The 72,089-nt window shown below is 40.4% G+C and overlaps 4 protein-coding genes across 5 annotated transcripts in view; 1 reads left to right on the top strand and 3 right to left on the bottom strand.

Moving 5' to 3' along the window:
* The window catches only part of LOC103723814 (Tetratricopeptide repeat (TPR)-like superfamily protein), a 10,891-nt gene extending 325 nt beyond the window's left edge, over positions 1–10,566 (bottom strand). Inside the window, exons 1-3 of the mRNA XM_008814862.5 lie at positions 9,922–10,566; positions 6,854–8,192; positions 1–246 (exon numbers count right to left, since the gene is read on the bottom strand). The exon at positions 1–246 is cut by the window's left edge and continues 325 nt beyond it. Of these exons, the coding sequence (XP_008813084.1) occupies positions 7,160–8,192; positions 9,922–10,538 (1,650 nt within the window). The 5' untranslated portion in view covers positions 10,539–10,566 and the 3' untranslated portion in view covers positions 1–246; positions 6,854–7,159. The remainder of the gene's footprint in view (positions 247–6,853; positions 8,193–9,921) is intronic.
* Positions 10,567–16,132: 5,566 nt separating this feature from the next.
* LOC120112311 (GAG1At protein) lies at positions 16,133–23,686 on the top strand. Its single transcript, XM_039131215.3, has 2 exons — positions 16,133–16,345; positions 23,304–23,686. Exons 1-2 carry the CDS (start codon positions 16,195–16,197, stop codon positions 23,393–23,395), a joined length of 243 nt encoding a protein of 80 aa, XP_038987143.1. The 5' UTR covers positions 16,133–16,194; the 3' UTR covers positions 23,396–23,686.
* Positions 23,687–31,375: 7,689 nt separating this feature from the next.
* On the bottom strand, positions 31,376–39,897 carry MGT1 (magnesium transporter 1). 2 transcript variants are annotated; one of them, XM_008812635.6, is made up of 5 exons: positions 39,263–39,897; positions 33,385–33,513; positions 32,962–33,297; positions 32,825–32,872; positions 31,376–31,814 (listed from the first exon to the last, which is right to left on the bottom strand). In XM_008812635.6, exons 1-5 carry the CDS (start codon positions 39,848–39,850, stop codon positions 31,584–31,586), a joined length of 1,332 nt encoding a protein of 443 aa, XP_008810857.1. In that variant the 5' UTR covers positions 39,851–39,897; the 3' UTR covers positions 31,376–31,583. The 2 variants fall into 2 exon arrangements, with proteins under 2 accessions (XP_008810857.1, XP_017702252.1); XM_017846763.4 differs by lacking the exon at positions 39,263–39,897 and adding an exon at positions 33,606–35,495.
* A 2,246-nt stretch (positions 39,898–42,143) lies between these two features.
* LOC103722168 (nucleoid-associated protein At2g24020, chloroplastic-like) lies at positions 42,144–65,629 on the bottom strand. Its single transcript, XM_008812623.3, has 7 exons — positions 65,459–65,629; positions 63,939–64,081; positions 45,646–45,746; positions 45,510–45,549; positions 43,785–43,856; positions 42,548–42,604; positions 42,144–42,459 (listed from the first exon to the last, which is right to left on the bottom strand). Exons 1-7 carry the CDS (start codon positions 65,538–65,540, stop codon positions 42,385–42,387), a joined length of 570 nt encoding a protein of 189 aa, XP_008810845.1. The 5' UTR covers positions 65,541–65,629; the 3' UTR covers positions 42,144–42,384.
* Between the last annotated feature and the right edge of the window lie 6,460 nt (positions 65,630–72,089).

Genomic DNA, 72,089 nt, shown 5'->3' with positions numbered 1-72,089 from the left:
GAACCACTCATAGAAATTAATTGGAGATTAAGTTTCTTCCATATGATGTATGAAAATTTGGCCAAACAATGTGCCCAAAGGACCAGACATTCAGTACTGAAATGGCGGCATCAGCATGCCAATTGCAAGTACCACAGCTGTCGGGAGTGTTGCCTGCAGCTTTGGCAAATGAAGTGATGTTAATAACAACTGCAGCTTGGTACCCTGGCATTCAGTGCCATCAACATAGCCCACCACCTGTTAATCCTGAAGAAAGAAGAAAAACATACTTGATTCTTCCATAGAAGGTGGATAATCACTATACTTACATTTCATCAAATAAAACTCTAAGAAACAAGATCACAGTTCCAAAGAACTAAATTAGACAATCAGTTTACCACCACTAATATGGTCACTGTCAGCACATCCAAATAGACAACGATGGAATACAAGGAGACATTATTGCACCAGTTCTTTTTCGTATAAGAAGGTTGCAATATCAAACAGCTATTCCTATTATCTTAAGTAGACTGCTAATTAAATCCCAAGGAAATTTGAAATTTAGAAAGAAGAAAACTTAATCTTACCATTCATTTGGCAGCTCTTCTGACCACGAACCTGGCACACAACCAAATATGAATGTATATAGGCAAAGGCCAGAAGGTATTTCCCAACATTCAGACACCTTTACCTTGATGTCTAAGAAAAGATGCTATTCGCAAGCATAGAGCACTTTCATTCTTCATGACAAAGTTCTAGATTATATCCACTTTCATCCTCTTATTCTAAAAGGTTAATAGGAATATCTTTCCCAAGACCACATGCCATCAAATTCATGAATGTTCCCAGGATGATGACCATCCAAGCAACCTCTAAATGCCAAAGTAATCACCTCGATCCTTGATAAAATCAGGAAGGATAGGAATTTACAGGGACGGTAACTCACTAACGCCACCAAAAACAGGTGTCAGTCTCCCTGGATATCCAGCCACCCAAATTCTTCAACTTTGTTATCTTACCCAAATAATGGAACAAAAATGCTGTCACCAGATCTCCCAAAAGCATTACTTGAAGGCATGAAGAAAAAGGTCTTGAGCAAAAGTAACCCTCAAGTGAAGGCTAAAGAGGAGATCTTTCCAGAGACTCAAAATGTCATTCATCTTAACTTAATCACCACTTTAAAGGCCTCTGACTTTTATAATCTGCCATAAGATGAGACATATTATCCTAAATTATAAAAAACAGCACCCTCCCCTCACCAATAATCAAATCATACATACATGCTCTCCAATGAAACCTATCATCCCAAATGACCCAATTGCTAAAGCCACTCATCCATCAAGGTTCCTCGGCCCTCAGCAAATCTTAGCTAACCTTATAGCTCAATGCACTCTCCCATCCCATGAAATGAAACTATCCTTTGATTTAAAATTTATAAAGTAGATGACAAGGACAAGAATGCTTTATAGAATCCCATTCCTGACATGGAACCAGAGCAATATAATTTTTTGAGAAGAAAAAGCTAGTCTTTCTGATCAATATTACCTAGAAATGGATAGAACAATAGAGAACATGGAAGAAGATGTGGACTTGTTGCAAAGCAACTATTGGAGTTTACATAATTGTATTATTTGATGTAGAAAGTAAGGGTTAAAGTGCCAATCTATATCTCATTGTATCCGCATATGCATGGGCTGGCAAGTTTTGGCAAAAGGGTGCATTATCTCTATATTGTGCACCAATCAAGATGAACATCGCTTTGATATGCACTATTACAACTGATGCATACTGATAGGGGTTAAGTACCAAATTATATCAGGGGGTAGAAGGCTTATGAATTTACGACACTGACCAATTACTGTATTGGTATAAATATATAAGGGCTTGATACACCCCCTAATAGACACATGGTATAGGTTTTGTGTTGACTCCAATAGCGTGCAATGTGGTCACTGTAGGGGCATATCAATAAGGTATGGATATAGGGCTTAGTATAAAGATTTAAAATATTTACTATCACTTTGAGTTTACTACAACACTTGTAGCATCTAAACAACACTTAAAATTTGTTAAAACTTAACACCATTATACATACCATGTAAATTTATCACAAATTGAAAACTTGAGTGTATTGTTAGGCATTGTTTGGTGCAATGGTAAAAGTCTAACGCTAACAAGCACAATAGCACAGATTCAAGTGCTAAGGCAGCCAAAAGGTTAGGACTCTCCCCAATTAGTCCATGATGCCCTTGGCATCGTACGCCCATGACCTAGGCTCAAACCAGCCTAGACCCTGAACCTGAGGGACCCCATCTCCGCTTCCCCCTCTCCTTCAACATACATACCCCACCCTCACCACCTTAGTCCCAAGCCCCCCTATACGCTCTTCTTCTCCTTCCCCTTCTCCTCTTCCCAGTCGAGCCTATCGTCGTTCATCGCTGCCCCGCTGCCATCCGGCGATTGACTCGCCAGCCTCCCTCCTTTTCTCTCTCTCTCTCTCTCTCTCTCTTCTCTTCTTATTCTTCATCCTTCTCTTCTCGCCAAAATGCACCACCACCGCTCAGCACCACCACAGCTAATGACTACCATCCTACCGGTAACATCTCCCTCTCACTCTCTTTTTTCCACTCTCTTGCTCACCCACCCTAAAACCTCATCCCTTCTCTCATCTCTTTCTCAATCTGCTCACTTTCTCCTTTCTTCCATTTCCCATCATTTTGTGCATATAATTGGTGAGAAATTCCTCATCCATCTCTCTCCCCTGGATTTCCCTCTCTAATCTAATTCTAATGTGGGTTTTTATGCATAGAGAGTAGAGACCACAATATTGAGCAAGAGGAAGTCGAATTCAAGTCCTTGGCTTCTAGTTAGAGGCATGATTAAGGTAATTTCCAGCCTATTGCCATATTATCTGATGGATTAATGTAGTTTTGGGGTGGATTTGGGAAAAACCTAGCTCTAGGTCTATGCCATTGGTTATCTCTGCAAGTTTCAGAAAACATGGCTTATATTTTTGAAGTCCTCATGTCCAAGGAATTCCAAAAGGATCAATATCATAAATTCAGGAGATGTATTTTGATAGTTGAGGGCTTATTGTTGCAGAAAAAACCTAGACCTAAAATTGAGGGGACCATCGGGATTATTCAACTTGGCCAAAAGTAAACATAAGATTGGCTCTCATGCTTTTTGTAAAATATTTTTTACCAAGTGTTATAATTGTTGGAGTTTTATTTTTAAATTATGGAATTTTGTATCCCACATGGAATTTTCCAGGTTAATTGGGTTAAGGGTTAATGTAGTTTTGATAAGGTACTTAAAACTGTTAAAAGGCTCAATACGGCTCAAGAGGTTATACTTTGATGTATTAACTATTTGTAATTGTCAAGTATTGAAGAGGATTGATTTGGGTCGAAACTTATATGTTGTACTTAAAACATTCAATACGTTCAACCTAACGAAAGTATTTTTAACTACACACCTCTAAAATATATATTTATGAAAATCATTGTAAAATACCTTGACAATTGTATAATCCACTTTGCAAAACCCTTCCTTAAAATGAAAAACATATTTTCCAATTAAATGTTTAGAGTTTCAGATGTCCTGATCCATATTGCGCCAAACGGATATGGTCTCGACATGGGGCATTGATTAGCATGGGATGTGTGGCAACCCATAACACATATCCACATTGGACCTCTATTGTCGACACGTGGCATGCTCGATACAATATGGTACAGAATTGTTAGCCATCGGCATCGCACCGAAACCAAAACTTTAACCTTCATTCTTGCCAAATATTCTTTATATACATGTAATTGAATCAATAAATCATCCTATCACTGAACTCGTAGATATCTTTGAAACTCATATGTGTGTGCAATTACGGACTATTATTATGTTTGCAGGAAAATAATAAAATCATATGAAACTTTTGCATAACTTTGAATCTTGTATTTTTGAAAGTATTTGAATACTTTTTTGAAAATCATGCATGTATAACACATATTTGAAACTCTTTGGACACCCATGTATAATTAAGGATATTATAACTTGTTTGAGCCATCTTTGTAAAGCGAAAAATAGGATGAAATTATATTGGTAAAATAAATGGAATTTGGCTGTTTGGTTTGGATTGTGAGTCTAGCTAGTGGCTACATGTTCGACCTCGCTAATGGGGTTAAATATTGGCATCTTGATCGTTCTAGAACTTGATTACTTTAGACCTACTCCACAGGGGTTAAATAAGGTACTTTAAGCCTACTTTGAGAGGTTGAATGTAGTACGTTGGGCCTACACCAAGAGGTTAAATGCGGTACTTTGGACCTACTCTGCAGAGGTTAAATGCCATACTTAGAGCCCCGCCACAAGGTTAGTGTGGTTGTAATTGTATAGACTGATAAGTTCATAAACTATTTTGGAAAATGATCATAAATTGCTTATTGAAAACATTTGCATACAAAACTTTGGTTTTGGTATTGGCATGTAAAACACTTCGGAATCATATTTGGAATATTGATTTGAAAATGATTTGCATATATGTCCTTGGAATTATATGTATAGTTTTGATTATGGAAACTCTACCTTTGTTAAATAGATTATTTTGGATCGTGCATCCATAAATTGTTAAAGTTTCTTTTGTTATATTTTGCTCAATCCCTTTGGTTATGGTTGTTATTTACATACTGGGCTTTTAGCTCACTCTTCTTCTTCCTCTTTCTTTTCCTAATCCCAAAGCATGGGAAGAGACTAGAAGAGGTTGAAAAGTGACCTTAAAGTTAGATCCTAGACTTAGCCGAGTCAACTTAGCCTTCATAATTTTGTTTGGAACCCACATTGATATCATTGGTTTTGTAGGACTAATTGGACCTCTTAAAAATTTTGTGAAGTGGTTGTGTTGACCAAATTGTAGTTTTGCCTTGATGTTTAACTTTCAGTTGTTTCAGGATTGGCATCTAGTCAGTTCAAGGTTTAGAAAAATCTAGTTAGTGTTGGAAATTATTATCTCGCTTGTTTTGATGGATTATTGTTAGTTGATTCATTTGCTTTATTTGGTAGGTTCTCGCATGGCATGCACATAGGGCCCAGCCCTGAGGGGGCGTTTGGTAACCCCAACAAGATCACCACGGTGATCTAAGATCCCCGGTGATCTGAATGCTGGGGTGATTTGATCCCTAGTGATTTAAGATCAATGTGTTTGGTAGGCCAAGCTCCAGTGATTAAAAATCTCCGAGTATCCATGAGTAACTTGTTTGATATAGTACGGGGATTCAAGATCAGCGACCACATAATACCACAAATACCCCTGATAATCTTAGATGGATTTTTTGTGTTTTTAATTTTCATGAATCAAAAATGTAAGTCAATATGCTAATTCCTATAATAGCTCCATAATTTTGTCACATATTCTACTTTTAGTAGCCCTTATCATATATTTATTAATCATATAAAATATATTATAATAAAATATTAATATATTTATCAATATATTAATTATTAATATATTATATAAAAATATATTTATTACTCCTATAAATTATTAATCTTATAAAAATATGTTATTTTTTATTATAGAATTAATATTTTTATTTATACTTATAATAGATTTTTTAATACTAATAATTATTTTGATTAGAAAAATAAGGTAAATAGGATTAATATATTAAATATTTTTATTATATAAATATAAATACAATAATATATTTCTCCTATAATTTAAAATTACCCTTCAATAATAATATATATATCATTAATATGATATATAATATCAACATAATATTTTATATATATAATATCATTAATATAATATATAATATCAACATAATATTATATATATATATATATATATATATAACATTGACATAATATATTAATGGTATATTGAGATATCAATTTTTCTGTTAAATTGAGGAATATTTTTGTCTTTAATTTTCAACCCAAGATCACTACCATGGGGTGATCTTGGATTTCCGACCTCAAGGACAGGTATCCCATCACCGAGTTGGGCGGTGATTTGAGGGGTGGAGGTGATACAGGATCACCGCCACGTAGGATCACTGTGGTGCAACCAAACGCGGTGATCTCATCACCTCTACCCACATCACCCTTGATCCTGGGATGATCACCCCATACCAAACGCCCCCTAAGTGTGTTTGGTGGGTTGCTGCATCCCTCGACATGTATTTTATGTTGGGGAGTGGCATTACCTCTCCCAAGACCCCGGATTGCCGAGACCATAACTAGGTATTTTTATATTGGGTATTTTTATGTTGGGTGCGATAACTAGGTATTCAAGATTCATGATCTTAGACTATTGAAAACCAATTTTTGTTCAAATTATATTTAAAGGGCATTAAAAACTGATTAACAAATCCTAATAGAATTCTAAACTAGGACAGAGAATAAAGGAGGGATGGGGAAAAACATATATTCGATAGGATATTACTATTGACAGCGAAAGATCTTTACCTTCCAACACACACACAATCTCATATGGCACCTCACCCGGATCTGAACTTAATGATGCTACAACATGCTCCAATCCTGAAAATAGCATACGTGCCATTTTGATCTTCACTTACTCATCATGTTCAGTATTTAATCTTCCAAACCTCAGTAGAGTGAATTCTTTATTATTAGCATGTCAAATCATTCTGTTAGGTGGGTTCTTGAGTGTTAATGTATTACAACGGGATGTTTAGAGCAAATGAAACAGCAGTATGCAACTGAAACCCACCATGTCTTTTGTTTTTGAAAGCAGTTAATATAAATACATAATCCTTGAACAATGGAATTCAAAAACAGGGTTCACATCCATAACAACATATATTAATGACAATAGAAAATTCACATACATGAAAAATAAGGTGCTTACCTCATAGATGGAAATATCGGGGCAGTCCATTAGTCGGACTTTTTCATGGCTTTCAACTGGAGGATTCCATTTCATGACGACCAACAATGAAAAGGTCTGACCACCAGACTAGATGTGAAAACTTAAGGATGACCTCAAACAAATATGTCTGACATGCTAGAGAATAGGGCTAATTTCTGCCTTCTCTCCATCATAACTACTTCCTCATGCCAATCTAGACCAGAGAACAATTCTATTCTTCACTTCTTCAATAACACAATAATAGGCAGATTCACCTCAAGTGGCAAAAAAGTGCCATGCGATCAGTTAACGAATTTTTGTACCTGTCATACTGTTAAATCTTCCATGCTGTGAGACAATATATTCTTTGCCTCCTCTGCTCCAGTGGTTTTTGTTCTTTGACATAAAGGTCTTGAAGAGCTTCTCAAGTTTAGCATCAGCAGGAAAACCCCTAGATATCATTTCATTGTAAAATTCTAAGGCTTTTGGAATCCAGCCACGTGATACCAGCCCTTGTACCAATGCCATATAGTGGGTAGAGCCGGGAACAACATTGTACTTCTTCATTTCACTCCACATTCTCAATGCACTGTCAGATTTATCGAGGCTGAAAAACTTATCAAAAAGTAGGAGGAAAGTATATCCATTAGGGCCGCAACCAACAATTTTCATTTTATTCATCATCTTTAAAGTTCCTTCTACATCCTCTGCCTTTATGAACGCATGGTAAGTATCAATGTTCGGGTGAAAACCTTTCGCCATCATTTCATCCAGAAACCGTCGAGCTTCCTCTAGCTTGTATGCTTCACATAATGGATATATCATAGAGTTGTATGTTTCAGCATTTGGTTGCAGACCAGCCTCTGTAATTCTTTCAAAGATATTGTTCGCATCCTTTAAGCAATTTTCTTTTGTCAGCACATAGATAAGGGAATTGTAGACCAGAAGATCAGGAACCCAACCTCTCTTCTTCATTTCATCATAAAGCCTTAAAGAATCAAAGAGGTTCCCAACTTTTGAAAAGCAACGAATCATATGGGAGTAACTAGTACCGTCCGGTGTAATACAACAATTTGACATTTCTCTCCATACTCTTTTTGCTTCTACCACGTCACCAATGATATTGCACCAGCCATCCAGAACTACATTAAAGTTGTCAGCTTTAAGTGGATAAAATTTCCGATTAAGAAGAAGAAATTCCTCAGCCTCCTCAACATTCATGTTCTTGCAAAGAGCATGAAGAAGGGCATAATATGCTGCTGAATCTGCATCTATTTTGAATGTCTCCATGGCATGGAATGTTTTTATTGCTTTTCTAGCTTCATTTGCAGCCGCATACCTGCAAATTCATAGGAAAATTTGGTAAAAATCAATTCATATGTGGTTAAAGGTATCCATAAAAATGTGCTGATAAACTATAGTATATAAGGCTCCATAATTACATATTTATTGCACCTCGGTGAAGGGAAAAGAGTAGAAATATAACACTCCAGTCAAAGCATTTAACAATTTGTTTCAATAAGGGAAGAAAGGGCTCCCATGTTTTGCAATGGTACAGACATGTAGAAATGAGGGGATTTTGGCCTTTTCAGTTGTGAACTTTCAGTGCAATGATAGCATTGTTTTCTTGCAATAAGAATCCATGTCAAATCAAATGGTACCAACGAACATCTAACTACATTGACTAGAAACATGAAAGCATTCTTGTCCACTTCATATAGGATCAAAATACTTAATGACACATCTCTAAATATGTGTCTACACATGTATAGAAAGATATATGTCCCTTGAGATGTATGCAAAAAAGCATCGAAAAAGCACAATGCACAAAAACTACAAACTTCATTGTTTATGTTATAATTCAAATTCATAGACCTCATTACATTCTCCATATAGTAATATCAGTATCACATATTTTAGAATTAAGAATCCATCATTTCAGTCATTAGAAGGGAAGCCTTTCTTCTCATCCCTAAACAAATTCAAGAAGTATCCTGGATATGTCCAATAATTATCTTTTTTTTTTCAAAAGAAAAAAGGATTCTTAAAATTAGTATCCAACACATATCCTAGGCACAACCTTGGTGCACATCACCATCTTATATTCATCAGCTATTGCATACAATCTAAAGTATCCATTTAATCTACTCAAGGAACAAGTATGGGAATAGATGCACTGCCTATTTGGGGTATCAAACCAAATATTGAAGTATATGCACTTTAGGTTGGGGCATTAAGGCACACATCTTACCATTAAGTACCTTTTTTTTGGAAGTAGGACCACTTAGGGATGACGGCATAAAAAGCACATGAATGATTAAGTGAACCTTGGGAATGGTAACCTTGGATGTGCAAAACAGCATATGATGCAGCCAGTGGCAAGGTAAACCAGCTGACAGAGCTAGTAGTAGTGAAGTTAGCAGGCTGGCAAAGTCGAATAGCAAGAATGTAGGCTAACAAATAAGGAATTGGTTGGAAGAATGATGTCGAGGATGAAAATATTGAGGAAGGCAATGATGATAAAGAATGCGTAACGATAGATATTGAACAGGGTAGTAATGATAAGCTAATCGCTTGGCGAAAGTCTGAAGATGAGGAAAGCGCACTTCAAAACAGGTTTTGGCACTAAGAGTTAATTGACATCAGTGGATGAAGCTGATCTTGAAGTTGTATAGATTTATGGAACGAGATGAAACCAACCTTCAAGCAGCAAGGGTTATAGGTAGCGAGACAAAGGATGTTGTTAGAGGTGCTTCAGTACATTGTGCAATATGATGAAAGAAGAAATGGAAATTTCCTAAGTTCAAGGCACCTAATAGACAAATACACCAATGTCAGTCGGATCGAGACTTGGAAAACTGAAATTAGAGCTTAAGAACTCAATCCTCTACGATCTTCGAAGCCTCTTCTGCTTTAATTCAGAACCCTTACAAATACTCTAACTCTCTATCTCATGAAATAAAAGAAAAACAACAAAGCTGCCTTAATGCAAAACCAAAACCCAGTAGAAGGGAGCTAAATTTAGCTAATGAGCAATCTACATTAGCGAAAAGAGATAAAGTTATCACCTTTCCATCATGATGACCATCGCACGCTGCGTAAGAATCGATTTCCGGTACAACCGGCGCACCAGCCACCACGCAAGGTCGAATCGCCCCTGCTTGCCCAGCACCCAGAGCATCAGATGCCAAGCCCACGGGCAACCCAGGACATGCTCTTCGGCCCACCGCAAGGCAAGGAGCGCGGACTCCCAGTCCCACCTCAGATCCCATAGCGCCCTGCAGACCAAATCCCTGGTGAACTTGACGCCGGAGGAGGCCCGGAGGAACGCCAAGGCCTCCTTGGGCGAGGATGACAGTGATTTCGCCTGGGAGAGCAGTTGGAAGAAGCCCTGGAGGTCGGATTCGTCGACGGGGGTCTTAGGCTGGTCGGAATCGGACTCGAAATCGCTGGAATCGGGGTCGGCCGAGGGACGGAGGGAGGAAAGGAGGGGGCTTTGGGGCTGGGCGCCAAAGGGTGGGAGGCGAGGCGAGGGTGACGCGAAAGCGGAGAAGGAGAGGGCAGAGGGCGCGGGAGAACGAGGTCGGAGCGTTGGAGAGGGGCGAGGAGGAGGGCTTACGAGAAGAGAGCAGAGGAGAAGAGGGAGTCGGGTCTTTCTCCGGGTTACGGTCGCAGCCAGCGCCATCGCGAGGGATTGTGGTACTTTTGGAGCTAAAACAAAAATAAAGTAGGCACGCGATTTTTATTTTTATTTTTTTTTATTTTTTTTTTTTTTTTTTTTTTTTTTGGTTCGGCCCACATGAGCACACCCAACTACATTACTAAAAAGAACACTAGTAAAGTCAGTCGAAATGAGAATTTGCTGGGTTCATAAAAATTCTCCTGAATGCTGCACAGCGAAAGAGGCGACCTAATCAGCAGCTCGGTTCGCTTCCTGAAGGACATGTCTGACTTGAATAGCCCAGCAATTCCGTAGCATCCATCTCATGTCACACAAAAGTGGGTGCTCCACCACCTCTCGCCTCTCCACCAGAAGGCGATCAATCAAGACAGTAGAGTCCCCCTCCAGAATGATCCTGCCGCCTCCAGCACATATCTCACACGGGATAATCCCATCTATGCAGCCCTGAGCTCCGCCTCGAATGCCAAGGCCTCAGAGGAGCGACATCCCCCGGCAGCAATCAGCTTGGCGCCGTGGTCTCTGATCACAAAAGCCACTCCTGCCCAATCTCCACTGGCAGGCATATTCCCATCGAAATTCACCTTAAGATGGCCAGGGGATGGAGGCTCCCAAGAGACAAAAATAAACCTGCGCGCTATGGCACGCGTTTGCTGATCTAAAATGGATTTACGGATCACACCTCAGTACAATCTATGTACCTTAAAACAAAAATAAAAGGCTTTGAACTAAAAATTCTACAAAAAAAATCAGATCTGGTCTAGCCAAAATATATTTTCTAAACAATATGCGTATATTATGTCTAATATCATCAAATATAAAATCTATCTCAACCTATATCAATTGGTTCTCTTTTAGTCCGTTCATGTAAGGTGAAAAAAAAAATGTAGGATTTGAGCCGGCCTGAAAAATTTTCTATGAATACTATGAAATGGGCTAGCCTGGCCTATATTTTTGTGAAACTTGTTAGATTGTGCGGAATTATCCAAACAGGTTCTAAATGATTAATGTCTCTCTCTTCACCTTCTTTTCTCACCCGACAAAACTTGCTTCCAATTTAAATAAGAGGCTAAAAAATAGCAAAATATGTGATAAATTATACTAGACATTCCACCCATCCTATATTCATGCAACTCTCTTCATAAGTCATAAGTAAGTTGGTTCTTTTACTCGAGTCCTCAATTGGAGCTATGATTCTCTAATTAGACTTAGGATAATAAATGTATAAATTGATATTACTAGAATGAACTTAAAAGTAGTATGTTTCTATATTTTACCTGATATAAGAAAATAACACGAGAGCTTCAAGAGTTTGCGAGCAGAAATGAAGGTGGTGGCCATTCTTAAAGGTCTATTTAGACATGTTTTTGAGTAAGGCCCTGTTTGGGGGAGCTGTTGGCAGTAGAGCTGTTGGAAGTAGAGCTGTTGGAAGTAGAGCTGTTATAAAAAGCTGTTTGTTGTTTGGTAACTACATTCGTAAAGTGCTGTGGTACTTTATTTTGTGTTTGATAAACAAACTGAGAAAGTATTTTTATATGACAAAATTACCATAAAGGACATGCATAGTATTATACAACAGAATATAATAAAACATAACATAAATTAATACATAAATATATGATATAGTATAATATTATTGTAATATAAAATAATATTATGTTAATATAGCATAATAGTAATATAATTATTAGAGTAAATTAATATTTGGTAATATAACATAATATTAAATCATTTAACATAACATATTAATGTATTATGATATAATGTAATGTATATTATATTTATAGTATAATATAATAATAAAAGTATAAAATATTATAATTATTAGTATAAATTAATTTCTCATAATATAACATAATATTAAATTATTTAAAATAACATATTAATGTATTATAATGTAATGTAATATAATACAATATTTATAGTATAATACAATAATAAAGGTATAAAATATTATAATTATTATTATAAATTAATTTTTCATAATATAACATAATATTAAATTATTTAAAATAACATATTAATGTATTATAATGTAATGTAATATAATATAATATTTATAGTATAATACAATAATAAAGGTATAAAATATTATAATTATTAGTATAAATTAATTTTTCATAATATAACATAATATAAATTATTTAACATAACATATTAATGTATTATGATATAATATAATATGATATTATAATTATAGTATAATACAAAAATAAAGGTATAAAATATTATAATTATTAGTATAAATTAATTTTCCACAATATAACATAATATTAAATTATTTAACATAACATATTAATGTATTATGATATAATATAATATGATATTATATTTATAGAATAATACAAAAATAAAGATATAAAATATTATAATTATTAGTATAAAATAATTTTTCATAAAATAATTTTCCGCGGTCCAGGGGTTCTTCTTCGTGGTCCACGCTCGAGGAGGACCTCAGCGTGAGCCGCGAGGTTGATGATAAAAAAAAAACAATAGATTGATTTTGGAAGGTATGGAAAAGGATTAAAATTTTTTTCTTCTAAAATGTGGTTCAAAAGATGCATACAAAAATTGAAAAGAAAAATACTTTTCCTTACGGAAGAAAGTCTAACGGCTAGGGTTCTTTGCTCCAGCAGATTTTTAGGTTTATAAAGGGACAAACTATGTAATTATGTTATTTTAATATGGGCATTTTTGTCAAAAATACAGCTTTTCGAAAAAGCTGAAACAGCTTCCTCCCAAAAGCTCCAAATTGGAGCTTCCTCTCAAAAGCTGTTTTCAGCTTCCCGCAAAAGCTGAAACAGCTTTTTGAAAAATTTACCAAACACAGTTTTTCATCTAAAAGTACTTTTGGAGGGCCAGAAAGTGCTTTCTGGCCCTCCAAAAGCTCCCCCAAACAGGGCCTAAAGCTGATCATGGGCAAAGTTTGGATATAAAATATGTCAAATTTTACATAAGCCTAGTCCGACGTTCGATTAAAAATGAATAGAGTTTAGACCCAAAGCCTGGCCTATGATCTCAGCCTGTTCGATTCCTCCAATTATACCCTTAGAACCATGATATTAAACGGTAGCATTAAGCCTAATCATCATTCATAAAACAATTTTCATGCATTTGAATATTTGCTTGATTTCCAAAAGAAATCAAAACTTTCATTTTTCTAATTTAAAGAGATTCAATTATCTTAAAATCAAGATTTTGATTAAGGCCAAGCAGCCTTCGGCTTTACATAGGAGATTATTCAGCAAGAATGTAGCTCAGGTGAATAAAATTATGTTAAGGACGATCCAAGCACACTATTTATCTAGCTGTGAGAACTAAAGACCCACTTAGCCTAAAAATCATGCAGGTCGATTCAAGTTGTAAGACCATAACTTTGGTTACAAGTTTTTATTGTAATTTGGATTAGGTTTAGCTTGTATTGGATTGTAAATCCTACCGTTAAATATCAAGTGGTTTATGTGACTGAATTTTGGAGCCATAAGACAAGAGTTAGCAAGGATTCATGTTATCACTAGGCTACCTTAACCCAACCTCATCCGAAAACTTTGAGTATTTGCAATCCAAAACTGACTCCAATGGGGTATATGTTCCCCAACTTGACCTAATCTGTAGTTTGGGTTAGGTTAGTCCCATGTCAACTTAGCCTTGACCCCTTAAAAATAATTATATATAAATAATTATCTTATTGAATTGGTTACAAGATGTTTTGGCTTAGCAAATCTCCTACGCAGAGCACCTTGGCACCTATTAACCTATTGGAACCTAGGATGGATGTCCTAGAGCTCCACCACCATCTTAATTTTGACCGGTTCTCTCTCCTCTTCTGAATCTAATTTCTAAGCTTCTTCAAATAAAGAATGCTCCCAAAATGTCAGAAGAATGCAAATGAGCTACAATGCCATCAGCTCAACAGATCAAAAAACAAATAAAGCGAGCAATTTTTATCGAGAGCTTCATAAGTAAAAAATGCCAAGTTATGCAAATAATGCAGGTAATTATCTTAATCATAAGTAATATATTGATAGCATAATTCTAATATGGGCTAACAAAGCTAATTAGGAATTCTAACCGATATTTTTTTAATGGACAATTAGTCATGGAAGAAGATCAATTGCAATTAATTATATGTTTAGAATTTCTCGAGTATTGGAAATTTTTTCAGTTTTCCATCTCGAATTCAAGAATGACAGCTGCTTAACCAAAGAAGAAAAAGAAGAAGAAAAAGCCAAACGAAATCATGCTCTTTTGTTTAACCTAACAATTACTTTTATGAAAAAATGTCACCCGATCCTAGAATAAGGCAAGATGCGGGAAGCTCGTAAATCGGAAGAGCTAAAACTCATGACCCACCATCACAAATTTATAAAATATCTTTCAAATAAAAAATATTTTTTTCTCTATTACTTTCTTTTAACCATACTTTCTCTTCAACTTTCTCCACTTCGGCCAGGGTGCATGGCAATTGGCACCATATCCACCACATGTGGCAAATGCAAACTATTACAAATTTCTTCTTTGGAGGACAATCAACATTTGTGAGGATGCAACATGGCTGTTGTAACAAATATGATCATGTAATTCATTATATATAGTTGTTAATAGCATTCATTAACTTTTAATAAAAATATACAATCATATTAATGTATTATTAATTTGATTTTATAATTTATTTAAAAGTATTTTTAATTTGTAGTTATAATATTTAATTATGATCATATTTATATTAATGGTTCTATTTAAAATGCCACTTATCAACATTTTTTATTTTTTTTTTTTATATTTATGGTTTGTGAAGATTTTTAAGAGACCTTAGCTTGAGTATGCTACTTGAGTATGGATGGAATTTAGATCTTCCGTGGTTTAATTCCCACCTATGCATGCCTTGTAAAATAAGGATCAGGTTGTATCTTTTGCGCAAAAGAAGGATTCACCTTTATTTGCATGAATCCACCATGGATCATCTATTATACTAATGTCAAAACACTCCAAACTCCATTTATCTATTTACACAACTCTTAAGCGACCAGAAGATGATCCAATGATGTATTCGCCCAAAGAAAGCCGATAGAACCCCATCCTATAAGATAACATGAAAAATATTTTTTTATGATTTTTCGGCGTGACTATTCTTCTAAAAATTTAAATTTGCGTGAATAGCCTCTTAAAAATTATATTTATCTCTGCACACTCATAAAAAATTATTTTTGCACAAATACTCCTAATATAACGATTCTTCTAACACTGTTAATAAAAACTATATTTATTTTAATTAAAAATAAAATAAAAATTTGAAATTACGTTTCGTCCCTCCATCGCGATCGCTTTATAAATGTTGCCTTTTGCATATCTACCTATTAAAAATATTTTCATCATTTTAATTTAAAATCGTTAGTTTGTTAACGGCGTTAGATGACGTGAGCACATATGCAAAAACAAAAATAAAAAAAAAGGTAAAATAAGTGTTTTATGAGAATATATATGTAAATATCAATTTAGAGAGGATATTCATGCAAAATTCAATATTTAGAAAGGTATTAAAAAAAAAAAAACTTGTCGAGGGGTTCTTTGCAAAAATCCCTGCATACACATTACGCAGCTCGGAAGGCCTCGAGTCTTGACTCCTCTCGACGTCTGAGAAATAGCGGGGAAGCAAAAGGAAATGAGCGGCGGCGGCGGCGGCGGCGGCGGCGGCCCGGGGTTCAGGTCCCGAGTGGAGCACTACCTCTATAGCGGCGATAAGAAGCACGTTCTCGCCGGCATCGCCGTCATCTCCGTCGTCTTCGGTATCCCATGGTTCTTCATGAATCGAGGTCTCCTTCTCTCCCCTCCTCTTCCCCCAATCCAAAAACCCTAGAAAAACCCTAGCCGGAGACCGTTGGTCGAAAATTTTGACTCAGTTTTCTAATATTTACACCAATTTGCGTCACAGGAAGGTTTCGAATATTTGATGCGAACTCTTCGAGATGACTGTATTATGCTCGATTCGGATGAGAAATTTCAAATTTTAGTCAATGATTTACAGATGATTCGTTAAGAACTGTTTCATGAACACATGTTTTAACATGATATTTCTTCCTCTGCTCTTAGCACCCCCGATCGATCCTGCAAATTGTAAATAGAAGGCTCAGATTGAATTGCTGTTGAGGTAGATTTTTCTTGGAAAGAGGGAGAACAGACATTTTTGGAAATTATAATATTTGTTAATTTGCTTAATTTTTTAAATGGTTATAGATTTTGAATCTTGCCATTTCATTGAATTTGTTTATGCTAAGATACAGAGGGTAAATAAGAGCCGTGCAGTGACCTGTAAAACTAATATATCTGGCACTCAAAACATAGCGCTCGCTCTTTCTTTATGGGGCACATCTCCTATTCCTTCAGAAAAAAAAGTCAGTACCTATACTTACTTCTTACCTTACCTAATAATGATTGGATTTATCTTGTCTCTGATGTCGGGGAATCGCAAAAAGAGCTTATTTGGTTTCTATTACAAATCATGTGCATAAAATCATATCTCTGATAAAAAAAATTATCTCCTTGAACGTAGCTCGATTTAAACCTAATAATGAATCAAATTTTGCAAAAAAAAAAAAGATCTTCAGGTGATCAAGAGAGCCCCCTTTTTCAGTAGATGATGAGATGCAGATGTATTATTTCAACGCTTCTCTATGCCTACTTCTCCGCTTGGCACCTGAACTTGCACCGTAGGTAGTTTGCAGCCCGCCCAGCCTGATAGACATGCCTAAAATTGCCCAACGGTGAGTAGAACTTTAGCCGCCAATGGCGAGCCGAGCATCAGTAGATGTAATCGCCAATGAAAACCAGTCTCCCATGCCTTCTGCTTTAGTGCATATTTTAGCATTTCAAGCTTCAAATATACATACAAACATACATACATACATACATATTAGTACAATGATTGTTTGAACCACTCAACAATTGGACGCTACATAGCATCAATTGCTCGATTTGTGCTCTTGCTGTAATAGAACAAAGGAGAGAGAAGGAGAGTTTTGGAGATAGTGGCAGAAAACCTCTTTCTGACCTCCATTCCCACATCATGGATTTCTCATTGGTGCAACTACATCCTTCTTCATCCAGACCATTTCTCTTTGATAATTTCTTTTTCCTTCCTAAGTATCCTCTCTCTCTCTCTCTCTCTCTCTCTCTCTCTCTCTCTCTCGCGCGCGCAGACACAAAATTTTCTGATTCATTTTTTCGTTGATCTAATTATATGCCATAAGGAAATCAACCTCAGAATCAAAGTTGATGTATTTTTATAATTCAAGATGCATCTGAAGGGTCCTAAATTTATCCATATTGGGAGAACATTTACATAGACTCCTTTTTTCTTTTTTCTTTTCTCTTGTTTTCTTTTTTTTTTTGAATTTGTTGCAAGATAAGGGAGAGGGATTGCTAACAATAGTGGTGATAATAGTGTAGACAATGTTAGTTCCTATTTAGATCATCATCACTAACAAAATTAGTAGGAAGCCTAGGTAAGGCCTTTTCTTGTCGTATTGTTTAAAAAAAGATTGAGTTTTTTCTTATTTCTCAACAATCATAGTAAATTCTCCATCCTTGGTTAGTTAATCTTCAATCCTTATCCTAATTTTCTACTATCTTCTCTTTTAGAGTAATGATTTTTTGCATACATCTACTTTTACATATTTTTTAGAATACTCTATTCCTGTAGCAATATTCTTGCGTCTTCTTTTTAACCTTCCACTTTTTTTGAATTTTTTGTTTGCTAGCACCAACCCACCACTTAAAAATGTTCCAGCATTTAATTTCTAGGCCATTTGGGAGTACATCCTTTTTTTTTCCTTTCTTGCTCCAATCTCTTGTATTTACTTATATGTTGTGAAGCTTTTGGTGGCAGATGTATTTATAGATGGCATGGATTGTCGTATCTGCCAAAAGGCGTGTTCTTGGAAATTGAACTCTAGGCCTAGGTTGTCAAGACAATTGGAAGGAACTAAACAAGAATAACTCATTCAATAATTTTATTTTAGTAGGCTATTGAGGAGCATTAAAATGATATCTTTAGCATGAAATGATTTGATTTGCACTTCAAACTCTTTCTTTGGGCATTTAGTATTATTCTCATACAGACGTATCAAGATGCACACTGTGAAGTTATTTAGGGCATAGAGGATTCTTATTACATACCTAATACTTCTTTCTTTTCATTTGATTTAAATAATCTCTTTTGCTTCACAGAAAAGAAAACTTTTACCTTTTAAAACTAGAATACTTTTTTTGGATCCTAAGAACATTGCTGGTTAATTTGTATATCATTGGTTTATGGATAGTGCCTTGATATTCTGTCTAGGTAAATGTTATATCCTTTAAATTTTTAATCTTTTCTTGCCATCACAAAGGTAATAAATATGTCTTATTGCCTCATATGTTTAAGTGGATGACTTGCAGTCGTAGAACATATAGCTAGTGGGGCATCAAACTACTGCTTTTCTTTTAAAGATAGAGTTTTACTTCTGATGAATATAATAATTAATTCAATCTTGGCAATCATGATAAAAGCTCTCGAACAAGATAATGCTCTTGGTTTCCTTTTTTTGTCACCATCTTCTTTCTAATTAAGATTCCTCTTTTTAGTGCTCTCATGATTTTCTTGGTGTTCAATCATGTAATTCTATTTGAAGTTCTTTGTGTGCATTGTTCAAAAAAAATCCGCTTGGGTTTATTTCTTTTTACTGATTCCTTTATGACCATCATCCTCTTGGTTGCAACCTATTTGTGATCCTACCTAACTACAATAAATTTTATTAGTGGGAGGCCCTCCTGCTTTTTTGGGTATATAAATAGATATCTTATATGTCAAGAACTCTACAAAAAATACATCTAAATGAAATAAATTTCTTTACTCACACATTCTTGAGTTGAAGATGAACGGATCCCTTGCAAAATAAAGAAATTTTGGAGAAACTCCAATAATCCCGGTAGCGTAACTAATAGTTTGTGAGCTTGTATCAACTCAAGCTCACTCGGAATGGCAAATGGCTAGCTCAAGCTCGGCTCAAGCTGATTCAAGAAGAGAGGATCCAGTTCAAGCTTACGTTGTTTATTGTCAAGTCAACTCGAGTTTGGCTAGAATAGCTTGGTTAGGCTATTCGGTGTTTGTACCAGAGGTGTGGAGAGGAGATAATGAATGAGAATGAGAAAATCCAGGGCGAGAATTGAAGGCCTAGCACTGATAAGCATCATCTATTGCCAAGAAAATGGAGAAAGGATATGGTAATGAGTTGTGGAGAAAGAGAGAGGGAAAGGACAGATTAAAAGGGACAAGTAGCTGCCTTATTGTCATTGAAGCCAGGAGAGAAGCAGAGAGGAGGAACTCTATATCACTGGATGGTTTGTTAGTTGAGATTGGATAGAATTGAAGAGGATGGAATCTACATCACAGGGTCCTGGGAGAACCCAAGAGGATGGGAAAGAGCAATGACTGTGGCATCACATCCATTTAAAAACATTCCCTAATTGTCCTACTAGGTGGGAGCTGTCGTAAAATAAGCGATTGAATCTTATAACAATGGCTACAAATACAAGGTTGGATCTATGATATAAACATCTAATGGTTGTACATTATTAACTAAATAAATCTTATTGATACTGATTATAGGTATGTTATTTTTATGATCGACTAATAATTGATACAACATACATTTTATTTATTCATCATTTGGAGCTATATTGAGACAAATATGAGAAAGCTAGGCCTAGCTTGTGTTTGGCTTATATATTAATTGGATGAGCATACATTGTGCTGAGTTCTAAGTCAGACACAAGCCCATCATGAATAGTTTGCATGTTAGATAGCCCTTAGGTGTGTATTTAACTAACTATTTACCTGTATGAAATCAATTCCCCATGATTATGTCACTGGAAAGGGCGTAAGTGCATCAGGCTCCCACCCTTGCGGTGTATGGGGGGAGATAGATGTATGCAGCCATACCATCACACGTGGAGACGTTGTTTTCGTGTTTCGGAGCTGTATTGCCCTAGTCACAATGGAGCAACTATACCTAGAGCAATTTTACCATGACACCAAGGCCCCCCACTCCATGATTATGTTACTGAAAAAGAAAAATAAAAGTACCTACCTATTAATAGAGGCTCGATGATTTCAGCTTATCACTTTTTTCCAGCATATATTCCTTTGTGGGTATTAGCGTCATGCCTTTTTCCCCTACTGTGGTGTTTCTAGAACTTTTAGTTGTAATAATGTAATTCAAGAAGTTTGGAGTTAATGCTTGTATATGTTGGCCAAGTGTTCATCCAAGAACTAGGATTATGGATAAGATTTCATAAGCATAGACAACTTAAGGTCATGGCAATCTGATGTTGCTGATACAGCAATGAAGCGAGCTATGAACAAATTGAGATATTGATGGGAGGACTAAATGAGCATGGCCAGAAGATTTATTTGTGATATGCTGTGCTAAAGAACTTGGAAACTGACATTTGTAATCAAATAAATCCTCCTTCCCAGCCCATTAAGATGTTATTTTGCGCAAGAATACTATTTTATGCCTGCTTTTTACACTCAAGAACTGTGTCACCTGCGCACTCAGCATCTAGCTTGAAGAATCCGTGTTATGTATCGGTGTATCCAATATGTCCCACATTCATATCAAATTCTTCGGCTGAAGCTCTTAGGGACTCTCCAACAATGAATTCACCCCACCATATGACATCAGAAGTGGGCTTTGATTCTTTTCAGATACTAAACGATGATGTAAAGATTATAATGACTTTGCGATATATTATGTTTCTTGTACTCTTGAGCTGATAAAAAGGTTGATTTGGATGAGAAACATGCATGTTAAACACCATTTCAAGATAAAAATCTTTTATTATTTTCTTTTATATATTTTTTTATGAAATAAATATTAATCTTTATTGCTTTCTTTGTATAATATTTTAAGAAATATATATACATAGTTAAAATCATTTTTATGTAAGTTTTCATATACTTCTTTTTTTCTCTTTTAAACTCCTATTGGGACAAATGCTTGGACAGATGTATGAATCCAATTCTCACATTTGTGTCCATGCAACACTGCTTAAGAAACCTCAAGATATTTGCCAAATCCGTCGGAGTTATAGGTCTTTCCTCTCTTCTTCTGTATCTTCTATATTGTCCTCTCACGTAAGCCATCTTTTGTTTTTCTTTAGAATTCTAAAATTAGCTGTATTTATAGAAACCTATGAAACGTTGACCAGGTGTCCCAACTAATGCAAGATTTGTTATCTATGAGTGAAAATACAGAAAATGACAAAACATCATCTAATTTGTCACCATCCAGCAAAACTTATATTTAGTTTATTAATCTTCTATGAACTTTAGACCATGCTTGTTATTTTTTTATCCAAATAATTTATCCACCATTTTAGTTATTGCCATTATCACTGTCACTGGTAATGATTTCTTTGTCCATTTGGAGAACAATCTTCCTTGTTTGTTGTTAATGTCCATCATCGCTCATTCACTGACACTGCTGCTATTGACACATCAACTTTATAGCTTGCAGTAAACTATCTCAATCTACCACATGATTTTTTTGCATTTTGATACTTCTTTTTCTCAATTTGCTATGTGTTCACTTCTACAATTTAGGCTTTGCTTTGCTTCGTGGGATATAGTTTCCTGCTCAACTGTCATTACAGAACATACATCATTTAAATGTAAATTAAAAGCTCATCTGTTTTCAGATAATCACAGGAACATCGGAACATGAGTTCATTTCATCCATTTTGCTATACGTGTAATGAAACAATATTCATCTATATTTAGGGAAAAGGCATTACAATAGTTTCAAAATTTAGGTGTTCTGCTACTTTGCTATTTTGAGGCTTCTTAATTTTTATTCTCTCCGTTGAAGTCATATCCTATATACTTCATTTTGGCTAAGATTTTGTGTACACCCTCGTCAGTGAGATCGAGCTTCTGTTAACTCTTATTTAGCATTTGGTTTGCTTTTCTTATTAACTGATACCACACCGTTCACTGATCTTCACAGAACATCTGAAGCGCCAGGTTCTAGTTCATCTATAACAATAGTCAACAGCTCTAAGCTGATCCTAATCTTAGGCTTTCCACAGCTGAAAAATTTAAGTTGGTAATAACTTTGTTTTATTTATTTCCAGAAATTTTTGAATTAGAAATGGTATTTATGTTGTATAATCTAGTCAATTTTTGCTTATCCTCAGGGCTCAATATAGATTCTAAGTTCATATAATGGAACAAATTAAATCAATTGCATCAGACTTTCTCATCTTGTTAAATGATAATTCTTATAACGGGCACATACAAAGACAAACACCAGATACCTAAACCCTTAGATTTCATACAATTATATACTCAATTTTATGATGGATTTTTTTAATTTTGTTTACCACCTCTGCCATGAGAAATGATTGAAAGCAATCATGCTTGTGTGAATAAGAGACCAAAAGGTCCTGGTTCACGAATTGCTGTTGCAGTTCGAAATATATTATAGTTAGACAACGCATTTATTAACTCGGAATTTAGTCTTGGCATTCTTATGAAATATAATGTGTACTGCGAAAGGAAACCATTTTGATTTTCTGCCACTCATTTGTTTCACATAATGATTCCTTTTCTGTGTCCCTATGAAAAATTGCAGCTAACGTTTTGTTGCTCTTGGTGCTTGACCTCTGAATTTGGCTATTTCATATAAGTACATCCAAATATTGACTCTGTTTTTTGCTTGCTTTTATTAGGAACAAAGCATCAGTCCCACCAAGATTACGTGGAAAAAGCTAGCCAAGCTCGGAGTGAACGGCTTTCTTCTGGTCAATCATCTCTTAAATAATGCAATGAGTGGCATAGATAATTGTCATCTTTGATGTGCATCTTTTTATACACTGTGACCATGTCTCTTGGAAAAACGGGACCTTGGTGTTTCTCTATCTCAAGAGACAATCCGTGTTCTGATTTGGCTGAAGCAAATATTTATTTTTATTTGATGTCAAGTTACGGCTTTTTATGACTACTAAATGAATAAGAGAGATGGAGTTGGTGTTTATAGGTTTAGAATGTAACCTCAAAAATGCTACTTTCATGACAATCTGATATCTGAACGTATATGATTGCATTTGGTTCAGACATTATTTTTCTGAGGTATTTCTACTAATATTAATCATTTCCTTCTGTACTATTTTTAACACAAGGGTTCTACTTTGAGTGGTTCTTCCATTGAGTTGTGACTTAAAACAAAAAAAAAATCAATTATATGCAATCTAGATCCAACCACAACTCATCTGTAAACAAGCTTATAGCAGCTTTTGCCTTTTGGCTCTTAATCATATTGTTTTATGTTAGCTAGGAATATGTCATCTAAAGGCAAGTTATACATGTTGGCATCCTTTGTTTGATCTATAATTATCTTCCTTGTTTGATTCATCTGAGAATAGTTTGAAAAGATAGATCAGGTGGAAATTGTTGTCCTTTGCCTTTTACCATTGGTTGATCTGTTGGTGAATCTAACATTTAGGAGCTTATTTGATCAATCTTTCATCCATGTACTCTAGTCAGCTAAACTTATTTCTATCTTCATCAAATGGGTTCTATCTAACATGATTACTTGGCTCAATTTTCCTTAGTAAACTTAGGGAAGATCACTGAATGATGTGTAAACAAATGAGCTAGAGCAAGATAGACAATGTTTGGCTCATGTTTTAATCAAGCTGAGCTCATGGTTGAGCTCAACCTGAGGGGCTAAGCGGCCACAAGGAATAAGGACATCCGAGTTCATGGCTCGGAGATCTGCCCCATCTCCCCGGGATGGTAATCTTTCATGTATCCTCAACAACAGTTAACTTGGGAGATGATCATAAACAACTATGGAGCAGCGGTTGGTTCAAGGGATCGATGACAGTAGACCTCTTAAAATGCTTTCACCCATTTTTCTTAGATTGTTTTTTCACACACTACCTATAAATTCTTATAATTGATTGAAGTCTTTTAAATTTGCATGTCAAAGGTGGTTGATTGTTAAGAATCCACATGTGAAAAAGATTATTCTATATCAAATAGTTAAAAAGAAAAGATGAAATCCAAAACTCAATAGTCTAAACTTTTGGATTAGGTTAGGTTCCAGCATATATGTTAAGTCCTTTGATTCTGACTCCCAGTCTCTTTAACAACTGGTGTCAAAGCTAATCTTAGGGTGCATTTGGTTCGTGACCAAAATTGGAATTGGAATGGATCGGAATGGGCATGTCCCCTGACATGTTCAGTTTGTGACCGAAATCGGATTTGAATACTAGGAGAGTGTAGGGATTGAATTTTGGGGGATTGGGGCATCCCATTCCTCCCTAGAATCGGAATAGGAATGATACTTCTTCCAACCAAACAGATGGAATGGGAGTCACTCATTCTCATTCCCATGCTAGAGTCCAACTTCCCCTAACCAGCATGCCCTTAGAATGGTAATTTGTGAATCTTGGATTCCAACATGTATGTCATAGCCCCAAGTCCTCATCTCCCCAACACCACTTTGTCTAGAGGACCGTTGAGAGAAATTCTCTCAAATGTTCATACATATTTCTAACTTCGCCTTTTCATGTACTACATTAAACTCTTCATACTGGGTTATATGTTTTTAAAACACTTATGCTAGATATTGAATGACTTGGAAGATGATCATGAAGCACTATTGAGCACCAGTTTGTTTGAGGGACTGATGAGAGCAACCATTTAAGTTAAATACTTCATATATATATATTCCAACTAGATTTTTTCACCAACTGCCTTTAAACTCTGGGAATTGGGTTGAGTCTTTCAAATACCTACAAAGCTTTTTTTGGTAAAAAAGATATATGAAACTTGATGTTAGCTTATGTATTTTCTAAACGCAGCACAGAAGTTGTAACGGGTGTGACAGTCATACAATATGAAGCGAGTGGAGTTGAAGTCATTATCAAGTGCGGTGCAACGATGGCTGAGAAAGGAAGTGCTAGGCTTTTCGCTGGAGTAGTGGCTACGAGCTCGATTGGAGGCCGGATCGAGCTCCAATCGAGCTGGGACGGAGGTAGTAGAGCTGATCACAGGCTAGGTGGCTCGCCCAGCCCAGCTCGAAATTTAGCGGGCTTGGGCACTAAAAATAGGCTTGTGGGATGGGTCCGGGCCAAAAAAAAAGGCCCGATCAAAAAATCAGGCCGGGCCTAAGAAATTTAAAAAATAGCCCAACCTGGCCTGAGATATTATATATATTACCAATGTCATAGGGATACAAATGAGCAGGCTAGCTTTATGGGCCTAAATTTACCACATTGTTTGAGCTGGTTTATTAATCCTATCTTTTGCTGGAATTTTGAATAGCTTCGGCTTTTTCTGATTCTACTTTCAAAAAAAATCAAAAATTGGGCCTAGGATTGGCTCTACAAAATTGGATCGGGCCTTGAAAAAAATTTAAGCCCGATGGTTGGGCCAGGCGTGGGCATAGCCATCGGGTTTAACTTCTGTTATAGAACCCGACCCGAGCCCAGACCGTCCCGGGGTTTGATCCACTCTAGAAGGCGGCTACCTCGTTTCCAAAAGGGAAGATGGCAAGAGTTCAAGCGAGGTCCCAAGTAATTCAAGATGGATGGAGATTCAAGTGAGAGATGTTCCAAGTATCAACGGAGGAGATTGAAGCACTAGAAGAGCACTTCACTTAGGTTTTGGCATTCTCTGATGAGGAGATGGAGGTGGCTTGGAAGGTAGCTTTGGTAGGCATGTTTTTGGGAAAGGGTTTCTTGGTTGACTTCATTCAACGCGACATGAAGGCTAGGTGGGCAGTGGAAGGCGAGTTCTAGGTACTTCCTTTTCCTGTTGGGGTTTTGCTGTTTAATTTTTCATCGGAGAAGGTCAAATCAAGGACTTTTTCTAGAGGCCTTTGGTCTCTTACGGGGCAACTTCTTGCCTTGGAGGAGTGGAGGCCGACTTTTCGAACTGGAAGAGATCACATTCGATCGGTATATGTATGGATACGGCTGCCTGATCTACCAATCGAGTTATGGGATAGAGAAAAGATCCTTAGAATTGTTGCAGTGGCTAATAAACCTAAGTTTTTGGATGACTGGACGAAGCATATCGATCGTACTAGTTTTGCTAGGGTTTGTACACAGCTTGATCTCTCCAAAAGCATCTGCCCTAAGGTCTAATTGCAAGTGAGGGGAAACTATGTGCTAGTGAACTATCGGCCACTCTTAGCAGGATTGTTCACGGTCTAAGCAGTAGGGCAGGTGTAACAACCTAGGACCTTACCCAAAAAGGCTAGCCGGAAAGTATTTTTTGGATTTTTTAGTCCTGTATAGGTATCCAAGATCTCCTCTGATGTGGGACTAAACACACGCCTGTATGGGTCCTCACAATAGGAGAGGGGGAAAGTTGATCTATGGGTTCTAGTTACCGGCACAGTATCTTGGAATGGGGCTAAGCCAATGGAGGAGGTTTCCTACATAGGACCTAAGCAGTCAGGAGGAGGATGGCTTCCGGCATGCAAGCTGTCAAGAAGATTAGAGGCTCAGAGTCTCCCCAATAAGCAAAGGTGTTGATTGTATAACGGCAGGTCTCATCAGAAAGAGAAGGTCAAGCTGAGGTTGCCGAAGCTTCTTTTGCTTGCAAGTTGGTGAAGCCTGTCATGCAACCACATAAGAAGGTTGCCAAAGACAAACAAGGCTATGGCTCCCCTACCACCTCCCTGATTCCTTATTTTGTTTGTTTTGATAGGCTTCAGGGCATTCATTATAGGAGTCGCTTCAGTCCCCGAAGAAAATGAGTCAGATAATAGATGCCAGCATCTATCATATCAAGTGCAGCACTCTGCAGGTATGGCACCGGATATTAGGGTTGGCAAGACTCGGTCAGCTATGTGTTCAGCTGTTGGGGATGATCATCTTGGTAAAACTGATGTTTGCATATGAGCTTGTTATCATGGAACTGTCTGGTGCTGTCAAGTGCTCCTTTTTTTAATGATGTTAGGAGTATGATGCATTCATATAATCCTGAGATGGAAACAAGACTATCCATGGATTCTATGGTTCGTGTCCAATGAGTCATGGGACCTAGATGGGCTATGCTTTTCATTCCTGTAGAATGCCTCTCAGGTGGTATTACTATTATTGCGTGCAGGAAGGATTTGGGTGATATCAGTTTCACTTATATTGATGGACAGAAGATTGTCTTTGGTGTAATTAGTCAGCCAAATTATCCTTCCTGGATTTTGGGGTTGGCATATGGTAGCACTAATGCTAATCAGAGAAGGATATTTGGCAGACTATAAATCAAGTACTTCGGTTGGGCATTGCAATGATGATTGTGGGAAATTTAATCGTATCCTCTGGGCTGAGGATAAGAGAGGAGGTAAACCTTCGAGGATGAAGAGAGAGATTAGGGAATTCAGACAGTTCCTTCAGCAAGTTGGTCTTATTGATTTGGGATATCAGGGAATGCAATTTACATGGTGTAATAATAGATTGGGTAGGGCCAGTGTCTGGGAAAAAATCGATAGGGTTTTTTCTTCTGATCAGTGGCTTCATCTCTTCCCTAAAACCATGGTTCGGGATTTAGTGTGTTCTGCTTCTAATAATTGCCTATTGTCACGTTGCTTTAATGATCATAATCCTCCAGGTCTGCGGCCTTTTCAATTTGAAATGTTTTGGTTGCTGTGTGAAGAGGTGGATCAGGTGGTGAGCCGAGGCTGGACCTGTGAGGGGAATCATTCTCCTGGTGTAGCATAACACTTGAGCAATACTAGAAAGGCCCTTATGAGATGGAACAGGTATAACTTGGGTAACATCTTTAAGCAAGGAGCACAGTTGTATGAGAAAATATCTAAGTTTAAAATTCCAGAAGCTCAGCTAGGGGGATTGTCTATGGAAGAATATATGCAGCTATTGAGGTGCATTCAGCTGTATAATCAGAATTTGGCAATGCAAGAGGTGTATTGGCATCCGAGTCTAGAGTACAATGGCTGAAAGAGGGTGACACTAATACAAGGTTTTTTCATAAGTTTTTTTCATGGGCTACTGTATTGAGCCGTAGAAGGAACAGGATTACCATGATCAAAAACCCAGATGGCACATGGTGGAGGATGAGCAGCAGATCAGGGGGTTGTTGGTTCGAGGGTTTCGGGATAGATGGACTGCATACACTTCGGCTCCCATACAATGGCTTACTCCTGTTAGAAAAACAGTCACAGCTGAGCTGAATGAACAGCTTATTGCTGTTGTTGCTGAAGAAGAGATTGAAGAGGTTATTAAGAGTTTGCCTCCAGATAAAGCATTGGTGTATGGAATTATTGGGCACCCTTCTTTCTTACCAGACTGAAGCCCTTGGACTTTAATTTTCTTTTTAGACAAGATAGCAATCAAGAGTGATAGCTGGAAGTGGAAGGCTCTTTCTTTTGCAGAAAGACCAACCCTACTGCAGTTGGGTTTGGCTTTTATTCCAGTCTATTGCTTGTCTGTGTTGCTGCGTGCCAAAGTCTGTGATCACCAGAATAGAGAGGGAGCCCAAGGCTTTGTTATGGGGACGCTCGGTTGATACAGGAGGCTTGCATCTTTTGTCTTGGCACAAGGCTTGTTCTCCTAGGGTTGTGGGAGGCCTGGGTCTTCGTATGTTAGGAACTCAATAAGAGGCCTTTGCTGGGGAAATTGGTTTGTAATTTGATGATGCAGCCTTCTTCTTTGTGGACTCATGTGGGTTCAGCTAAATATAATTTTCATGGTACCTGGCTGAATTATATTAAGCCACAAGGGTGTTCGGTTATGTGTGGGAAGTTGGTTACTTGTGCTGTGTTCTCAAATTTCAGTTTTTATGGATTGTGAGTTCTGGTTCTACTATTAATGTGGCTACTGATCCATGGATTACCACTCTCCCACTTGATGTTTGGCTGGCTTATGTGAATGTTGATGTGGATATTCATTCCTTGCAGGTGGCTGATTTGCTTGCTAAGGATAAACAGTGGGATATACCAGAGTTGGCCCTCATGTTCTCTGTTGAAATGATGAATAGTATATTAAAAGTCCAGATACCAATGGGAGTTTGGTCTGATTAGTTGTATTGGGGGTGCAACAGGTCTCACACTGTGACATCCAAGGATCTCTATCAGGTGATATTGGCTGAATCGTACCCAGGTAATCCTTTCCCTTGGGCTTGGGTTTGCTATCCATTCCAATGACTGAGATTATTTTGGTGGAAACTGTTATGGTTGAAACTTCCTTGCAAAGACACCCTTGTGAGGCCTGGTATTTTGCAAGCTGGTATATTCTTCTGCGACTTGTGCCCCAAACAGTTGGAAGGTTGCGAACATGCTATCATTACTTATTCTTACACTTGTTGTTGGGAAAGGTTGCATGGCTCATTTGGTTACAGAGGAACAACAGACTTTTCGAAGGATCTGTTTGTTCTCCTAAGGCCTTAATTCGACCGGTGGTGGGCTCGTGTGCAGATGTCTTTGATGTTCATTTGTTATCCAACTTCAGTAATGCTGCAAGGCATTGGGTAACTTCAATAAGGCTTCATCCAATCTTTAATCGCAAAGTCATTGTCGGATGGTTACCCTCTTCCTTTGCGTGCTGAAAGTTAATTTTGATGGTTCGGTCATGGGTGAGTTATTAGAGACTACCCAGGTGCTATGCTTCTGGCAGGTGGCCGATAACTTCCGAGGCGTCCGGTGCCATATGCCGAGCTCACGGCGGCTTGGGAGGCGCGGCGCTGGGCTGGTTTCAAATTCAAAGCATCACAGGTGTGGTTGGAGGGAGATTCTGCTACTATTATTATCTGGATCCATCCAAAAGAGCCGGCTCCTGGATACTTCCAATCCTTTGTTGGCTGATGTGTTACAATTGAGTCAGGTTATTTGGTGCTTCAAGGGCTCTCATCTTCCGAGAAGGTATTCATGTAGTAGATCGGTTGGCTTCTACTGCAGTAGAAAGGGAGGTTAAGTGGGGAAAAAGAGATGTTCTCCCATCTCAGTTGGCCATCTTGTTAGCTGCAGATGCTTAAGGCCTGTCTTATATCCGTCCATAATGGATTGCTGGGTTCCTGCGAGTAGCGCGTTCGGTATATTGTCACGCTGTAATACTTTGTAAACCTTTTCGTTTGCCTCTATGTTTTGCCCTGTTGTTGAACCAATAAAAATAAAAATAAAAGAAGCAAGTGGAGTTCCGAAAAAAGTTTGTGTTATCCCAACAAAAGCCAGTAACTGAGTGCTCTTGTAACCAGTAATTGAAGATTTGATTCTTCAGCACAAGAAACCTGCAATAATAACCAAGCTCTTGTTTTAATCAATTAATTATTAAGCGGAATTAGTTAATTAATTAATTATATAAAAAGAAGGTTTATTTTGCAACTTTTTTTGGTTTCCTTGGTAGCCCTAATTAAATTTCTTCTCTTGGGGTTTAAGTCATGTTGAATGTCTATTTTCTTAAAAAAATCCTAATACCGCTGGATTCTTACAAGGAGTTGAGTGCGGAATTTCTCCACATATCGAGATTTCTTTAATTATATATATAATAAGATAATAAGAGTTTTGCAGTTCCAAAATAGAAATTCACAATGATTTGTCAGTCAAAGCAAAATTTTAGGGTTAATTAGAGTAGGAACATACTAATATCAAATAAATCTTAAACAAAGTCATGAGGAAAACATATTGCACTTAATTTGTGCTTTTTTTAAAAAAAAAAAATCTATGTCTGAAAACTTTAGTGGTAGCCGGGTGCATTTGCACGTGCACAATAACTAGAAAAAAAAATGCTGAAAGTTTTCAACAAACAAAACTATCTCCGTAAAATGAAATAATGTATGATAAGAAATACTACTACGTTTATTTACTCTCACCTTATTTGCAATAGCAACATTCAATTTCCAAAACGTTCACATATTAGGCTGCAAACCAAAAAGAATCGACATATATATACAAATAAATAGGGACCTCCTAATCCTTTCAGGGTGTCCTTGAGCCCAGCAATTTAAATGAGAGAGAATGCTCTCCTCTCACCATCCACAAGAATCTACAGCGGCATTAGTCTTCTATACCTGAAAAACCACAGAAATGAGCAGAAAATAATTACACCACTCACTCCAGCGATTATGAGCACCCACTGGAATGCGTCTGGTTTGTCGAATAATGGTATAGCAAAATTCATCCCAAAAATTCCAGCAACCACGCCAAAAATTGCAACCACAAACGTTGCAGTTGTCAATAGTAGCTCAAATTGGATTAGCTGATTCCGAACGTTGTCCTGGAAACAGAGGAACTTAATTAATGAACTCAGTAATATCTAAGGCTTTAGTGCCAGATAAGTGTCTCATAATATAGAATACTGAAAGCAAACAATGACAAATTATCACAATCAGGTCTCAAAACCAATAATCACTTGAGAATGCAGCTACCAAGCAAGAGAAAATGGTCAGTGATTTTATATAAAAAAGTAGTCAATAGCTACACAGATTTCAGACCACCTATAAACCATCTAAAAGCTAATACTCCAGTGCTAAATTTGTGAAGTAGTGTCTGACATGAAAGTGGGTCTCATAGATGACCAGAACTTGAAAATTTGACTCTGAAGAGATACTATCGAATTTCTCTGGACCAACAAACAATCTCTGAATGGGGTACTCCAGCCATTTGTAGTGATTTTCTCTGGACCAACAAACCATCTCTCGATATTGATCTGAACTCTCCGAATGTGCTTCCATTTGAGGATACTCAATATCGAGAAAGTATTTCTGGTTGCTGCTGAGTTCAATCACTTGTTACAATTTTCCTCTAACATGGTATTTGAATTGGTCTAATATATAATAGAACACACTGATCTTTTTTTTTATTAGCATCTAATCTTTCATGCATGCAAGTCTCCTTACAAGCATTAGACTCCATTCTGCTATTTATGGACCATGGAAAGTGATACAATTAAATCCATAAATAGTATTTTTGTTTCTAAAATCATTAATACAGTGGAGGGAAAGGGATAACCAACAAAACGTAAGTTGGGGGGGGGGGGGGGGGGGGGGGGTTAAAAATTTGAGAAACCAGTGATAAAAATGTTGCCAAATAGCATTTAGAAGTGACATTGATTAAAGTTTTCAAAGAAAGTACGGAAAAAAATATTATCTCGATAATATGAAGATGTGATTCTTTTTCATTAGTCATTTGATGGGCAAACCGATGACAGAAATACTCTTAAATGCCATGAGAAAAGCCACCTTGACTCTTCAGTCTCAGGAAAAGAAAAGGAAGAGGAAAACAAACCAGCTGGATGTTGATGAAATCCTCTGTGTCATCAATGTACTCCTTCAACTGAAAAGAGAAAAAAATGATAACCTCTATTTAGTTGCTTTAACTCCATGCCTAAGGTAAGATTAGGCTAGACAAACAGCATTTATTACCGAAGTCAGCTTGTTGAGTGTACTATCAATGACCACAAAATAAGCTTCCAATAACATCTCCAATTCCTCAATATGTTCAGTCATGCTGTCTGAACTTTTCATACTCTCATGCCTGCTCCTGGAAAAGCTCAAGGTCTTCTCGAGCTTCCGGGATCCAGGTGGTGAAGAAACAGGAGAAACTGGAGCAGAAACTGATACTCCAGCCCCAGCAGAACTGTATCCAAGGACAGACTGATCTCCATAGAATGATGCTTCCATTCGCTTCTTCTTCTCGGTGAGATACATTTCAGCCATATCACCATCATCATCCATTAACTGCTCTATCTCATCCCTAACCTATAAAAATAAAGTTAGATAGCAAGTAGAAGTCAGGCAAGAAATGAAAATACAAGAATAAGCAGCATAAGAGACATGTAGACATACCTTCTGAACTCTCCTAGTCAATGCAACAAGTCTGCTTTTTAAGCGACGGACACGTTCCAAATTCAAAGTACTGATTTTTGATGTTAGTTCATCTAACAAGGGGTATGCCTCCATTTCTAGTTCTGCTGCCTGATTAAGTTGAGAGAATTGAAAATATCATAAGATCACAATTCAAAGTTGAATTATACTTATTTTAGTCAGAAGACACAGGTTTATATTACTGCTGAACAACATTTTGAAGCTCCACAAGCTGACCTAGTTCTCGCCAAGATGCAGCCTGCCCACCCGCTCACCTGCCTGCAGGTGCATGCTTGCACACATACACACATACAGACCAAAAAAGACAGAAAAGAAAAAGCAAAAAACAAAAGCCTTGACCCTTCTGCTACACGAAACTCCATAATAAATGCCAAACCTGACAGCTGTGACTCCACGCAGCCAGCATAAATTATATAATGTATACCAGTATGTATGGATATGTGATTAGAGTCAACAACTGTACTGGAATAAGCACACTTTCTTACCAATGTCGTAACGTTTTCTGCAATAATTCTGGTTTCATTGGCACAATGATGATGGGCAACCATTATGAAGGACAGACTATGTATCTGGCCACCTTTCATTTAACACTGGTCAACCAACAAGGAACAAACAAAACAGGGTATTCTGTTCCATAACTCTCAAGCAGTCGAGAGACTCCAATGGAGAACATGGTATAACATTGTGTTGTGACCATAGTGATGCAATCCTGAGGTCTAGGGTCTCATCTGTGATGAATATGAATGCTTTGGGTTGTGAAATGACAGGATTTACGACTTAGACTGGTTGCTGCCCACAAAATGTGTATGCTGAAAGTCAGGGAAGTAGGGCACAAATAGGAAGAAAAACAAGAACATCCCCTAGCCAGCTAGAGATCATTACAGGATTAATTGAATATGGTTACAAGTACAGAAAAGGATGTTCAATAGAGTGTACTCATGCATTTTTGTTTGAAAATGTGACATCTGGCACAAAAAAAGAAGTCATAATCTAAATATACATATAAAGGAGAAAATATATTCAGGGGCATGCAAGACTGACTTGGAGAGCAGTTTAGGTATAAGACATACGAATAATTAGATTAATTCCGGCCTGGATTTTCTGGTGTCAAGAACTGGTATGGTTACAGCTTAGTGACAAATATGTTTAAAAAAAAAAGAAGAAAGAAAAAGAGGAAAAGCAGAGAATAAGAAGAAGGAACAGGTAGGAGAGAGAAGACAGAAAGGAAAGAGAAAAATTGTTAAAATTTTAACAAAGAAAAAAATCGCAATCTACCTTCTTTGAGACTAGATGCTCCAGACGTTGGTTTCTTGACATGTCCAACACTTGGACACTTGGGACATTTACCCTTTGATGCATTCAAATCATCAAAGCATGATGTCACCATATTTACATGTCCACTTTTTGGTACTGCCATAAAAGAAGTTGCCACCTCTAACATATAGTACATGTTCTAACAATTTTATAGACTAAGAAGCAAATGGTGCAGCTAATTATTGATTGATTACGCATACATATTGTGCGCATATCTATTAGACACAAAGGCATTCCCATGTCAAGTTTTAAGAGGTTCTCTTTGCAAATTTATGAATCATAGATGATGATGTCTAACCTACTTGAAACCTTCTAGTGCATCTTTATCCCCCTTAGGTGGCGTTTGGTGACCCAAACGTGATTATTAAGGTCATCTTAGATCACTAGTAATCCTTATCCTGGGATAATCTAATCTCCGACGATCTAAGATCATCGTGTTTGGTATACTATGTTCCAATGGTTAAAGATGCCCCAGTATCTATGTGTAACCTATTTGGTATTCTATGAAAATCCAAGATCAAAAACCATATAATGCCAAAACTACCCTTGATAGATTTCATAAAAATATATTTAATCATATAAAATATATTATAATAAATTATTAATATATTCTATAAAATATTTTTATTAATCCTATAAATTATTCATCTTACAAAATATATTAATTTTTATTATAGAATTAATGTTTTTTATTTATACTTATAATACACTATTTTTTAATACTAATATTTATTTTGATTAGGAAAATAAGGTAAATAGAAGTAATATACTAAATAATTTCATAATATAAATATAAAGTACTATAATATATTTTTATTATAATTTAAAAATATAATTGATTAATAATATGATTGATAATATATATAATATATATCTTAAATACTATATATGTAATATCAATATAATATAAGATATATAATATTGTTATAATATATTAATGGTATATTAATAAACTGATTTTTTTCTGCCGGATTGAAAGGTATTTTTGTCTCCAAATTTCAGCCCAAGATCACTATTTTGAGGTGATCTTGGATATCCATCCTCAAGGATTGATTTTCCATCATTAGGTTGGGCAGCGATTTGAAGAGTGGAAGTGATTTGAGATCACTGTCATACAGGATCATCATAGTGCAACCAAATGCAGTGATCTGGTTATCTCCACCTACATCACTCGTGATCTTTGGGCCATCACCCCATACCAAATGCCCCCTTCATGTTATCTTTTAGAGACATCACATAATAAAAGATCAGTACAACCACAAGCCACAACATAAGAAAAATCGTTGTAGAATTCAGTTACATATCACTGAAAATTCTGCATAACAACTTAAGTTAGAACATATAATTATGGAAGCCCTAATCATACCAAGACCAAATACCACTTTTATAATCTTTTTCTTTATTGTCATGATAGTATCAATATTAAGGAATGAAAATTTTGCATATCAACACCGTTGAGTAGTACTTCATCTTCTCACAAAAAAGAAAATGATTACTAAACATCAAGAGGATGGTGAATTTGCATTTATCATACAGTAACCCAGCATACTGATATTGCCCTTCAATATTTAACATTCCAGATAGCTTTGAATTTAAAAGCACAAGAAGTGAAATTGTTAAAAGGGGATTTGAAGAAGGAAAGAGGGCTCCTGTTGCCATGAAGAAGAAGAAGAAGAAAGGCTTTAATTTATGCTCAATATTCAGGATTACTCTTACAATAACATAAGCTCCCCTTGCAATAATAAACTCTAAAGAACTAAAACTTAAAAATCCCAAAACTAGTGAATAAGTGGCTGACTTTATATGATACATGCAGGAAAAGAAGTGGAGAAAGTAAGAAGGTGCTTATGGTTGCCCAAGCAAGAAAAGCATCCATCTTTGATCCTTCCCTTCTTTCTATCCTCCTTTGCACCTATTGGTTGGGCCTCTCAAAGTGTTAACAACTCAACCAAAAAGAAAAAGCCCCAATATAACTTACATAATGTGGCAATACAACTTAGGCTGCCATGTTAAAAATTACATAATTAAAATAAAATCTGATCTAAGCATGGATAAAAGTGCCAATCACCATTAACAATATGGGTTGATATGTATTGCGCCAATGCTTTATTAGCAAGTTAGCATGGCACAGCTGAATGCTAGTGCTTAGCATCAAAACTGTTCTAGTGCGTGCCAAGCATTGGCATGCAATGTTACATACTATTCTAGTGCCAAGCTGACATGCAACTAGCATGCAACAGTTCAATCGTGGAACAAGTCCCCAAAGATCCACATGAACTGGTAATTTCTGCTGTGTATGTCTTGTCCTCACCCAAAATCTAGACCTAAATTTTTCTGCAAATCTGACCAACTTAACTTTGTTGGGAGATTCTAATATCATTAGATGCATGATCAATTGTTTGTCCAAAAAGGTGGATGTTCATTGCAGGCATCATATATGATCTTCTTATTAGAGACATAAAGGCATGTTAAAAGGATGATGTGACATCCAAACCAGATTACATAGGACTTGTTGGTATGGTCATGTTTCATTGAAAAGCATACCAAATGATACTTCGTCACAACCAAATTGTAGTAGTTAAGTCATGCCAGCTGGTAACAGTGCTCTTTCTATTCCATCTTAAAGTCAGCTTTCTGCAAGCTTTGAAGAGAGAACTCTCCATGCCACCTCCACTAATAATCAAGCTGCATAATTCTCTTTGGCAAGTCACAAGGATTTGAATACGCTCATCCTCCAACAAAAAAATATTGTTTGGTTTATCTGCATGTGTGCCACTCAATGAATATAAAAAGTCGCTTAACTGCCATGACCCCTAAAACAATACATATAGTAACGCCACCTGTGCTACCTTCAAGAGCAAATTCCTCAGCTACTCCATTGTCTGGCTAGGTCTCATCTGAAATTCTTTCAATTAACGCACCCAAATCTAGGATACATGCTCAAATATTTTCAATTTATCCATGCGCCAATGCCTTACAATCGCCTTCTTAGGAATTCTGAGCAGACAAGGAACCACTAGAAGTAACTCTATTTGGATATCTTGCATTATTTATTGTGGTAAATACCCTTCCAATATTTAGGGGAAAGAAGCAGAAGACAGAATAAAGAAGAAGAACGATCTCAAGGCCTTAAAGGGGAAGAAGAGGGCATATGTTCCTATTGCTCTGTAGAAGTAAATGCTTACCTTTCTTCTTAATATTTAAGTGTACTATTAATCTAGCATATCCTTTTTTCAAGAACAAGCGGGAAAAAAAAAATCCAATTATGGAGCATCCACCTGTTTATTTCTCTTCTCTTTTCTCCTTTTTCCTGTTAGTTGGCCCTCATAAGAGGATTACAGAAGGGGTAAAGCGGCAAAATGACCAAAATTTCCACATGAATAAAAATAAATTCCAAATTTGACTATCTAATCTCCTGCATACATGTAATAGAAAAAACTACTAGCAGGGTAGCAGACTAAAAGACTGGCATAAAAGGCTAAATTCTGCAATCTAACTTTTCAAGGATTCACTTACATCAAAGTCGAACCCAATCTCCTCTTCCATGCACAACTAGTCATATTATCATGCACTCTTAATGATAGAACTAGTAATCTATTGATATTGTAAGTCTCTTTCTTTTCATCTCCTAGTTATAGAGTTCTATATATAAATGCCTTTAGCATTATCGCTGCACAATTTCTAAACGAATAAGTATGGTCAATTATAATGACATTGTAAAATATTTAGGAAGGAAGTACTACATAATCTTTTTATTGGCATCTTTGACTTCTTGATATGGTATAATGTGTTTATCTTTTAAATTATAAATTAGTACATATATTTGGGTGGATAAGAATCTAAATATAAGCCATCTTTCCATTGTAACTCCACTTAAAATGCAATGTTCCCCCAATACAGTAACATCGGCCCCCCATTTGCCCTAACAGTTTTATTCCTCTTAATATTCCATTCATTAATCATGATTACTAGCAACATACCAAAATATACTTATGTATCAACAATATTTTGTAACCATAATGATCAACAAAGTTCTCCATGATAGCTCATCTTCCTAGAACAAGACTGAGTTTCTAAAGCTTCTCTACTTTCTCCTCCATACCCATCCCCATCTTTCTCTCACTAGCCACTGATCTATTGACTTCTACCATCATTCATTCAAAAGGAAATCTGCAAACAATTGATACATCCTCAAGCCAATCTCGCATCAATTAGAAATGCTTACTGATGTTTCACCAGTCCTAATCTCTGCTTCTAATACTAGATGGACAATCTTGCTAAATCTTAAACCTGAAGTTGATATAAATATTATGTCTATGTCAGTTTCACCTGTAGAATTGTTAGATTCTTCAACACTGCAAAACGCAAAAAACTAATGAAAGCGCTTTGGACAAAAATCTCAAAACTAAAAGAAAACATCAAGACCTCCGAGAACCTCCATAAAAGAGGCATCTGTTTTGTCCCCGGACCAGTAGGAAGAAACCCTAGAATCAGAAAATGAACAATTAAAGAAACACAAGCACACCTGGGCATCAAGGAAGGTGCAAGCTGCCTCGAGGGCGACCTCGAGCGCCCGGAACTCGAAGGGCAGGTAGTCCGGAGAGGTGCTCCCGCCGGCGAAGACGTCTCCGGAGTGGGCGGCAAGGCGGCGCTGGAGCTCGACGACGTACTGGAGGACGTAGCTATCCAGCGAGTTAAGGAGGAGGACCTCGTCGGCGGTGATGATGCATCTGATCTGCTCGAGGTTGACGACGATGGCCTTCTCGCGGCCGAGGATGGTGGAGGGGTAGACGAAGAGCGGGTCGAGGAGCCGGAGGTCGCGGGCCGGGAGGTCGCAGCGCCGCATCATGGTGAACTTGTCCACCTCGATCATCTGGGAGTTGCCCGTGGCAGCGTCGACGCGGATCCAGGAGCGGAGGCCCTGGCCGCGCTTCTTGAGCCCCAGGAAGTCCATGCCCTGGAAGAGGGGGCGGCGGCCGGCGCCGCCGGGGCCGCCGCCTGCGGCGGAGGCCGAGGAGTCGCGGTGTTTGGAGGCCGGGGAGAGGAGGGCGGAGGTCGACGCCGACGAGGCGGAGGGCCTTGGCGGGAGGAGCCGCTCTTTGAGCTCCGCCATGGGAGAAGGCGAAAGACAATGGGGTTATATAAATTAAAGTACGACACCTTCGTTTTTAGTGGGTAATCGGAGATGAGAAGACAAGGGAGTGGTGGGGGATTTTTTTTTAAAAAAAAAATTTGCTTGATTTCCTCCTCGTATTGACTGGAGTTGTACGTGTCAAAGGATGTGTGGTTGATTACGGATTTTGGTACACGAGCTGATCAGGATATTAGAACGAATATTTGTTATGAATAATAGTTACGGTTTTTATTAAAAAAAGATAATAGACACGGTAGCCAATGAGCTGACGGCTTAGAGTTATTAGGGTTGGGTTATATATTGTTTGTTCTCCTCATATTGTTGCTCATAAAGTCCCAATATAATCATTGGAGAGTTTGATGTTGGGCTACATGGATGGAGGGTTGTTTTTATGTGGTTTATATGTCCTAATGTTGCTTTTCAAAGCCTTCCAATATGATAACTAGTGGATCCAACTCCATATGGTGTTTTGAAATTTTATGGCCAGATTATATGAAAATGAAAAAACAAAACGAGCGATGGTAAAAGAGTGAATGAATTTTACATTGATCGTTGAATAGCATTAGACATTAGAAGAATAATATTTGTTGGATGGATGCAATATTTTGCGCTCGCTAAATAGTTACAAATCTTTATTACTACTACTCTAAAACACAAAAAGAGCATGGCCATAAGGATTTTTCAAGTTCAATAGAATTGAGATTATACTGGCAAATAATGAGGCCTACAAGACTGAAAATACCAATATCCCTATATAATCATAGTAGAACATCAAAAGTAAATGAATAAACAATAATAAGTGAGATAACTATTCACAGTTTTGTACAGTGAATTATTTAAGATGATTACTGGATGAAAGTTTACTTTTTGAAGAAACTTAACCTAATTATCAACATTATTCAGATAAAAAAGTCTTTGACTTTTGGATTAATCAATTTTATAAACACCGAGGTCAGTATTAATCAATTTTATGGGAACACCCTTTTGGAAAAAAGAAAAAAAAGTGTTTCTAGTGCAATAATAAGATGACTCTAGGTATCATATGTTTATAGATGTTAATGGCATATATGTTTATAGCTGCATTATGATTTATAATAGCACAATGCAACATCCACATTGTTACCTGTTCATAATATATTTATTTTGAGTCCTTTCTGTGGACATCTAATAACATTATTTGGTAAATATATGCTGTCATAATGGCTGATAGAGTGTACTGTTGGGGCATTATTATAAAATCATTGTAATCCATCATTACGATCATAATGGTTTGGGGTCTCAGGCACCGGCTAATTATTTGCTCACAACTGGTATTATTGGAATCACCGAGGGCAGATAGCCAACATAACTTATTTTCTTATTGCAATTCTGATGCCATGGGGGGGGTGCAACTGCTTCCTGATATTCATTGACTCTTAAGTGAATGCGACACCTTTCAGGCTACCCATGTATTCAGAAAGACCAATAATATAGCGAATTGAGTGGCATCTTATGCGACTCATCACTCCGAAGATTATTTGAAAAATTACACTTCTGTTTTATCTCCTTTGCATTGTTTTTTACTACCTGACTTTTTGGGCTGTACTTATATTTGTTGTGTGTGAGCAACTGATGTACCAAAAAAAAAATATATCTTAAATTTTTTGATACTTTTTCTCTCTCCATAGGATGGATTTTTTTTTAAGATAAAAAGAGGTAAAAAAGCACCACCCTCCATGACCCAATCCATGGTAACGACTATGACCATGGAACACGTGATACGACACTTCCAAAGAGAGGTATGTAATCACCCGTGCAATCGAGCGGCCACAGGAAACAAAGACTCGAGATACAACAGCCAGATGAAAAGGACTTGAAATGAGTAGAGGAACTGAATTTAGGCAGCAGGATACCGGAATGGACTCAAATGAGAAAAAAGACCTCAATCTCTGGAAAGAGATTGTAGATGGTGTCATAGAAATCGAGGATCCAAAAGAGCTTCTCCATCGACTTCGTCTTGGCCACAAGTTCGAGGCCGAGAAAGGAGGCGAGGGTAGGATCCGCAAAGCAGGACTTGCTAATGGTATCGGAGCCGGCGAAGACGTAGCCTCAAGAGGCATCCCACCGGCTTTCTTCCACTCCTCCGACATTATACTTTTGTCATCAGATACGAAGAAAACAACCGAGGTAGCCCAATAATATATTGCAAACAATTATAATGTTATATGGATCAATTTGCAAATAGCCATAAGGAAGAAGTTATAAGCAATATTGGGAAAAATACGAAGCTATATGCAAAAAGAAAGAAAAAACACAAGTAATTATGATAAATCATTTGAAAAAAATACAGGGTTCTGTGAGTTATTCTCTTTGATACAATAATCATGATGATGAGCACAAATATTGATGTCGCCAGCGTGAGATTAAAAGACGTATTTAGATGCATGGCCGTGATTCATCAGAACACTTAATCTTAGCTAGCATACAAAATTGACGAGCATTAGAGTTCTTGGTGAAAATAGCATTGCCTCTCATCAGTTGAGCCCTTCACCGACGCCTGGTGGCATTCCTAGGCTTTGGGCGAGATTGCTCATTCTCTCTTTCATGGCCTGGAAGGAATTTGTATGCAATTGTTTAGCCTAATACACTTAACAAACTCAAACATTGGATCTTGGAATACAAGGATACAAGTCTTACCTGGACACTTTTTTGGTGTGCATCCTTGTATGCTTCAGTTACCAACAAAGAGAGCTTCTGCCAAGATAACATCAAGGATGAAAATTTTGGGTTCTTATTAAATTACGCAGATAGAAGAAATATCTAAGAAGATTTTTCAACTGAATATTCATAACAACAAATAAAATTTTGAAGAATCATGTCTTTCAAATTGGTGTCGATTTCATTCCCGGATGAAACAATCCCATCTTGAAATTAGATTAAATACGTACTGAAATAAATGGTATGTCCATTTCATCAATAATATAATTTTAAACTAATTTGAAAAATAAAAGGCCTGAAAAATAAAGATATGGATTTCAAGGCATACATGTTGCAAAAAGATAGATGACCATATACATGGATGGTCCTATTTTACAAATGGTGGCACCTTTAAAAATGCACAATCCACCATCCTCTTTTTCGTCAAGCCACTGCTGCTGTCACCAGCTCACCGACGAGCAGGCGGTGGCAAAGAAATATAAGGAAAAAGTGGCTGGGTGAAATGGCTCTAAACCACTTTCACCTATCGCAGAAAAGGTGTTTTGTACCAGAGAAACGACACATTATCGTGTTCTAAATCTTCTCCCATCACAATGGAGTTATGGAACATGAAGTATAAAATCAGCAAGGCCATGTTGGGTACATTCTCCCTGCTGGCTGTCAACCATTTCCATAATTTTTCTCACAGTAGTTCACAATTTCACATGCTACTGGATAAACATGATATAATAGAAATTTGGCTCTGATAAGATGCTAATTTCCTGAGAGTAGTGTAGGCAATGTGATAACAATTACACTAGCTGATTCAGAATGTCCCTAATAAGTTCAACATGTACTGAGTTTGATATATATTGTACTCTACAATGTCTTCGTCATATCTTGAGTCAAAATGAAAGTTCCCAATACTAGACTAAATTAAAATTCACAAGCTTGCAAACAATTGCCGAATGGGTCAGCATTTGAAAGTGTTTTAAAACTTATACACTAAATAAGCATATTAATAAGCAGTAACATACCAAAAATTTACAACCAGATCATTCCATTACCAAGTTGCTGATATCATGGTACAACACAATTAAGATTTCTCTAAAATACCATCACGATGCAATGTAAAAATTGATTGTGAGTTCATCTATTTCAATACATGCAGGTATGTCTGATATTATCAAAATTTACATAGCCAGCCACAGGAAAATGGTGCAAATTCAGCACTTACTTCAGGCCCCAACTCCATGGCAGCCTCTGTTATTTCAGTGCGTACAGGTTGCTGGTTTCCAGAAAGTGTTACCTGATAAAATGATCAATTAAAATTAAATGGCGAACCTATAGATAACTTTTTTTCACACTGATATGAGGATGCACTATTGCTAATTTCAGCTGCACAGCATGAAAAGATAATGAACACTCAAAAAAAAGGACCCAAACTCCATGCTACAAATGCTAACATGATTACATTCTATTGCAGTTGTTTGGCTTTATAAATATGCTATAAAAGTCACTGTTGACAATTTCAGAGGTACTGGTGCTAGGTTGTCCATAGGTTATATCCCTGATTTAGGTACAGGTGCTATAATATAAATTGTAAGTAACTATAAAGTGTTATATATAATCTACAAGTAACCATAAGGTGCTATATATAAACTATACGTAACTATTAGTGTGTTCATAAACACAGGCAATGGCAGTAATTTTGACAGAGATATGATGTAGATTCTCAAAGAGACCTGGGATTGAGGCTGGGCTAGCTACAAATACGTGCACATGCACATTTACACTGAAGATGAGTACCTTATATGCATGTAAATGCCACCAACACAAGGACCTTATATGCATGTAAATGCCAGAAGATATTATGATAGCAAAAATAAAGTGAATCAGCTGTTTCCTGAGTGGCATTAATATTTGATGGTGTACACTTAATTATGTGTTATTCATAAACACATTGTTGTTTTATCATTTACTACACATATCTGCAGAGAAAAGGGAACTTTGAATGTACATAGGAGGCCCAGAAAGCCATCAAAACTGATTAACAGAGACAGCATAGTGAAAGAATAAAGATGATAAAAAATTGTGGACCAAAAAAAAAATAGAAGGTTAAAGTTAAGAAAGGTTTATAAAATAATAGGCCACAAGTACAATGTTCCATTGAGGTACCAAGCATGACCTATAAATTAATTTAACTAAAAATTACAAGTCATATTGACGTGAGAGATCAATTGAAAGCACAGCATAAACATCTTGCAACATAGAATAAAATATTTTTCCTTCTTAAATTCTGAAAGTGACTCACACTTCATTTTTTTCAGATCTATAAACTGTAGACTCTCTACGGCTTGATAGCATGGTAAAGTACCTCTTGGCATGGCAAAAGGGTTGATTATGTAAATGTAGTGTCCAAAATTGGCATAGAATTTTGAAAATGACACCTTTACCAGTGCTAGTATTTGAGCTGTCAAGTATTGACGCAGCATACAGCCCACACCTTTTTTTAACATCAAGTGAAATACATTCTCTTTTTTCCAAAAAAGATTATTATTGACCAGCCAATTTAGTTAAAGACATTTTACATACAATGATACACATACATACAAGTGCATACTTTTCTACAATTTTAACTAATAATTCATTTTTACCGAGTGTCTTCATTCAGGCTTGTCAGGAATTCGGCATGTTGGACACTCAAGACACCTAGCCACCAAAATCTTGTAATAAAAAAGCTTATCATATATCTTTTGCAGACTAATTACATTTAATGAATAGTCATAGATAAAGAATTCCTGAGCATGTAATGTTGTATGCAATTTAAAAGATAACTTGGTGATGTGCATCAAACAATATATTGAGACCAACACCTACTGCAATTTACCCATTTTATTGGGTTAACATGGTCCAGTTTTCAGTCATGATCAAAATAAACAGCAGGTGTTGACAAACATACCTTGATCAACTCACCTTCACAATAACCATCAAACTCTGCTCTGTGAGACAAACAGGGATGAAAAGGAAGCCACGTTTTAAGATTCTCATGAAAATAATGAAAAAATGTTATTCAGAATCTGATGACTAATGCATACGCTGCAAGCTCCTGTTGTATACGTACAGCCTCAACTTGGACCACCATCTGAGCCTTCTTAATATTCTCGTACAGATTTTGCATGTTGCCAAACATCCCAGGCTAAAGCACATAAAGGAGATAAATAGAGTCAGTTTAACTTTACAAAAGAAAGATTTTGGACATAGAAAATGATGGTATACATATTATTAATGGATAGGTCCAAATTTAGAGTATGGGTGCTTAAGTTATAAATACATTTGATAAACATAAAGACAACAGTAAAGAATATGGTGCTACCTAAGTAGTACTGTGAGTTAGGATTGTCTTCTCTTAGAACCCGACAAACTATATCTTCAGATCATCTTCTAAAGTACAAGTGTCAGTCATATCCAAAAATTAGCAACTGAGACAGCAATCAATCATATCAACAGAAAAAGGCCAAAAAGATTATGGGGAATAGAAATTTTTGGGATATCTAGTATGCATTAAGGAAAATGGTTCAAGATAGTTCTTAATCTCTTGATCCAATATCTCATCATAGAATCAATAGCTCACTAATAGTTACCAATGTGATTTGACTAGTATCTCAAGGGATAAGTTTTTCAATTGTAAAAGTAAGGGTCAACAAATGCTGGTTGGCATAAATTCAGGTCCAATTATCCCAACTACTTAGTGTCAATTTTATGAACTTTTTTTGCAACTAATTCCTACCAAGGGCTGAATTCACTAACAGAGTCTTTTTCTTATTCACTGCTGTGTTATATTTGGGATTCCCCACATATTTCTAAACCTTTCAAGACAAATCCAAAACTCTCATTTACCTAGTAACCCTTAGACCTTGGTCGCACCAGCTAGTTCCATCTCAGTTCAACTCCTGAACACTATCATTAATTGGAGCAACTCCCCATTTACTCTTTTGTACTCCTGGGTACTCACTTCTCACACGACATGATGATGTTTTAAAATTCATGAGCGCAAGCAATGACGGGTATTCCATCTGGAATGGGATCCAAGTTCAGTGAAGTGAATATATTCAAACATCGAGATCTGCGCATATCATTTTTTAAAAAGCTAGCCCCTACTCAAGGTCATGTAGATATCCATCTGTCTCACTGAATGGAAGAGCAAGTAGAGTAGTCCCATGTCTTGTCAATTTGTAATGCACCTTGACTTGAAATATGTAATCAGAAGGCACACAGTAACACATAAAATGTAATTGAACTAAGCTAAAGAGTAAAACTACAAGAATTTGAAGAGCGAGTTATGGATAAGAACTATATTTATTTATGAAAAAAGTAATATATACACAATATTCTAATGTGAACATAGAGATGTATAGGCTTGAAGACAAAGAAAATTCAAGATTTTCTCTCCTCTTTTTCTAAAATTTTTGTTCAAAAAAAAGTGATATGTTCCTTGTGCCAACTTATCCAAGTGTCAGTCTTTTTGACAAGGGGTAAAGCTAGCATTTATAGATATGCCTGCCAGTGACTATTTCCAGTAATTGTATGCCACATGTGCTTTTAGGTTGTTTTTTCCCTATCTTCCAGTCTTAAATTCTAAAAATTCCAGAACAGTTTCCTACTGAAAACAACAAGCAGAAACAAAATAATCAGAGAGCAAAGAAGAAATGCATGAAGAAGCTTCTGCAAACCACTGAACAAAACAAATAATTAAAGTAACTAACATAATCACAAATTACATCACTCTTTAAAACACCGTTTTAGATTTCAACTGAATTCTCAAAGCATTTTAATCGCAGCCAAAAACTGATTCAAAATCAATGTGCATTTGGATTTATGATTAAAACTAGTTTATGTGCCTAAATGTATTATCTGTATCGACAAATTAGTGAATTTCATCATATCTCCATTTTCTTGAGTTCTGGAGAGCATTTTCTCACGATTAAACTCAGATTTTCTGAGATTTGAGACATTTTAGAATTATTCTGATAATGGGTTAGAAAGAAATTCTGTGGAAATGAAAGATAATATGACCATCTCAGAGCTCAGATCTTGTCAGCATGTAGATTGTCATGTGTTAGAGATCAAACAAAGAGCTGTATTTTTGTTATGAACTTTTTATTTTTCAAATAAAAAACTTTGGTTGGTTTTGCACAAAGATGTTAAACCCAAAAGTCTATAAAGACAATATTTCCTAAAGCGAAGTGTAATCTCTTTTTTTAGGCTTTTTTTATATTTTCCCTTTATTTTATTCTAAATTTTATTTTTTGGTTATTATTAACACAGCTGGATCAATGACTACTAAAATTAAAACTTGTTTGGTTCCACAGATATCCAAACCAAGTTTTGCAATCTTACCATAAATATCTGTATAGTAAGACAACAAAATCCTTAAGCATGTGATTATAATGTCATAAAATTTAATTGATTTGATAATCATTCAATATATGGATCTTGTAGAATGTGGACCACTCAAAGGACAATATCATGCATGAAGTTCGTCCTCGAGTCACAAGTTAACCTGTTATTATATTCTTGGTTGGTGATCCTCCATGTGATATCATTATATCATATTGTGGGCACATTACAATCTAGAAGGAATTATATTCACAAAAAAGCTATATTAAATACTGATCTCCTGTATTGGTGCGTAGCACTTTGGTCCAGATAACCTTTTGTCCCTCATGTATGACTTTGTCTAGACCCTTGTATCATAAGTTCCAACTTGGTCATACAGTAGTGGTCAACCTATAAGATATACATGACTAACAAAGGCTCCAAATACAATGAGACTTGGTTAATGTGGCACATCTAATAAAGAATGTGATGAAACATTGAACTCGATCATCATGACATTTTCATGATTACACAAACAAGCTGACTAAGGTTTTTTCTTGTTGTCCAACTGAGCTTTTGGTCAAGCTTGAGTGATGTTCCTTGAGATGCCGCCATCAACTAGCACTAAAATCGGAGGATACTCCTACAGCTATTGTGATGCCTCTCTTCTTTTCTCCATAGGTCCCACTCTTCAAATGTTAGAAATACTCCTTTTATGTAGAAATCCCTTCATCATCAACATAAGTAACTTCTTCCACTCTTTTGCTTGAAGTGTCATTTGCCTTCTTTCTTAGGATCAAGTGCTTCCTAAATGATATTGTACTGACATCAACTAACACAGTAGAAACATGTACAGTCTCTTACCAAGAAAGCAACGAAAGGTTCTTTTGGTGCCCCACTGATGTCATCATGGTGTAGTTAATTGTGGAAGATGTCATACATTTCTTCAATTTGACATGAACAAGGTAGACCTCTTTAACTATATGAAGCCAGCAAACCATTACATAATCTTAAATCTGAGGACTAAAACTTGAAAGCAAATTCCGAGTATACCTCCGGTTATGTGGTCTTTATCCATACAACTAGTTCAACTTCTACATATTGAAATCAATCAAGTTATACCAGTTTTTTCAGTTGCTAAAAGCATTAGCCTCCATTTTAAGCATTAAGCCTCCATGTTAAGCATTTTCTCAAATTGACTAACATGGTTATAGCTCCATCTGTCAATCCCTAAAACTTTGTCAACAGTTTCACCACAATCAAGCTTCTCCTGTTAAGAAAAATGATAAATATTGGCCTTGCCCCTTTAATTGGTATAAGCAAATTCTTCAAGGATAACCTCAAATTTATCTTCCAATAATCATCAGCCATTAAATATAAGACCCTCTAAACTGTATTTGACAGGTATTAGGTGGTAGAGATTCTAAGTTATCAGTAGAACACATGTTTCCATAATACACTTCAATAGTTAAATGTTGAAACTTCCTTAAAAAAAGAAGACCATGCATTTTGATATGGCAAAAGTGTGTTGACTTCACTGGGGACTTGAATAGATGGAAGGTGTTCATAAGAATTTACAGAACGAAGCATTTAGCCAAATCCATCATAGGGCATGGAGTGAAGTTTCAAAGGATATAATTTTTGTTAGCTTGATACATCAAGTGTTAACTAAACATATCAAATGATGGATTAGTTGGCATCCCAAACATGCTGGGCATCTGGACACTTCATAACATTAGCCATGGTGCCATCTTTCCATGTCAACTACTCACTTCTAAATAAGATATAATAAGTTTATATTACATTCTAGGGTCAGGCCAGTGTCATGATACACTACATTCACCTGATTATATCAATCTACACTTGTAAAATTGTGAAGATGCCATGGTTTCAGGGTTTTTTGAAGTGTATCATGCCAAGTTGGATAGACACTTTGATGGGCAACCTTTAATATATTTTGGGGGAAATACATATGATTTATTTAAGAACTACGATCAGGCATTGCTTTATGATCAAAGCATGCTTGATTAAAAAAAAAAAAAGATGTCGGACACCTGGACAACTGTTATGCAAATGCTACAGTGACCTATCTCATCATGGAAATGATGTTGCTTTCAAATTTCTCCATCATAGCAAGTAAGACTCATCTTTTTGAGTTGCTTCTCACTCCCTCACTCTCTCTACAAAATTAATCGTTCAGCAAATAGTATTTGTATTTCACTAAAGCTACTTGAATACTCCATGAGAATCCTTGCGTAAAAGAAAGAAATGAAATGGATAGTTCCTCTAGCACTACCTGTTCTTTTGGATTGCTATGGGCAATACAGGCACAGTAATAAAATTAAGAGGAGAAAAAGGGCTGCTTACATCAAGAAGAGACATGTGGATCCTCTAAGCACGAGTCAACAACCCAACTACAAAATTTGTAGCCTCAAAAGTCCCCTTACGTAAATGCATAGGAAGTCAATCAAAAGTTAACCTCAAATTAAATAGATAACTTCAAGCATAGACACCTTAAGTATGATTCTTGTGGATGGGTACTGTTGCTGGTGGTCCAAACCGAGAACGATTGACACAGCGGTGTGAACGGGGTTCCGTCTGAGTTGTTTTGGTTGGTGTTGGTTACGCTCCACCTTCCACCGGGAAACCTGCGAGCAAGCCTCGCACCACCACTGGGGTAGTGGGGGCCCTCCGACGATCAAGTCAGAGGAGATTGGAGGAGAAGGAGAGATAATAATAGCAAGCAAGAGAGTGCTCTGGAAGATATTGCTTACCCCCCCTTCTCCCCCCAGCCGCATATATACCTGGCTGGGGGGTCTCTCAGGGGGGTTTGTCATCGTGGGGCGCGATGGAGTGGCCACTGACATGGCCGTTACAGGGCGTCGTGGAGCAGCGCTGGGTACGGCCATGACAGGGCGTAGTGGAGTTCCGCTTTGTACGGCTGATACAGGAGATCGTGGAACAGCATCGGATACAGCCGTTGCAGGGAGTAGTGGAGCAGGAGGCCTCGGCGTGCCTCTGGGAAGCAGCCTGTCGTTATCAAGAGATCTCCGACTCGGGGTCGGAGTGCTGGATCAGGGGGCAGCCGACCCGGGGTCGGGCTGCGGTGCTGAGGATATCCGACTTGGGGTCGGATTGCTAGATTAAGGGGCAGCCGACTCGGGGTCGGGCTGCGAAGCCGAAGATGTCCGACTCGGGGCCGGACTGCTGGATCGAAGGGCAGCCGACTCGAGGTCGGGCTGTGGAGCCGAAGATGTCCGACTCGGGGTCGGATCGCTGGATCAAAGGACAGCCGTAGTCTTCATGGGCGCGCGTGCCGGTCACGTGGAGCATGGCGGCTTAGTTCCCCCGTAACAGTAGCCCCCCACTTCCGAGCCTGGAACCAGAAGGGGAACGGGTGAAGGGAGTGATGCTTCGAGATTGCCGCCATCCCTCGGAGAGGCGCGCGCGCTTCGAGCTCCCCGCCTTCTTTATGGCGTATGGCGGTTGTTGCTGACCTGGCAGTCTGAGGATTTCGGTGGACATCCTTCCTTAATGGTGTCGATTCGCCTTTGGGGCGCGAGCGACCCTTCGGCGGCCAGGCGTCCTCTGGCGTCATCGAGGCATCACTCGCCTTTCCGCCTATTTAACCGGGGGCCCTCCCCCGTCCGTCTTCCTCTTTACAGACATTTTCGAGTTTCCCCTTTGCGCTGCCGTTGTTGCCGTCGGACTGTTCGCTTGCTTCTCCTTTGACGCTCTCGGAGCCGTTCTTCCTTCTCTTCCGGTGAGTTACCCCATTCTTCTACTTAGGGCTCTCCATACTTTCTCCTTTTGTACTAGTGTACCCCAGTCGTCCCGGTCTTTCCCCCCTTCTTGTCCCCGTCCTGACCGTAGGTTTATTGGCCATTAGGAATGGGCGAAGTGAGAGCAGACCACATTAAGTCGGAGCTGGTCGCCGAGGACTTAGACAAACTCGTGGCTCGGTATCACCTTCCCGAGGCCTGCAACGTTACGCTCCCGGGGCCTGAGGAGAGGATGTCCCATCCTCCTCCAGGGAAGATCGCCATCAATGAGGGCATTCTCCAGGCCGGGTTCCGCTTTCCCCCTTCGGACTTAGTCGTGCAGGTACTCCGGGGTTTAAGAGTTGCGCCGACGCAACTGGTGCCGAACTCGTGGCGTGCCCTGACGGTCTTCCAGGTTCTCTGCCGCATGCACGAGATTCCCGCCACTCTGAATGTTTTTTGGGAGTTCTACAGCCTGAGTGGCCACCCCCAGGACAAAGGGTGGTGGTGCTTTGCGGCGCGGCGAGGGTGCGGCCTCGTCAAAGAGGCTCCTTCCTCCATTCACGGCTGGAAGGAGCGTTTCTTCTTCATCGATGTAGATCCCTCTTGGGAAATCAGGGCGACCTGGGAGACGCCGATGAAGTCCCCGATCGGCCTATTGAGACTGTCGAGGGAGGAATCCGATGGCTTGGCCGCCTTGAAGGGGTTGGTTGCCGAGGGCCAGCTCCCCCCGGTGGCCCGCCTTATTTCCGAGGATACCTTGGTGAATGTCGGTCTGAGCTCGGTCCCCACCGACCGTGAGCCCGCCACCATTTCTTTTTTGACTCTTTTCTCCTCTTTCGTCTCGTTCTTTCCTTCGGTTTCTCAGCCCTCGACCATCTCGTTCTTGTTGCAGAGATTGACGACGTCATGCGGTCGGACAAGGGACCGGCTGTTGGTAGGTCGTCCCTACTGGAAGCGGTCCGGAGGAGGAAACGAGCTCCTCCGAGCGGGGCCCCGCTGGCGAAGAAGTCCCGCAAGGAGGTGCCTCCGACGCCGACCGACGAGTCCGGGCCCACCGATCAGGGAGACGCCGTGGGCACGGACCGGCAGCTGACGCTGTATCAGCCCTCCGGTGGTGAGACTGCCGCTATTCCGGAGGTATCATCCGAGCCCGCTCGAGACGGACGGGTCGGACGTGATCGGTCCCCGGCCCGGCCTTCGACTCAGCCGGCTCCTGATGATTCGAGGAGGGACGCGCCGAGGCCCCGGCCGAGCGGGGCCCTATCAATTCCTGGAGTGACCCCCGCCCCGAGCACAATCAGCAGGACTCTTCCCCAGGCGATGGATAAGGGTAAGGCTGCAGAACCACCATCCGGCTCCGGGGAGAAATCGGGGTCGGCCTTCACTACCGATGGCGCCCGAAACCTCATCGAAACAGTGCTGCTGGAGAAGGACCGTCGGCGGGTCCGGGAGTTGGGGGTCTCTGACGTCGGGGCTACCAGCTGTGTCTGTCTCATGTCGGTGAGTGTTCTTCTGGCCGCTTTTCACCATTTATTAGCTCTGTTGTTCTCCGCCTGACGCCCTCACTTTTCCTATCTCTTAGCTCGCCCAGTACATGATCCGTCTAGAGGAGTGCTACAAGGAACAGGCGGGGCTTCTGGCGAAGGCCGAGGACCGACTGAAAGCAGTGGAAGAGGGAGGCCAGGCTGTGGCGGGCAGGACGACCGGAGACCTCGAGGCGAGGCTCCGGGAGGCCGAAGAGCGGGCACTCGGCTTCGCCGCCCTCGAGAAGCAACTGTTGGAAGCTCGGGAGCAACTCAAAGTCGCCTCGGGCCTCGAAAGCAGGGTTAAGAAGGCGGAGGAACGAGCTGAAAAGCAGTCCCGGAAGGTCGCGGACTATCGAGAGAGGTGGGAGAAGGCTCAGCGGTCTGCCGACAGCGCCCGCAACCGAACCCGGTCTCTTGAAGCCAAACTGGGCGAATTGGAGTCAGCCTTGGAGAGGTCCCGCGCGAACGACCAAGAGCTCCATTCGCGCCTGGAGGAAGCTGAGGCCGCTCGCACTGCTGCCGAGGCGGAGCATAAGGAGGCTCAGGCTAATCTGCTGAGGGTCTCCTCCGAGGCTGAAGACCGGATTGTGGCGAAGGTCTTGGAGGCTAAGGCTCAGATTACGGAGCGAGCAGAGGCGGCGCTGGCCGAGAAGAGTGCGGAGATCGGGCGCCAGGCGGTACAGGCTTATCGTCAGTCCGCCGAGTTCACCCGTGATATGTCGGAGGCGGTACGGGCCTATCGTCAGTCTGACGAGTTCGTCCGTGACGCGTCGGACGCGGGGTCCGAATCCTTCATCTTAGGCTTCGAGGAGGGCCTGGCAAGGGTGTCGGCTAAGTACCCCGAAGTTGACCTGAGTGGGATTTTCCTTCTCGACTCCTCTCCGGCGCCATCGCCTGCTGATTCTCCTACCGCCTCCCTACCCCCTGCGGACGAGCCCGACGCTCCCGACCCGGGGGTTCCTCCAAGCTGACCTCTTGTACCTTTCGTTGTCCTCTTTTTTTTGTATGTCGGCGTTTTGCCAAATTGTATGGGCCTTGGCCCTGAAACAATGAAAATTAATACAAGTCGAATGTTTCTTCATCTCGCTTTCGTCCTCCTCTTTTTTTTCTTTTTAACTCTTGGCAGCGTCTTGCCGACTCCTGACTCTCGAAGTTCTTCCGGCCCTAAGCCAGGCATCCGAGGGTTAGGCCTCAGGAAATTCTTCCGGCGCTAAGCCAGGCGTCCGAGGGTTAGGCCTCAGGAAATTCTTCCGGCGCTAAGCCAGGCATCCGAGGGTTAGGCCTCAGGAAATTCTTCCGGCGCTAAGCCAGGCATCCGAGGGTTAGGCCTCAGGAAATTCTTCCGGCACTAAGCCAGGCATCCGAGGGTTAGGCCTCAGGAAATTCTTCCGGCACTAAGCCAGGCATCCGAGGGTTAGGCCTCAGGAAATTCCGCTCGTTGGTCGGCCAAGGCTGGCGCAAGCCGAGGCGACCGGTCGGGGCTTCAGGCTAGTCTGGTCCCGGGATGGTCATCGGGTTAGCCTGGCATCCGAGGGCCGAGCCTCGGGAGATTCCGCTCGTTGGTCGGCCAAGGCTGGCGCAAGCCGAGGCGACCGGTCGGGGCTTCAGGCTAGTCTGGTCCCGGGATGGTCATCGGGTTAGCCTGGCATCCGAGGGCCGAGCCTCGGGAGATTCCGCTCGTTGGTCGGCCAAGGCTGGCGCAAGCCAAGGCGACCGGTCGGGGCTTCAGGCTAGTCTGCTCCCCGGATGATCATCGGGTTAGCCTGGCATCCGAGGGCCGGGCCTCGGGAGATTCCGCTCGTTGGTCGGCCAAGGCTGGCGCAAGCCAAGGCGACCGGTCGGGGCTTCAGGCTAGTCTGCTCCCGGGATGATCATCGGGTTAGCCTGGCATCCGAGGGCCGAGCCTCGGGAGATTCCGCTCGTTGGTCGGCCAAGGCTGGCGCAAGCCAAGGCGACCGGTCGGGGCTTCAGGCTAGTCTGCTCCCGGGATGATCATCGGGTTAGCCTAGCATCCGAGGGCCGAGCCTCGGAAGATTCCGCTCGTTGGTCGGCCAAGGCTGGCCCAAGCCAAGGCGACCGGTCGGGGCTTCAGGCTAGTCTGCTCCCGGGATGATCATCGGGTTAGCCTGGCATCCGAGGGCCGTGCCTCGGGAAATTCCGCTCGTTGGCCATGCGCCTGTCGCTTGCAGCCCGACGGGGTTTCTCCGTGGCCAGCTGCGATCGTGTTTCTCCTCTTCTCCAAGCGTTGCCTGGGGAACACCAGAAGGGCATTAAACGCTAATTGATGCGTTACCTGGGAAATCGGATCGCCAGTTGCTGCTTGCGAGGAGTGTCAGTTAAGCGGCCGCGATGCGCGCGTTCTTCGAGGCGGATGCGGCCTGGGCGCGAGCGGAGATATGTGGACCTAGGGGTACGTGCCACCCGGAGTGTCCTGCACAAAGAATGCGATTAAGGAGAATGACGCTTAGGAAATCGCGGGAAGATACGCCTCGAGAGCCAGAACGGCTCCGGATTCAATGCGTCCGCATTTATGGGAGCCACCCGCATCGGAACGACCGGGGGGCTGCAGTTTGGCTATAAATACAGGTGCAGGTGCGATGGAGTTTGCCAAGCCGGAGCTGTTCAAGTTGCCATGGATCGTGGACCTTCTCTCTGGCGCATGGCTGAGAGACTCCTGCCGAAGGAACGGGAGGCGCGCCCCTCGCGACTTCAGCCAACTAGCCGTTTCATCTGGGATCAGCAAGGAGGGTCTCCCCGGCGGAACTCCGCTCTAGGCGTTTCATCCGGGATCACATCTCCCCTCCTTGAAGTTCAGCCTCCCGATTGAGCTCTGCACCAGACGCCTGATCCGGGACCGCGCCTCCATATGCTCTTCCCCCTTGTATTCCTTCTCTCCCCTAACACTGGGGAGGACCGGAATATCCCTTGGAGGTGGCGTTCCTCTGGAGGCAGCGGGAGCTTCGTCGGCGGCGGCTCCTCATCCTCTTCGTGGGGCGTGGATGGCGCCTCCGGTTGGAGGCAGTGTGGACTTCTCCTTCGTCCACTTCTTCATCCGCGCCGGCTCTTCGTCTCCTTCGTGAGACGCCGATGGCGCCTCCGGTTGGAAGCACCCACTTCCGACGGGATTGCAACCGCTTCAGATGGAGGTTTCGGGATCCCAGATCTTCAGCTCCTCGGAGTCTCCACCTCTTCTTTACTTTCTTTACACCCTAATTCCCCCCTGGGAATTCCTTGTAATCACACGAGCACGCCGTCGTAACCAGAAATTATTGAAATGCAAAGTGTTATACATTTTTGAACTGTCTTTCTGGCATCGTCGTTCTACTGATAATACATCCGCAGGTTAGCGGAATTCCAGCTCCTTAGAATTTCTCGACCATCTAGGGCCTCCAGCTGGTAGGAGCCAGGTCGGTTTACCCAGCGAACCTTATATGGGCCTTCCCAATTTGGCGCTAGCTTCCCACCTTCCGCAGGTCGAGATGCTTTAGCTCGCCTTAGCACCAGATCTCCGATTCTGAAAAGCTTCGGTCGGACCTTGGAGTTGTAATATCGGGCCACCCTCCGCTGATACATCGCCATCCGAACCTGCGCCATTTCCCTCGCTTCTTCCAAGAGATCCAGGTTCCCTCGGAGTTGTTCCGAATTGGCCTCGGGTCGGTGCGCGGCCACCCGAGGTGAGGGGAGTCCGAGCTCCACGGGGACAACGGCTTCCGTGCCATAGGTTAGGCTGAAAGGCGTCTCCCCGGTAGGGGTCCGATGCGTGGTCCGATACGCCCAAAGGACATTCTCGAGTTCTTCGACCCAAGCTTGCCCCGTCCGACCGATTCGCGCTTTGATTCCTTGGAGGATTGTCCGATTTGTGACCTCGGCCTCGCCGTTGGTTTGGGGATGCGACACAGATGTGAACCGATGCTCGATCCCGAACTCCTCGCAGAAGTCACGGAAATGCTTGTTGTCGAACTGTCGCCCATTATCCGAGATGAGGACCCGAGGTACCCCAAATCGGACAATGATGTTCTTCTTCACGAACTTCCGGACTTGCACCTCCGTGATAGTGGCCAGCGGCTCTGCCTCCACCCACTTGGTGAAGTAGTCGATTGCAACAATCAAAAATTTCCGCTGAGCTGAAGCGACGGGGAATGGTCCGAGGATATCCATTCCCCACTGGGCGAAGGGCCAGGGTGCAGTGATTGGTGCCAAGGGGACAGAAGGGACTCTCTGGACGTTGGCGTGGCGCTGGCAGGCGTCGCATTTCCGCACATGATCCTTTGAGTCCTCCAACAAGGTAGGCCAATAATAGCCTTGCCTCATGATCTTATGCGCCAAGGACCTAGCCCCCAGGTGCGATCCGCAGATGCCTTCGTGGACTTCGCTGAGGGCGTAGGCCGCTTCCGAGGGGCGGAGGCACCTTAAGAGGGGGGCGGTGAACGAGGTCCGATACAGCCTCCCTTCATAGAGTACGTAGTGGGCGGACTTCATGACGAGTCGCCGAGCTTGATCTTCGTCCTCTGGGAGGATCCCTTCGGCGAGGTAGGCGACGAGCGGGTCCATCCAAGATGGCTCCGGATCAATCGCCATCACCGCTCCGGCCTCGCCGATGCTCGGGGCATCCAGGGTCTCCAGGTAGATCGCCCTCGACAAGTTGTGCGCGTCTGCGCCCACCAAGCGGGACAGCCTGTCGGCCCTGGCATTTTCGCTTCTTGGGACCTGCTGAATGTCAACACTGCCGAGGTCGGGAATGAGTGCTTGCACCTTCCAGACATAACTCTGCATGGTCGGGCTCCGAGCCTCGAACTCCCCTCGGACCTGCCCGACCACCAGCTGGGAGTCGGTGAAGACCTTCAAACGCCGGATGCCGAGCTCCTTGGTGAGTTTGAGTCCTGTGACTAGGGCCTCGTATTCCGCCTCGTTGTTGGTCACTGGAAATCCGAACCTCAAGGCATACTCGGCTATCACTCCATCGGGACTGGTAAGGACCAGCCCGGCCCCTCCACCTTCGGGGTTCGACGACCCATCAATGTGAAGCGTCCAGATTGGGAGGTTGAGGCTGGATGTTTCCGGCGGCCTAGGTTCCGCCTCCTGCACAGTGCACTCAGCGAGGAAGTCCGCGAGTACCTGGGCCTTGATAGCGGGTCGGGGCTGGTAGCGGATGTCGAACTCACCAAGTTCTACTGCCCACTTCACCAGCCGTCCTGCATTCTCAGGATTGCTGAGGATCTGCCGCAGCGGTTGGTCGGTCAAGAGAGTGACAGAATGGGCCTGGAAATAGGGGCGAAGCCTCCTGGTCGCGGTCAGCAGCGCGAAGGCGATCTTTTCCGCCTTCGTATACCGCGTCTCGGCATCCCGTAGGACCCGACTGATGTAGTACACAGGCTTCTGGAGCTTTGCCTCTTCCCGAACCAGTACTGCGCTGACTGCGGTTGGGGAGACCGCCAGATAGAGGTAGAGCATCTCCCCCTCTTGCGGCTTGGACAGCAGGGGAGGAGACGCCAAGTACTCCTTGAGTTGGTCGAATGCCACTTGACCTTCGGCCGTCCAAAGGAAGTCTTTCGGGCGCTTCAACACCTTGAAGAACGGTTGGCAGCGTTCGGCCGATTTTGCCACAAATCGTCCGAGCGCGGCGACCCTTCCAGCGAGCTCCTGAACCTCCTTCACTTTGGTCGGAGGGGACATATCTTGGATAGCCTTGATTTTGTCAGGGTTGGCTTCGATCCCCCGCTGGTTGACAATGAAACCGAGGAACCTCCCGGCCGAAGCGCCAAAGGCGCACTTCGCTGGGTTCAGCTTCATGCGAAACTTCCGCAGGGTGGCAAAAGTCTCCTCCAGATCCGCGATGTGCTGGTCTGCATGGCGGCTCTTCACCAGCATATCGTCCACGTACACCTCCATGTTCCGGCCGATTTGCCCTTTGAAGATTTTGTTGACGAGGCGCTGGTAAGTGGCGCCAGCATTCTTCAGACCGAAGGGCATTACCTTGTAACAGTACAGCCCCCGGTCTGTTATAAAGGCAGTTTTCTCCTCGTCCTGTGGAGCCATCATTATCTGGTTGTAGCCGGAGAAGGCGTCCATGAAAGACAGCAGCTGATATCCGGAAGTCGCGTCGACCAGTTGGTCCATCCGCGGAAGCGGAAAGCTATCCTTGGGGCATGCCTTGTTCAGGTCGGTGTAGTCGACGCACATCCTCCACTTTCCGCTCGCCTTCCGGACAAGTACGACATTTGCCAGCCATTCGGGGTAGCTGACCTCCCTTATGAATCCTGCCTCCAAGAGCTTGTCTACCTCCTGGTCGACCACTCGGATCCGATCCGGGGCACAGTGTCTCTTCTTCTGCTTTACTGGTCGGTGGGTTGGGTCGACGTTGAGGGCGTGAGAAATGACCTCCGGGTCGATCCCGGGTACATCGGCCGCCGACCAGGCAAATACATCAGCATTGGCTCGGAGGAATTCCACTAACCTGAGCCGAGCTTCCGAGTCGAGGTTGGCACCGACCCGGACCGTACGGTCCGGGCGACCCTCTTCAAGGGGAACTTCGATCACACCCTCGGCCGGCTCCCCGTGCCGCAAAGCCACCTCGTCTCTGGCGTCAAGGGACTCGACGCTTAGGGCCTCCACGGGCTTCTTCCCTTTGAGAGTTGCTAGGAAACATTGCCGTGCGGTCGGTTGGTCACCTCGGACCTCTCCAATCCCGGCCGCCGTGGGGAACCGCATTAGCAAATGGTATGTAGAGACTACCGCGCGAAGGGCGTTCAGTCCGGGTCGTCCGAGGATAGCGTTGTAGGCCGAGGGAACACGGACGACCAAGAACCCGAGCCGCACCGTGGCTTCTGCGGGTGCAACGCCCGCAGTCACAGGCAGCTCAACGACACCTTCGGCCGAGATAGCGTCTCCAGTGAATCCTATGAGGGGGGTGGATGTTTTGTGCAACACTTGTCGGGACAAGCTCATCTTTTGGAAGGCCTCGTAAAACAAAATATCAGCTGAGCTTCCACTATCCACAAGAACACGCCTTACATCATAGTTCGCCATAGTGAGGGAGATCACCATGGCATCATCATGGGGGGTCTGAACCCCCTTTACATCCTCATCACAAAAAGTGATTACATTTCCGACCCGCTGCCTCTTCGCGACGGCCACCCCTGATGCTTCCACCGAGCCCCCTGCGTTCCTCACGGGCCGAGAGCAGCCCCCAGTGATGGTGTGGATCACGCCCGCGACGGGTCGATTCTGCTCCCGAGGCTCCTGAGGGGCCGGGTCGGCCGGACGCGGGTCTGCGGGGGGACGTCGGTCGTTTACATATCGACCGAGACGCCCTCGGCGGATGAGAGCCTCGATCTCGTCCCGAAGCTGCAAGCAGTCTTCGGTGTCGTGGCCGTGGTCTCGGTGGTACTCACAGTACGCCCGAGAGGGCCTCCTCCCAGGGATTTTCTTCATCTGCCTCGGGACCGGGAGGTTCTCCCGCCCCTTGACCTCCATAAGGATCTGGGCCCGGGGGGCCAGGAGTGGGGTGTACCGGTTGAAGCATCGGTGCGGAGAACGAGGGCGTGGGGCGCCGTGGTTCCTCGCCGGTGACGGGCTTCTGCGCCGATGTTGAGGCGTCGGGCTCCTCCTCTGGGGTGCCTCTTTTCGCCTTTTCTTCCCGAGCTTTAGAGGGGCCTCGGCGGCCTCCTTGTTCTGGTGGGCGGCTGCCTCCTCGGCGTCTGCATACTGGTTCGCCCGAGACAACAGCTCCGGGAAGCTCCGCGGCAGGCGTTTGTCCAGGGAGAAGGTGAGTCTGCCCTTCCGGAAGCCACGCTTCAGGGCTGAGAGAGCCATCTCCTGGCTCAGGTTCCGGACCTCCAATGTAGCCTTGTTGAAGCGGGTAAGGTAATCCCGCAGGCTTTCTCCCTCGTTTTGCCGGACATCAAAGAGGGAGTCGGAAACCAATCGCCGCCGGCTACTGACGGCGAAATGGCTGATGAAGAGGCGAGTGAACTGGTCAAAGGACTGGATAGAGTCAGCCTCCAGGCCGGCGAACCACGCCCTGGCTGGGCCACGGAGGGTCGCCGGGAAGGCCTTGCAGAGGAGAGGATCTGATGCTCCATGGAGGAGCATAAGAGTCCTGAAACTCTCCACGTGATCCCGCGGGTCCGCCGCCCCGTCATAGGGCTCGATCGCCGGCATTTTGAATCCCGGCGGATTTGGGGTCCGCAGGATCCTCGAGGCAAGCGCCGGTTGGGAGGAGATCTCCAAGTCGGCGAAGGGATCTTTAGAGTGGCCCTTCAGGACCTGGAGTTGTCGGTGGAGATCGTCCACCCGCCGGTCCAGGGAGCGCGACCGATGGGTGGGAGACAAGGAGCACCGAGAGGGGGACCGACTGGAGCGCGGGTTCCTTGAGGACTGGGGGGTCTGGGAACGCGCCCGGGCCCGCCTCTTGTACCCCGCGCAGCTTCGATGGGACGGTCCCGGCAGAATGGACCGTGCTCGAGAATCTTCCTCGCGCCGGCGCTCCTCCCCATGGGAGAGGAAGGAGCGCGGGTTAAGGAGGACAGGTGAGCGCTCAGGGAGCAGCGGCTCCTGGGCCCGCTGTGGCGCCCGAGACATCACACCCTGCAGGTTCTGCACCGCCTCCGCGAGGGTGCGGACCTGCTGGGCTAACTGGTCGAACTGAGCGGCTTCGACCATCTGAATCGGGGGTGGAACGGTGGAGTGTTGCTGAGAATGTGTTGGAGACGCAGCGGCCTCCCGGCCGGAGGCGCGAGAGGCCCCGCGACCGGAGGCATTGGAAGCTCCACGACCACCTCGCCGTGCCATTACGATCGCTCTGAGATCAGGCCCTTCCTCTAGCGCCAACTGTTGCTGGTGGTCCAAACCGAGAACGATTGACACAGCGGTGTGAACGGGGTTCCGTCTGAGTTGTTTTGGTTGGTGTTGGTTACGCTCCACCTTCCACCGGGAAACCTGCGAGCAAGCCTCGCACCACCACTGGGGTAGTGGGGGCCCTCCGACGATCAAGTCAGAGGAGATTGGAGGAGAAGGAGAGATAATAATAGCAAGCAAGAGAGTGCTCTGGAAGATATTGCTTACCCCCCTTCTCCCCCCAGCCGCATATATACCTGGCTGGGAGGTCTCTCAGGGGGGTTTGTCATCGTGGGGCGCGATGGAGTGGCCACTGACATGGCCGTTACAGGGCGTCGTGGAGCAGCGCTGGGTACGGCCATGACAGGGCGTAGTGGAGTTCCGCTTTGTACGGCTGATGCAGGAGATCGTGGAACAGCATCGGATACAGCCGTTGCAGGGAGTAGTGGAGCAGGAGGCCTCGGCGTGCCTCTGGGAAGCAGCCTGTCGTTATCAAGAGATCTCCGACTCGGGGTCGGAGTGCTGGATCAGGGGGCAGCCGACCCGGGGTCGGGCTGCGGTGCTGAGGATATCCGACTTGGGGTCGGATTGCTAGATTAAGGGGCAGCCGACTCGGGGTCGGGCTGCGAAGCCGAAGATGTCCGACTCGGGGCCGGACTGCTGGATCGAAGGGCAGCCGACTCGAGGTCGGGCTGTGGAGCCGAAGATGTCCGACTCGGGGTCGGATCGCTGGATCAAAGGACAGCCGTAGTCTTCATGGGCGCGCGTGCCGGTCACGTGGAGCATGGCGGCTTAGTTCCCCCGTAACAGGTACAATACATAAAACAAGAATTTCAAATTTCAAAAAATCAAAATCCCCTATAAAAGTAAGACTTTACAAGTAATGAATACAGACATTTAATTTCTGCTCACAATCTCTTTTATTTGTATTGTTACGATCTGTTTGCCTCGACATTCACCCTATTACATTTATGCAATAAGCATGAAACTTCTTAAGTACCAAATTAACAGAACCAGAATATAGATCCACTCAATAGCCTTTATACCTGATTCTTATCCATAATCTTGAGCTTCTACTACCAATATGTTGAAATAAAGACACTTTGGTAACCCCTATAAAGTAATTATCAAACATAAGAAATTTAGTGAATAGTTTATAAGAAAAAGAATATCCTGTAAAAGGTGCAGGTCTTTAAACAATTGTCGTCTCGATGACCCTGATCTCCTAGAGCAGTGTTTGAAGGTAATACTCCCATCACAACCAAATTTCCTGTAATTTTTTCCAACTTTCTTGTGGGAAAGGTTGTACTACCTGTGAACACTCAATAGATAAACCAAAAGAAGGCACCAAGAGTTGCTCAAACAAAGGATCAGGTTCACAGTGGCCAAATAGAAGGGGACTTTGTTTCTTTCTTGTGTATGGTGGATCGTCTGTAGGTAAGGAATGGTCAGGTTGTTAAAAAAATAGACCAAAGTGCATTTTTGATAGAGTCAGAGGATTTTTTGATTTTAAGTTGTTTTCTATAGTGATTTGATGGTCTTTACATCCTTCCATGGGTTTTCTTGTACTTTTACTACATTCCATCTCACAAGATAGCGTTACATTCCTCTCAAAACCATCATCCTGCTTATCCCTATATACTGCAATGAATCAATAGATAACAGGGAAGAACATATGAGTACTATAACAAATATTTAAGCTATACGCATCTAAAAGAGGGGATATGAAGATTTCAACATTCACTTGTTATTTATTGAATCAATAAGGGATCGGAAGTTTCATTGTCTATGTTCAAATCACTCCTATTAGTAAAGCTAGCACACTATGAAGAGCATAATAAAATTCAATTGAATAAGAATGGGGCAACAAATGGTTGACTTGCTTACCTTTGATGGAGCATCATCACTATTCTCACTTTTCTCCTTCTTTCCTCCAAATAAACCATACACGCGAAGAGTCTTTAATGTGTGTGTTCTTTTGTTAAGGGGCCATGATAAAGTTGGAACACCATTTGCGCTAAGTTTATGACCTAAAATGGAGCATGGTCATAGCTGAAATTTAGAACTTTCAAAACAAGAACATAAATCTGGTGTGATTATGCGTTGCCGCTAAAAACAATACAACAGTAATTATTAATTTTCAGAAGCATAAGGTGCCATGAAGATAACGTAGTAAACCGTGCATGCCATCAAAGAATGGGATGTCACATCAATCCAAATATCTATATCTAGTAGTTAATCCAAATATCTATGAAAAATTCCAGGATTTGGTATATAGGTGTATAAAGAGCATGCTCCCTTGCAAGACACGCATGTATAAGCAATTTACAAGATATGCATACATCTGTACTATTTGAAAAGATTCATGAAGATGCAAGAAACATCAACAAGATGCATATTGTTACTGGATTGCAAGTGTTATCTTACCTTAGACCATCGAGACAGCGCTGAACATCTACTGGACAAGCCTAAAAATTATCCATTACGATCCCAAGATGAGTTGGAAGCATAAGGAAACAATTTTACAGGATAACTACATAAGCCTAAAAATTTTCCATTAGGATCCCAAGATGAGTTGGAAGCATAAGGAAACAATTTTATAGCCAATAACTAGGCAAAGTTGACAAGTGATAACCGGGCTTGGCCTAACCTACTCATGATTCAGGAACAACTAGAAGCATGGATAAATAGCTATCATTAAAGGCTGAGCCTACTTTACTAACCAAATTGAATAATTCTTTCATATGTCATAAGTAAATAATGAAACAAGAAAACTCTTAAGTCATACGGGTCTTTCCAGCTATAAATGCTAAATGATTCACCTTAATCCATGTTTTCTTCTAATGAATAATGAGTATTCAAATTTCAAACTCGAAACTGTTTCACTCTCAATTTAAGGACAGATACATAGCTCGAACGTCTACCTCAAACTGGTAATTTGAGCTAACCAAATATCAGTTCATGGACATCGCAATGAGCTCAGGTGGATTCCGCACTTCCTAACATAATGATCACTCAGAAAGAAGAGACACAAACAAAATCAACCCTTTAACAGGAGAAAGAGGGGGAAAAAAACAGTCTGCAATCAAATATCAAATCTTTTAATCATATCAGGAATCCGGAACATGCATAACTGCCGGAAAACAACACCTTCTTGTTCAGGAGTGCCTCCGTAGCTTATTTTCTCTAAAAGCATCAAGGAATATTGTCCTAGATAAGCTTACGTTCTTCAATTATTTGCGAAAAATATAAAGAGAAAAGTTAGAAAACCAAGTGCATGAAGAAACAAGCCTCAAATCCAAATCAAGAGATCAATTAACTTTCGACGTAAGAACCAATCGAAGAAATCGAATCCCGAGAAGGAAAACCCTAAATGGTGGTGGTGGGGCCGAGCATGGGGTACTCACACAAGGGAGTGGAGGGGAAGGCCGAGGCAATCCGGTCCGTACGTATGAGTAAGTTGCCGGTCAAAGCGCTCGTAGACGCCATTAGAGAAAGCTGAAAGCTTAGAGAGAAGACAACGAGAGAGGGAGAGGGAGGGGAAGCATGGAAGAAGTGATCCTTTGAGGATAGATATAGCTCCGGCCTCTGTAACCTATCCAGGCGACGTTTATTGACCAGGGTTATTTTGCAAACCGGAGCGGGTCCGGTCCGGTTCAAATTATCGAACCGGCCTAGATTTTTTTTTTTGTTTAAACCTCCTCCTCCCTGGTTTTTGTTAAAAATAAAATAATTGCCTATAAAAGGTATTATCTGCATTAGATATAATGGCTGATATAAATTTTTATAGCAATCTTGAAGGCCTCTCCTTACATTATATATAGCAATTAGGAGAATAGAAATAATACTCACTGTCCGGCTGCTATTTCATTAGAATAGCTATAATGCAATGAAAGATAACGAAGATTACTGGTACTTTCATTCTTCGATAAAATACAATGTCGCATTTTGAATTCAAATTCCATGCTGGCTAGTAAGAATTTTTTATTCTACAAATGGTAATTTTAAAAAATAGTACCATTATTTTTTTTGTTATTGCCTATTATTTTTATAATAACTATAAAAGATGGTGCTTTATCTAGACATACTATATAAATGATAATTGTTATTTTGGTTATAATAGTTATAACAACAATGGAGGGGATTCATTTTTTGGGGGGACACTAATATTATTAAAAAATTTAATATTGTCTTGATGTCCTTTCCAAAGGAGAATCAAATCACTCATGCAAATCAATGAAGAACTTTATCCATGAAAACAACATAGATCACATGCCTATAAAAAAGTTCAAATTGCATGTAATTTAAACCCTGGCTAGGCTACAGTTAAATAAAAAGAAAGTTTGGTGTTTTCGCCTTTCACTTTTTCATTGCAAGAGGAGGTTATATAGTTACAAACAAAGAGAGAGAATAAAGTTGTATTAAGTGTAGCTAGTTTTAGTCAGGCAAGTTCATTTGACCTTATAGATCCATTTTGACTTATTGGATTCTCATAGCTAGTGGATGTGTTGATATATCAAGGATCTACTGACTTTAGATGCATTGTATAAATATTTGGCTTATTACATTATTATGTAAACTGTGACACGACCATCATATGAGTCGAGAGCAACAAGAATCCAGCTAAAAGCATGCTTCAATAGTTCAATTGGTAAAGTCATGTTACATGGTTGACTAAGTTTGCTCTAGCATGCATACTTATTATATATTTTGTTGAAATACCATTGTCATTTTCTTTTGGATCCTTTGGTTGAACCTAGATATAAAGTAATATAGTTATGAGATATGATGCATAGGCTCGTGTCTCATAATGGAATTTACAGTGATACCACCAAGATATGAGCTAGGAGCAACAAAGAATTCATCTAAAAGCATGCTTCAATAATTCAACTAGTAAACTCAAGCTATATGGTTGACCAAGGTTGCTCTAGTATGCATGCTTATTATATATTTCATTAAGATACTATTGCCATCAATTTGATCCTTTAGTCTAACTTAGAGATAAAGTAATGTGGCTACGAGACATGAATGGTTTTAGAGGCTCTTGATTATGTCTTGAATTTACGGTGTTTATCATCTTTTCCCACTTGTCTTTCACATTCATGATCGACAATCTACATTACTTTATTATCAATAATTTCATGATAGAGAATAGAAAAATCAAATTATCAAAATACAACAAGAATTTTCCTTCCTTTCTTTTTTTAAAAAAATCTAGAACATGATATCTTGTTTTCATCTTATGAGAAATGTAGGAGGAGAGGAGAGAGAGAGAGAGAGAGACGTAGAGGGAGAAGAGAGACAAATATAGAGGGAGACGAGATAATCTTTTTATTCTACACACAAACAGTATCATAGCCCACCTTTTATAGTTGAAGGTGGCTATGTACAGCTCATGTATATAGCTCGTATACAGCTAATCAATACAGCTCATATATAGCTTATATCCAGCTTATATATAGCTAACATCCTTCCTCAAACTCAAGATGGTAGCGAAGATGCCAGCTTGAGTTTGCTAACCAAATCGTCATGACGCCTTGGTGGATGAGCCTTCATAAAAATATCAGCAAGCTGATCCGCAGGAGCAACATGTATCAACTGAAAAGTGTCTTACTTGATATGATGTCGAATTAAGTGACAATTTGTCTCAATATGCTTCGTTCGCTCATGAAATATTTCATTACAAGCAATCTGCATGGCACTCATATTGTCATAATAAAGAAAATAGCTGCTATTCAAAGAAATATCCATGTAATGTAGTAGCCACCGAAGCTATAAGAACTTAGAGTTAGTATCTACTAGTGCACGATACTTAGCCTCTGTATTGGAGCGAGAGACAATTGTCTGCTTCTTGCTTTTTCAAGAGATAAAAGAAGAACCAAGCAAGAAATAATACCCAGTGGTAGAGCGACGATCTGTAGAGTCGTCAGCCTAATCAGCATCGAAATAGGCCTAAATATCCAAAGTGGAGTGGGCTGAGAAATAAAGGCCGTGGAAGAATATATCCTTAACATACTAGAGGATACGTTGGACTGCTGTATAGTGTATAAAGCATAGTATATGCATAAACTGACTAACTAGAATGACAGCATAAGAAATATCAGGATGTGTAACGGTTAAATAGATGAGACTATCAATCAATTGCCGACACAAAGTTGCATCTGTCAAAGGTTCACCATCAGTGAAAAGAAGGTTAATATTCAATTCCAGAGGACTATCCACAATCTTGCTAGCAACTCGGAAGCATACTTAGTTTGGAAAAAATAGTAGCCATTTGAGCTGGATGTCACCTCAAGATCAAAAAAGTAGCTGAGGAATCCTAAATCCTTCATCTCAAACTATTGTCCAAGAAACTGCTGAAGTACATGAATTTCTAAGACGTCATCTCCAGTAATAACCATACCATCCACATATAGCAAGAGAAAATCAATACCAGCCTCAGATCGGTAAAGGAATAGTACAGAATCATATGCACTAAGAGTGAAACTTTTCTGAGTCAGAACTAAGCTGAACTTGAAAAACCAAGATCAAGGAGATTGTTTAAGGCTATAGAGCGCCTTTCGAAGATGACAAACCTTCCCAGGCGGATGAGCAAAACCTGTAGGAGATTGTAGATACACTTCCTCAGCTAAATCACCTTTGAGGAGAGCGTTCTTAATATACATCTGATGTATCTTCCATCACTTAACAGCTACAATCTGGTGTGAGGGGGCTCCCTGTGCTCTCTGCTTTCTCCTCAATCTATTTCTTCTTATACTCTGAGATCTTATGGCATATTTTGTCACAATGGAAACACTGTCCTTGAAATTTACTGGGCTTTTCCTTGTCTGATTTCAAAAGCGTAGCTGCAACCACTAGAATAGAGGCAGAAGGAATAAAAGGAGAGGAGAGAAGGACGTGGAGGGAGAGGAGATAATCTTTTTATTCCACACACAAACAGTGCCATAGCCCACTTTTTATAGTTAAAAGTGGTTATGTACAGCTCATATACAACTTATATATACAACTCATATATAACTAATCAATATAGCTCATATACAACTGAGTTGAGCTGCTCCAGCACTCTCTCATTAACGAGGGCCCTTTTGTGGGACAAAACCGTGAGGGCAATCCCCCCGTCAGCGCTGGACGCGCGGGCCGGAAACGTCTCCCTCCGTCAGCGCTGGACGCGCGGACCGGAGCGCCCAAAGCGGACAATACCTCGTGGGGGACGCGGTCTCTTTCTGCTCGGCTCGGTTGGGACTAAGGCTGTTGCCGGGGTGAAAATTCCGTAACAACAACTTATATCCAGCTTATATACAGCTAACACATCTTACAACACCGCTAACACAATCCAAAACTACAATATGAGATGATCAATGATGCTCGGCTACACCCAAAATGTTCTTTTAATCAAGGTATTGCTGCTAATATCTATAAATAGTGTAATCTTTGCTTTAATTAAACAAAAAACAAGGGTCCCATTACATGTTGTTTGCAAGCCATCACTGCAACTTATAGCCAAAGTAAATTTTGATGTAACTATTAGCTCTCTATCTAAGATCTAGGGTATTTATCAGTTGTTTGATCTCGAAATCTACTTTTGTTTCTTGGATACCCCCTCCTTTTGGAGCGCTAATAGTTAATTTTGATGGCATGGTACGAGGGCAAAAGGTTGCAGCTGGAATATGAAAAAGAAGAAGAAAGAAAGAAAGGATGTCTGTGTTACTTTGCATCCGGATGTTAGGTTTCATTTATTTTGTTGAGCTTATGCTTTACCACATCCTTTTTAAGTTCACTTCTTTTATGTCAGCTCATCTAATTTGCATCATTTATGCTGTCATTCTCTAAGATATCGGGGGCCAAAGTTTTCAAGTTATTACTTATAAGTATCATTTTGGGTTTTTTCATGCTAACAGTTATGATCTTGGTTGCTTAAATAAGTCCAAGAAAGCCATCTATGACTTTATAGCAATGTTTTCATCAATTTTTAGAGTTCAACTTGTTTCAAGTCATATTGGGCAGGGAGGGTATCAGAAAATCTATATTTGTTCAGAGTGGAGTTCTCTCAGGTGCGCAATCAGAATTATATATTCCTTATACCATTGGAGTTCCTTATGCTAACTCTTTCTTTTCAAACTAGTTGGTTGTTGTGCTGGTTTTCTGGGTCTTATATGCAAGTTTTTTATGCACTTCTTTATCTTGGACATTGTAATGAACGACCCAGGACAGTGTAGTTTTTCTTTTCCATTGCTCTTATTTAGTTGAGTCTTATATGCAGAATTTGTTACAGTTAACTATCTTGGACATGGTAAGGTAGGCTGTGACTACATTGAACACAAGTGGAAACAGATGCTCATATTGATACCAGCCTCTTGGATTAGTATGAGGTTTTGTTACAATAGGTGGTGTTCAAGTAATGATAAGTTGTTGCTCAAAGTTCTGATGCGATGGGATCCTTTTGTTCCTATATTTTTCAGGTTGTGTCGATCGGTGTTAGGAGGATTTACATCTCTAGATTTTTGTCAGCCCAATATTGGTCATCAACTGTTGTTATTGTTATTATTAGCCAATACTTAGGTCCTATTTGGGAGAGCTTTTGGAGGGCCAGAAAGCACTTTCTGGCCCTCCAAAAGTACTTTTAGATGAAATATAGATGTTTGGTAAAAATTTCGAAAAACTTTTTTGGAAGAAGCTCTATTTTGGAGCTTTCTGAAAAAGTACTTTTAGGCCCAATCGGAAAGCTATTTTTTTTTACCAAAATATCCATGATAAATTATAATAATTACACAAAATGTCCCTTTATAATCTTGAAAATTTGCTAGAAAATTTATTACAGGGATAAATGGTCATTAGAAAGGTGAAAAATTAATTTACACTAATAATTATAATATTTTATTCCTTTATTATTGTATTATACTATAAATATAATATAATATAATATTATATCATAATACATTAATATGTCATATTATATAATTTAATATTATGTTATATTATAAAAAATTAATTTACACTAATAATTATAATATTTTATACCTTTATTATTGTATTATACTATAAATATAATATTATATTACATTATATCATAATACCTTGATATGTTATGTTAAATAATTTAAAATTATATTAAATTATTATGCCATAGTATACAATATTATATTACTATATTATAATAATATTATATTATATTATAGTAATATTATACTATATTATATATTTATGTATTAATACATATTAAATTTAATTATGTTCTGTTGCATAATACTATGCAATGTTTTTTTATGGTCAACATACCAAAAGTACTTTCTCAGTTTGTTACCAAATAAATGTTAAAGTGCCACATTATTTTAAAAATTTAGTTACCAAACAACAAATAGTTTTTTATAAAAACTTTACTTTGAAAAGATCTACTGCCAACAGCTTCCCTATACATATAATCATCTATGTCTATAATTCCATTCAGCTCTCTTTTTTACTTCATAAAAGTATGTGATTTTGCTAGAATTTCTCTTTCTTGATGCATATTACTTGGATACATGGTGGCTGCCATAAGGGCATAAAAAATTTATATTGGATATATGATTTAATTGCCTTATTCTATTCATAGCACCGATATGCTTTATATACAAGTTGATCCCCCAAGTATAGTAATACAACCATAAAATTTTATAATTATGGAAAAGATACTAGAATCAGATATAATATAATACAATAGCAAAATGCTACAATTTAATATAAATACTGATTTTGAATATGACAACCAGATCTCATAATTTTTAGAGATTGATCTGAGATATCATAAGATTGTGCATGTAATATGTGACAACTGTGATATCCAATATTGTATGTACTATAATAAGTGAGATTGAGTATGATTCTAAGCTATAATAGGGCATATGCTGTTGGTTTCATTCTATTGCCCATAGGGTTTGATCAGTGTTAGGTTATGGTTATTTTTACTTTTATCAATGCTCCTACCTTGGTTGTTTATACCATTGTGGAACAGTGGATATCTGTATATCAAGATTTTTGTTCCAGTTTCTTTACCTTTATAAA

The sequence above is a fragment of the Phoenix dactylifera genome, chromosome 2, assembly GCF_051530095.1.
Source record: "Phoenix dactylifera cultivar Ajwa chromosome 2, Ajwa_hap1_PhDact_Kaust_v1.1, whole genome shotgun sequence".
Taxonomy (NCBI): domain Eukaryota; kingdom Viridiplantae; phylum Streptophyta; class Magnoliopsida; order Arecales; family Arecaceae; genus Phoenix; species Phoenix dactylifera.
Note: the sequence above shows the minus strand (reverse complement) of the source record. Positions and strands in the feature narration are given on the sequence as shown.

Bases quoted from the DNA above. Each gene is read 5' to 3' on its own strand.
- LOC103722168 (XM_008812623.3), bottom strand. From the start codon at position 65,540: ATGGCGTCTACGAGCGCTTTGACCGGCAACTTACTCATACGTACGGAC. The intron at 45,747-63,938 runs GTAAGCAAGTCA...TATGTGCTTTAG, and splicing joins GTGATGATGCTCCATCAAAG to CCTGGGATGTTTGGCAACAT. The intron at 42,460-42,547 runs GTAAGACTTGTA...AATTCCTTCCAG, and splicing joins CACACCAAAAAAGTGTCCAG to GCCATGAAAGAGAGAATGAG.
- MGT1 (XM_008812635.6), bottom strand. From the start codon at position 39,850: ATGGCGGAGCTCAAAGAGCGGCTCCTCCCGCCAAGGCCCTCCGCCTCG. The intron at 33,298-33,384 runs GTATGTCTACAT...TTATTTTTATAG, and splicing joins TGACTAGGAGAGTTCAGAAG to GTTAGGGATGAGATAGAGCA. The intron at 32,873-32,961 runs GTAATAAATGCT...TTCTCTTTTCAG, and splicing joins CACTCAACAAGCTGACTTCG to TTGAAGGAGTACATTGATGA.
- LOC120112311 (XM_039131215.3), top strand. From the start codon at position 16,195: ATGAGCGGCGGCGGCGGCGGCGGCGGCGGCGGCCCGGGGTTCAGGTCC. The intron at 16,346-23,303 runs GTCTCCTTCTCT...TGCTTTTATTAG, and splicing joins ATGGTTCTTCATGAATCGAG to GAACAAAGCATCAGTCCCAC.